General features: G+C 38.6%; 4 protein-coding genes and 1 long non-coding RNA gene across 14 annotated transcripts; 2 read left to right on the forward strand and 3 right to left on the reverse strand.

Annotated features, from left to right (window-relative positions):
* Positions 1 to 725: 725 nt before the first annotated feature.
* On the forward strand, positions 726 to 3,602 carry mnx2b (motor neuron and pancreas homeobox 2b). The gene is made up of 3 exons (XM_058379812.1): positions 726 to 984; positions 2,678 to 2,838; positions 2,934 to 3,602. Exons 1-3 carry the CDS (start codon positions 726 to 728, stop codon positions 3,231 to 3,233), a joined length of 720 nt encoding a protein of 239 aa, XP_058235795.1. The 3' UTR covers positions 3,234 to 3,602.
* A 5,314-nt stretch (positions 3,603 to 8,916) lies between these two features.
* stk16 (serine/threonine kinase 16) lies at positions 8,917 to 18,327 on the reverse strand. Its single transcript, XM_058380848.1, has 8 exons — positions 18,202 to 18,327; positions 15,883 to 16,002; positions 15,075 to 15,294; positions 14,511 to 14,644; positions 13,732 to 13,852; positions 13,530 to 13,625; positions 13,042 to 13,163; positions 8,917 to 11,551 (listed from the first exon to the last, which is right to left on the reverse strand). The coding sequence occupies exons 2-8, from the start codon at positions 15,966 to 15,968 to the stop codon at positions 11,410 to 11,412; spliced, it is 921 nt and encodes a 306-aa protein (XP_058236831.1). The 5' UTR covers positions 15,969 to 16,002; positions 18,202 to 18,327; the 3' UTR covers positions 8,917 to 11,409.
* Positions 18,328 to 19,512: 1,185 nt separating this feature from the next.
* Positions 19,513 to 26,611, reverse strand: tuba8l2 (tubulin, alpha 8 like 2). The gene is made up of 4 exons (XM_058380462.1): positions 26,462 to 26,611; positions 21,160 to 21,382; positions 20,788 to 20,936; positions 19,513 to 20,675 (listed from the first exon to the last, which is right to left on the reverse strand). The coding sequence occupies exons 1-4, from the start codon at positions 26,597 to 26,599 to the stop codon at positions 19,701 to 19,703; spliced, it is 1,485 nt and encodes a 494-aa protein (XP_058236445.1). The 5' UTR covers positions 26,600 to 26,611; the 3' UTR covers positions 19,513 to 19,700.
* A 3,634-nt stretch (positions 26,612 to 30,245) lies between these two features.
* Positions 30,246 to 42,706, reverse strand: LOC131346971 (uncharacterized). Of its 7 annotated transcripts, none has more exons than XR_009203689.1 (6): positions 42,346 to 42,706; positions 35,904 to 36,119; positions 31,454 to 31,538; positions 31,093 to 31,293; positions 30,644 to 30,796; positions 30,246 to 30,383 (listed from the first exon to the last, which is right to left on the reverse strand). It is a non-coding gene; the product is annotated as an uncharacterized LOC131346971 (long non-coding RNA). The 7 variants fall into 7 exon arrangements; XR_009203688.1 differs by lacking the exon at positions 42,346 to 42,706 and adding an exon at positions 36,758 to 41,217; XR_009203690.1 differs by lacking the exon at positions 35,904 to 36,119 and having other exon boundaries at positions 42,346 to 42,702.
* LOC131346969 (tripartite motif-containing protein 16-like) lies at positions 30,294 to 32,502 on the forward strand. 4 transcript variants are annotated; one of them, XM_058380786.1, is made up of 6 exons: positions 30,294 to 30,425; positions 30,624 to 30,835; positions 30,944 to 30,985; positions 31,115 to 31,274; positions 31,464 to 31,532; positions 31,658 to 32,502. In XM_058380786.1, exons 1-6 carry the CDS (start codon positions 30,386 to 30,388, stop codon positions 32,206 to 32,208), a joined length of 1,074 nt encoding a protein of 357 aa, XP_058236769.1. In that variant the 5' UTR covers positions 30,294 to 30,385; the 3' UTR covers positions 32,209 to 32,502. The 4 variants fall into 4 exon arrangements, 2 of the variants coding, with proteins under 2 accessions (XP_058236769.1, XP_058236770.1); XM_058380787.1 differs by lacking the exon at positions 30,944 to 30,985; XR_009203684.1 differs by lacking the exon at positions 30,294 to 30,425 and having other exon boundaries at positions 30,707 to 30,842.
* Positions 42,707 to 53,497: the final 10,791 nt, after the last annotated feature.

Here is a 53,497-nt window from a genome sequence, read left to right on the forward strand (position 1 = left end):
TAATAATAATAATAATAATAAAAGTCATTTTGCTCTTATGTAGGTTATACTTTTTGGAGCACATTGTGCACATGGTGGAAATGAGATGCGATGAAACCTAAGAAACCCAGAAAAACAACAACAACAACAACAACAATATGTGTGTGTGTGTGTGTGTGTGAGAGAGAGAGAGAGAGAGAGAGTGTGTAAGAGAGAGAGAGAGAGAAAGAGAGAGAGAGAGAGGATATTTATCTTTTATCTAGAATAGAAATCATATCCTCAGGACCTCATGCAGTCGAATCCTAAGCGCGGGACCTTTTCTATTCTGTATACACTCTGTCTCCACACAGCTGAACGCGCACCCAGGTGCGAGGATTTGATTGGTTAATTAGAAACCTATCTGCTGCTCTAAGCCAATCGTATAGCGGTTATGTAAATGAGTTGCGCAAAGCGGGATGGCAAAGTTTCTCACGCCTTCAGAGGGAAACGCGGTGACGGGAAAAGCAGCTGCAGAAACTCAGCTTGGAACTTAGCATTTATAATTAATATTATTATTACTATTTGTTTTATTTTTAACTTTAATTTTTGGGAGTTGGAATTCAATGGAATAAACGGAACGGAGATGTGAAGTGAAGATCCTTTTATTTCCGTGAAATATAAAAAGGCGTGAATCCGACATTTTAGTGCATTTCTTATGCACCCTCTGCTCAACCCAAAGGTTTTCTTCCGCTTGAAATTCCGTCTCCATGGAGAAATCCAAGAACTTCCGAATCGAGGATCTGCTAAGAGAGCGCGCTCCGTGTGAGGCTCCGCCCCCAAGTGCTCTCTCGGGTCTGGGGGCGCGCGTGGGTCCTCTCCCCGTGCCCTCCCCGGTTGTGTACTCGAGCGCGCCGCTGTTCCCCGCAGTGCCCGCGCTTCACTACACCGGAATCCCGCACTTCAGCCCCGCATACGAGCCGTGGATCCGCGCGAGCCTGCTTCTACCGCGACTCCACCCATACACCGGTCTGTTTACTGTTTTTTTGTTTGTTTGTTTTTTTATTTAATTTTATTTACGTTATTGTTTTGTTTTGCTTGTTTGCTTGTTATTTTATTTATTTCGTTTTTTATATTTTTAATCTCATTATTTATTCCCCTTGTGGCTGTAGACATTGTTTATACATTGTTTATTTTTTATTTAATTTGACAAATTCTGAAAGGAGATTATTTGCAATTTATTTCCATGTTTTTAGAGGTTTTGTGGTAAAGTTTTAAGATTATCTTTAAAAGAATTTATTTATTTGTTTGTTTAAACATTATTTTAACCTCTGGATTTATCTGTAGGCCACAAAATCAGTTAAATTGTTTTATCTAATTTTATTGCATTTTAATTTTGTTTTGTACTTTGTTTATAGTACTATATATATTTAAAATTCTTTGGAAATCACCTCAGAATTCTGCAGGACATCATTCAACTTTTTATTTTTATTAAAGATTATTTTTAATTTAATCTACAGCACTTTATTCATTCCGTTTCAGCTCAAATTGAAGGTGAAATCATGCAGCTAATACTCATTTTAATTAAAAAAAGAATCAGTGATATTTACAAAAAAAAAATACATGCATTACAGAGTAAATTATTTGATTTAAATCACATGAGCAAATCTACAATTAGACAAGTTAAAAAAAGGGCAAAATCCATTATATAGAAAAAAAATGAACAAGAAAAGTGAATCAAAAGTAAACAATAATAATCATTAAAAAAATTATAAGTGTGTTTACAGTCTGAAACACAAACAAAAAACAAGTTAAAAAATGTATAAAAGTATTATTTTTTTGTGTTTCTCTTACACAAATGATAAATATGAGTAGAATTGAAATAGGTCAAGGAATCTAAGCAAGTTAATAGAAAAGTGTTTACATGGCTGGGTTGTAGAATTACATAGATAATTTACTAAAATGAAAAAAACAAAAATAATAATATATGAAAAATAATATATATATAATAAAAAAAATATAAAAATAATATATAGGAATAATCTTAAAATCAGACTTATTTATTTGACAGTAAACAATGGTGTGTGTAGATAGATAGATAGATAGATAGATAGATAGATAGATAGATAGATAGATAGATAGATAGATAGATAGATAGGTACTTTATTCATCCCAATGGGAAATTTACATGTGTGTGTGTGTGTGTGTGTGTGTGTGTGAACATAGAGTTTTCATTAAGTTAATGGTGTTTATAGCCATCACATCAGAGAGAGAGAGAGAGAGAGAGAGAGAGACATCCTGGACATCTTAGATGTAATAATTATAAGGAAATAATCTGGAGGTAAATTTCAGCAGTCGTTTAATCTGTTATTAGGTTTCACTCATTTGCTGCTTGTTAAACCACCACCATCATCATCATCATCATCATGACAGTGATTTTCTTTAATTATAATGTAGAAATTTTCTTTCCTTTTTCTTCTTTCATTTCAGAATGCACGTTTCTGTTTTGTGTCTAAACGCACCTCTATATAATATAGTAATAACATAATAAAAAGTAATAAATCATTTGTAATAAACACTGTATGATGTGTTAAAAAGGATTCATGAACACTCTCTGACCAGTCAGAATCTAGAATTCAGCAGCACTGTAGTGCATTCAGTGTTATTATAGTATACAGTATAATGTTGTAGTAAAACTATAAATCAGTCTGTTTGTTTGCAGCATCTCCTCAGCCGGGGTTGATGGGAAAATGTCGGAGGCCACGCACAGCATTCACCAGCCAGCAGCTGCTCGAGCTGGAGAACCAGTTTAAACTCAACAAATATCTCTCACGGCCCAAACGCTTCGAAGTTGCCACGTCGCTTATGCTAACAGAGACACAGGTTTGTGTATATTTGTTAATGCTAAAAAAAAAAAAAGGAATTTACAAATATCTAAAAAGTTTTCAGATCTTGAACTTCTCTATGTGTGTGTGTAGGTGAAGATTTGGTTCCAGAACCGCAGGATGAAGTGGAAACGGAGCCGTAAATCCAAGGAACAAGTGGAAGCGGCCCGAGAGAACAAATCAACCAATGAGAATTCAGCATCTGAGCCTCAGAGGGCGGGGCTTGGGAAACAGGATGGAGAAGAAGAAGAAGAAGAAGAAGAAGAGGTGGATGACAAAAAGGAATTTAACATGGACACACAACACTCTGACTTTTTGCAGAAGGACGTTGATATCCGATACGCTTCTGATGACGACGTGGATGACATGAGAAAAAAGGGGGTGGGGTTATAAGGAGGAGATAAGGAACCAGTCAGAGACAAGGATGAGTCTGTTTGCTCAGAATCGTGGAGGTGATGTGATGAGCAGTGCTTTTTTAGCATCCTGGCTTAAACTACTGTGAAATACTGAACTGATTTTAATGTTACACCTGAGTCCTGAACACTAACCAAACACTAAATGTAGCCTTTAGAGTTCTCAGTTCTAATACAGGCTTCACCCCAAACACCAAACAACATCATTTAACTAAATATCCTACTGAACACACATTATTTATCACCAGTCTTTAGTAGTCTGATTTATTTCCACCAACTACTACATTTATACATTAACAAAGCAAAATTGTAGCACCAAAGAAAGACAAAATCAGAAAACATAAAACAGCAAATTTAGATAAAAAAAATCACGACAAAATGCAAAAACACAGCACCAAATTGGGAAAAGCATAAAACAAAATATCAGAAACAACAACATAAACAGTAACACAACAGCAAAACCACGACAGCAAATACAGAAATGCAACAATACAAAAAAAAAACAGAAAGCAAATTTTAAAACACAACAATACACAGTAACACAGATCACAAAATCAGAAGCAGAATATGAAAACCAAAATCTAGTTCAGATCAATTTTAAAATACCGGTACGAATATTGTCTGCTAAGCTAAGCTTAAGCTAACTAAAAGCTACGTCTAAGAACTAGATTTTCTTTTTTGTTAGCCAGCTAGCTAGAGCTATTAATATGATCCTGTCAGTATAGGCTGTGTTAGCTATATGTGTGTTTTGTTTTTGTTTCTCATTCTTACATTTTTCTACATTTTTCATGATGTCTAAAGATTTAGATTTCCTTGTTAATTTACTCAAGCAGAGCTTTAAAAATGCTACACGATATGTGCTAATGCTAATGTTTACACAATCAGCAGCAGGTCTATGAAAACATTTCAAATTCTGAAATGAATCATGGAATATTTAAAATCAGGACAGAAGAATTTCATCATGTAACATCATTTCTTAAACACAACATATCACCAGTTTTAATTACACAGTATTATAGTTACGCTATGAAAAATTAGCTAAGCTATGTTTAGTCCAAGCTCATGATCAACCGAAACTACACAGCAACGTCATAGTTTATTGGCTGTACAATGACCTAAAAGTTGTAAATAACGTGAAATTAAACAGAATCATTTTGTAAAACCTTGTGTGAGGTCTCTTTTATATGGTCATACACAAGTATGAATTCGTGTTATCAAAGTTTTGTGGGTTAGCTAGCATGCTAGCAGACAACTTGGATGATACAAAACTACATATAAAGGTAGGACAAATTTTGTTGCATTTAGATGTTGCTAACTAGATCACTTCTAATCAACTAGCGTGCTAGCTAGCTAGCAGCATTTGGTCATATTGGTAAATAATTAGCATAACAACCCAACCACAGTTATTATAATAAGGGGAAAATCTGTCTCTCATTGTACAATGACCTTGAGTGTCAATACCTCAAATAAATAGCAACAAGTGAAGAAGAGTCTAGATTTCAAGGTTGTTTCTTAACCCGGACAACTGAGACATGAGAATCGAATGTAAATCAAAACCTTTAAAGGAAAATATTTCCATCCCCTCCCTCCACTTCTCTCATGATCTGTCCTGTGAATACCTAGCCTGATTAGCATGCTAAAGAACAGACAGAAAACGGTGGCGCACAATAAAACTGTTATTTACGTTGTTTACGAGTGCTCCTCTCAAATATGAATTACTTCCGTCGCCTTTTACAGATGATCCGATGATTAAGTTAACGAAGGGGAAATAAAGATTGTTGGCCCCCGATGATGGTGATGTCACACAGTCCATTTCATCTGCAGGACAAATAAAAACATGACCAGTCCATGTAAGAGGGTGATAATTAAAAATCAGGACACGACGAGACACAGTATAACTTCTCCGGCATGGAGGCCATGGCGCCATGTTTATATAGTGATTAAATGCAAAGTTGGGCTCATTAAATCTGACTCGTCAAAGGCCAGGAGTTAAGTGGGAGCTAGCTTGTGTGTTGAGTAGCTGATTTGCTGACGTGTAATGATCCTTATTTAATTTCCTAGCAGAAAACTTCCTGTGGAAAAAAATGTTGCTATGCTACTGGGAAATATGGATGCCAAGCATAAGCCAGCTACTCACCAAGGCTAATGATTTAGCTAGCTAGGATATAGGTATAAATGTGAAAACATCATCATTTACCTGAGAAGTGTTGGTAAATCACTACAAAAACACACTGCATGAATGAAATTAAACTTAGCAGCAACCGCTAACCAAATTTCCACAGTGATAAACAAAGCAGCACTTCTTACCTTATTTAGTAATGTTTGACTTAGATCAATCTACAAACAGACATATTTCCTTGTTAAATCTGTAAGACGGACTGACCGCAGTTTTGAGGAGGAAAATCTACTTCACTCATCACAGTTAGCTGGCTAGCTTGTTGCTAACAAAAAAACAGACATGAAATCATCCACGTTTTTTCTCCCCATTGCAGCTTGAATCCAAATCCAGTCCAGTATTATATTACTGTGCTTAAGGAATACTTAAAAAATGTTTTTAGTACAACAGAAAGATATTTAAAAGAAGATTCTATCCATTGTTCTAGCATGGATTATGTAGCATTACATCACAGCACTTTTGTGTAAATGTAAGCCATACATGATAGTACATGATTATAAAGTTTAGACTTGCTCATTGAAATCATTTTAAAAATCATTTTCTTTAATATACTTTGTTTAGATCTTTACTATATTCAGGATTCATTTTTTTAGGTCGTGGTAAAGCTGCTTTTTTGTTTTGGCATGTTGTCTTTTTTAAACAGCATTTTATTATAATTATTTTTATTATTTTGTTTTTTTTTCCATCAAAATGTTTTTTTTAAATATTAATTAATTATTATTATTATTATTATTATTATGGTCATATTTCTTTTTTGCTTGTCATGTCTTGTTCTATAAACCTGGGATTAGCTTGTATGTTGCACATATATTAACAAAGCGTTAATATTTGCTTGAAACATGGCTAGAATTTTGTCCTGCACTTTTCACAGCCATATTAAAAGTCATCGTGACAGAAGAGCTGAAGCACACAGTAAAAACGCAATAATGTTATCCAGACTGTATATCACTCACGGATTTACTCAAACAAGGCTTCGTTTCTTGGTTAAAACGAATAAACAGGCTTCTCTGCATATAAATCTGGCGAGCACATGACACCTTTACACCCTGTAGTTTAATCAATCAGCTGAAATGGCGGCGTCGTTACGGGAATATGAACAGATTGCGGGATGTTTTAAAGTAATCGCCCATATTGCTCGAGATTTTGCCTCAGCCTGGTCGTGTCACTTAAGCTAATGGGGTGGTAGAAAAAAAAAAAAGAGTGTCACAAGGTTGTATTTTACACCCGTATTGAAAAAAAGGCCCAAGTTTTGAGGTGATAAAGTGTATTGAGAAGGCAGGGCTTTTTCTCTCTCAGTGCTAGCAAGGATGCTTAGCATATAAATGTATGAACAATGGAGCTCAAGCTAATGAAATGTGTTGACAAAGTGATCTTTTAGACTCGGCCATGGGACCAGGGGAAGAGAAAATACATCAGAAAATCTAATATTAGCATGTAACTACAGTACAAAAAATATGTAGGAATACTTTGGTATCTTATGTGTCATTTTGGTTCAATTTGTTTTTATACTACTTCATATTTCATGTAACTTAATTTATTACTTTCTTATGTTTCTTTGTGTTTGGTAAAAATACGATATTTTACCAGATTAAATTATACTACATACTAATAAAGTCTTTTATTTTTATTTGTTGTCCCTCACATTACTGTAATTAGCATCGATATGCTGCACCTTTTATTTACCAAAATGGCTGCATTTACAAATTGGTGTGTTTCAGCCAGAAAAAAACGACTTGACCTTATTGTATGACATTACCACCACACACACATGGAGGACATAAAGACAGATGACCATAAAGACGGTTTCTGCATAATGAACAATAACTTTAGAAGGCCTTAACCCTTAACTCACAGGGTGAAATGCTAATCAGAGTGTGTGTGTTTGTGTGTGTTACAGATATCATCGTGCATAAATATAGAAAGACAATATACTGTGTGAGAGAGACTGTTTTACAGACTAAACGACAATAGAAATGATAAATAACACAAGATAGTTATATAGATCACATCTATGGATCAGTCAAGAAGCAGAAAGCTAGCTTTGGTGTTTAATATTACCTCCTATTAGCTCGCTAGGAGTGTGTGTAGATGTAAACATTAGCTAGATTTTAGTCTTTAGCTATGAGGAACCTTTAACTACAGATAAACAACAATGTATCTCCACAGCAATTTACAAAGTTGTAGTTTTTATCTGTGAACAGTTACATTCTCAAACGTTTAGCTTATCTGTCCACCATAAAACTCCCAGTTCTGGCACATAATCCAAAAAATGTTCTGAATTATTTCAGATGAACAATTTACACAAATTATTGCTTAGCCAGAATTTAATACTGGTGTACAAGACAATTTTGAGTGTTTAACGTAGCATCAATTAGATGTTCTTGTCATGGCTAAACAACTTTTATATCTAGCATTTTTATATACACAATATATTGCCAAATGTTTGGCAACACCCCTCCAAATCATTGAATTTAGGTTGTTGTTTTTCAATGCCGGGACATTTTGACAATTTCATGCTCTAAATTTTGTGGCCACAGTTTGGGGATGACCCCTACCTGTTCCAACATGACTGCACACCAGTGCACAAAGCAAGGAACTTGACTGACCTGCACAGAGTCCTGACCTCCACCCAATAGAACACCTTTGGGATGAATTAGAGCAGAGACTGTGAGCCAGGCCAAAATTGGGACGTCTGCCTTTACATGCACATGAATGTAATATGGAGTTGTCCTGCCCTTTACAGCTATAATAGCTTCAACTTTTCTAGGAAGGCTTTCCACAAGGCTTAGGAGTGTATTTATGGGAATTTCTGATCATTCCTCTAGAAACGCATCGATGAGGTCAGACACTGATGTTGGACGAGAAGGTCTGGCTCACAGTCTCTGCTCTAATTCATCCCAAAGGTGTTCTATCAGGTTGAGGTCAGGACTCATTCGAGCCATTCGAGTTCCTCCACATCAAACTCGCTCATCCATGTCTTTATGGACCTCGCTTTGTGCACTGGTGTGCAGTCATGTTGGAACAGGAAGGGGTCATCCCCAAACTGTTCCCACAAAGTTGGGAGCATGAAATTGTCCAAAATGTCTTGGTATGCTGAAGCTGGAACTAAGGGATTGAGCCCAACCCCTGAATTCAATGATTTGGAGGGGTGTCCCAAAACCTTTGGCAATATAGCGTAGCAGAAGGAATCATGAAAACAAGAAAATTGGAGTTGATCGTTTGTAATTGTTGAATGTTGTAATGTGCATTTTGGGATATAATGATTGTGTAGTATGTATGTAAATTACGCACACAATGATTTAATTAAATTTCGAATGTTCATGAAACATTTTCCACATTTTACACTAGTGCAAGAGATTCTTGAAGTGTAAAGCAGATTTCCCGAGTGCTCCAGCGCCCTCTTCTGGTCACATTCAGTACTGATGAATCCTGATTCAAAAAATTTAATAGCTTTTAATGATAACAAAAGAGAAAAAAACGATCAGAGTTGAAAGCATGAAATATTTTTAATCATTGTGAAATAAAAACACAATATATTTACAGACGTGATTCTCTGTTTGAAATATATACAAATTAAATAACATACAATATGACCTTGTAAAACCAAATTTACCTTGTCAGTGAAACATCAAGCTTTGAGAACAAAACAAATTAAGAATAAAATGACAAAAGTAACACACAGGTCCCAAATCTAAGTGTGCATATGCTGAGATTTAGTTACACAATGAAAATGACTCGCACCACAACAAATGTTATCAGGGATATTATACTACATCCCCAGCAGTCATTCTCTGACTGAGGAGTAATTGATTACTATGCAACAGTAGCTTACCTTAATATAAGAAAAACATGGAACGTAGCAGTTTAAATTAGCTTCAACCTTTAACAAAATCCTGTAAATAATCTTGCGGTAATAAATAATGTTACAAAGTAGAGCTGTAGGAGCCCAAAGTGGTTGAGCAATATAAAATTAAACAGATTTTTTTTTTTTTCATTTTATTGTATTTTTGGAAGTCATTACTTACTAATTTCATTTAGAAAATATCTACCTAAATAATAAGCAGTACCATCGTTTTCATTGCTTTTTTTTAAGCAGCAACAGCCACACCTTTTCATCATCTATTAGCTTCTTCCCCTTATGAAGCTAATTTTATTCAGAAAAGTGGCCTGATGAGAACATTTGAAAGTGGTGGAGATCATCAGGTTATACACCGATCAGGCATAACATTATGACCACCTGCCTAATGTTGCTTTTGCTGCCGAAACAGCCCTGACCCGTCAAGGCATGGACTCCACTAGATCTCTAAAGGTGTGCTGTGGTATCTGGCACCAAGATGTTAGCAGCAGATCATTTAAGTCCTGTAAGTTGCAACTTAAAAGACTTACAGTACTTGAAGGATAATTTTGATAGATACTGACCACTGCAGACCAGGAACAGCCCACAAGAGCTGCAGTTTTGGAGATGCTCTGATCCAGTGGTCTAGCCATCACAATTTGGCCCTTGTCAAACTCCCTCAAATCCTTACGCGTGTCCATTTTTCCTGCTTCTAACACATCAACTTTGAGGACAAAATGTTCACTTGCTGCCTAATATATCCCACCCACTAACAGGTGCCATGATGAGGAGATCATCAGTCTTATTCACAGCACCTCTCAGTGGTCATAATGTTGTGCCTGATCGGTGTATAAAACTTTTGAGAATTACTATAACTTTGGAGAAAGATGTAATGAAGTATCAGCAGTGTTTATGAATTAATACTGCACCTGTACTGTCGATCATCGCACACTAGAGAAGGGACAGTATATTAAAGATATCATGGTATCAGACCTGACAACTCTGATGAGGAATGTTGAAAGGGGATGGAAAATTTAAAAAAAAGTGGGAAAAAGGTCCATTTTTCATATTTATGTGATAAATATAGCTAATGTTGACAATTCTAGCTAAATATAATATCAAATTTTCCATTACAGTTGAAGGGGCAGGACTCCTTGGTGCACAACTACACAATATGTCCTATGATTCCAGTCCTGGATTGACAGCACTGATGTTTGCAAACATGGCGAATGTCCACTGGCCTCATTAGACGCATTGTTGTAATAAAACTTCACAAAAGCCAGGCTCGTCTTCCATAAATACACACTATAACTGTTACTTTTTATGCACTTACTTCGTAAACTTAACCTACTATTCTACGAATAAAAATGAGAATACATACTGAAATTTCCAGAATACGATTTAACAATCTTTTCTCTTAATTATCTTTATTGTAGCTCGATGTACAGTTTAGCATAAAATACTGCATGTAGTGATCAAATATAAAAAAAAAAACTAGCCTACTTTTAATAAGCTTACTAGCAAAGATATAATAAAATGGCTAGCTTGTTAACAAAACTAGCTAGCTACATAAATTTGACCTCTAGTTATGCCTTATTCTATAATACCTATATATACTTATGCATAAAAGTTAATATAAAGTTAGCTAGCTATTAATCTTAACCACAAAATGCAACACCTAACTCATTTTAATCAGCTTGCTAGCACCCGTGGTTCTCTGTCTAAAGTAAAGGATGTAATAATAAACCAAATTTAAACTAGTTTCTAGCAAATTACACAGCATAATAGTTAGCTTGCGCTAGCTCAAAATGCTAAACTATTATTTTATGCTAAGCAGTACATTGAGTCAAAAAAAATGAGTGAAAGAAAAGGCTAGTGGCGATGTCACATGGTCTGGTCTGGGATTGGCTGATCAAATTTAGCTTAAGCTCCGCCCCTTGTTACCACAGGGACAGAAAAGTTATTAGCTTTAAGGCTAACATAACACTGAAAATCCAAATTTGTCAGGTAAAATCTTCTACGCAATCAGTGACGTCCTTCATCATGGCTGACGTAGGTGTTTGTGTGTGTGTTTGGAGTATGTATTAACAATTTACTGAGGTAAAAAGACAGTCTAGATAGAAGATAAAACTCATGCTCTATTCGTCATACTCTGTCGGTTTCGATCGCTCCTCCGTCGGAGCTCTGGAGGTTTTTGACTCGTTCGAGCACCCAGTCGATGTTGGGCCTCTCCTGAGGGTTCGTCACCATGATGGAGCTCAGCAGTGTCTGCAGTCCTTCAGAGTAGCTGTTACAGGGCCAAAAGGGCTAAATTAGGCTGATTAGCATAAAGGCAGCCAAGCTAATTTCACTTATTGAGCTTTTACTACACTGGGCTAATAGAATTTATTATTTTTTATTATGTTGTCGATCTTTTGGCTGCTCCCTACATGAGTGAGGGGCGACCACAGCGGACCAACTGGTCCGCCCAACAACTTGGCACAGGTTTTACGCTGGGTGCCCTTTCTGACGCAACCCTCCCATTTTTATCCGGGCTTGGGACCGGCACTGCATCCAGTGGCTGGGGTTTGGGCACTGGCTGGGAATCGAACCCGGGCCTTCCGCATGGTAGGCGAGAAACCTACCTAAAATAAAACTACTAAATAGTATTAAGATTTAAGAATTTTTGCTGGTGACACTAGTCAACATGACTTAAACATCAGAATTATTAAACATCAAAATTATGAAATCATTAAATAATTCATAAACGTTCATCTTAAATGCTAACACTAGCTAGCTAAGAGAATTCACAATATAAAAATAAATACAATTTTACAATCTTTACTGTGACAGGATTTCTGAGAGGATTTATACATATGAAAAAATAATAAACATTAATTTTTACTGCTAATGCTAACATAACATAAGGGAACCCTGACAGGATTTGTCATTCATAAATTTTCATAATCTTCACTGCTAAATCTAGCTAGCATGCGTTAACCTGAAAGAATGTTTAAGTCATTTGAAAGCGTTCATAATAGTCACTGATGATGCTATATCGCTAGGTAAAAGGACAGGATTTATGAGAGAATTTATACATGGAAAGTTAGTTAACATTCATAATCTTCAGCGTCAATGCTATCATATGCTAATCGGCTAAATGGAGAAGATTCAGGTAAAATTAGCTGGCTAATAGATTTTCAGTTAAATCACAGGATTTTTAGGAGGATTTGCTAGCTAGCTAACATGATAGGATTTCTGAAAGAATTTTTATTAAGTAAAAAAATAAGAATTCAGAATCATGAGTGCTGATGCTAGATGTTTAACAAAAGCTAACCTGACAGGATATCTGGGATTATTTTTAACAACTGTTTTAAATGTTTAACTACTAAAACCAGCTAGCTATCTACTTAGACCTGGACCTGGATTCAGGAAAACTTCACTACTTTGAAGCTTTTTAAAAATGCTTTCATTTTCTTGCTTGCTCATGCTAATAATAATCTAAACTCTCAGGATTTCTGAGCTTACCTTCAACCTTCTTGAATGTTCATACTAGTTAGTTGGCTAGCACAAGCTAACATGACAAGATTTGAAAATCATTCACAGTAGTAGTTAGTATTCATGTGCTAATCCGACAGGGTTTCTAACAGGGTTTGTACATGTACAATTAATAAACACTCATAATATTGACTTCTGATGCTAGCCAGCTAACATGACGGGATTTCTGAAAGAATCTGTTAATTCTTAATTCTTAATTCTGTTAATTCGCTCAGGAAACTAGTGAGGAGAATTTCTGACCTGCAGGGTTGTGGAATGGCGACCGGGTTTTGGACAGCCAGAGCGACGCTGTCTCCTTTCTGAAACACCAGATCGTATGGTCCTTCGAGCATCATCATACTGTACAATACACACCCTAATGACTGGCAACACACACACACACACACAAAAGTGAAGAAGGGTCAGTACAAACTAGAAATTCAAAACCTGACATTCGAGTCAGGATATTTTTCATACAGGTAATGTTGCTAACAGGTAATAAAAGCTTATGGCTACCAGTTTAGCATCACTGTGTATGTTTAGTTTCTAATGTTTGCTAACGCGATTACATCGGTACCTTGATTAAATACTTTCTTTAACATAACAGTACCTCGAAAAAAATGATGAAAAAATAGCCAGAATTTCCTCTATTGTGCTAAATGAATTGAAGATGTGAACAATTAGCATGCTAAATTGGTGGCCAGTCGCTTCCATTAGCCTCATAGCTGTATGCTTCACAGGTTTCTCACCCAAATATCTGTCTTTTCATCAATGATACAGTGGCTCTCCACACTGAAAAGCTCAGGTGCTCTGTAGGAGATGGTGCATCTCTGAGCTGCCCAGTCCTGAATGATTAAAAAAAATAAGAAAAAGAAAAGTAATAAATATTTTATGTATTTTACACAAACAACCATGCAATCATTTAGCAGGATCTAAGATTTCTCCTCCCACCTGCACAGTCATTGCCTCTCTGGAGCCTTTCACTTCGATCCGGGCTTTGTTCATAGACCCGAGGTCCATCAGCACCGGCTTGTCGTTCTCCTCCAGCAGCACGTTCGTGGGCTTCAGGTCTCTGATCATGAGAGGTAGAGGAAATGAATTAGCTTTCACACTGAAATTAGCATAAATTGGTTCCAAATTGGTCTATTTTGCCTCAGAAATGTTTATGTTCTTGTTGCCTCTTGACATAAAACACATTTTTCACGTAATTTCCAGCTTTCTTTTGCAATTCCACCATGAAATTTCTGAAGGCAGGGCCTTTGTGTTCTAAAATGTGACTACTAGCTGTAAACTGCTACATACAGTGCACAGTTATTCAAGATGGCTGCCGTCATCGTTCAGCTAGACGGTGAAGTTTGTTTTGTTCATGTTCACAGATTATTCAAATTCCCTTAATATGCTGTTGGAAAACTGCTTCGGCTGTTATGAGTTATAAATAAGTCTAGGGTCGGTGACCTAGTTAGCTACCCTGCTAGCAGCGACCTCAGGCAGGTTAGCAAGCTAAGCAGGCTACAAACACTTGCTTCATAGCTTATATTCAGTCAGAAAACTTGAATGAATTTATAAAGATAGAAAAATAAGATAAAACAGGTCAATTCAACACAGTTAGCAGTCAGTTCCAGTAAAATCTTCTGGCTATGTCTCACACATAGTTACAGAAGATGTTGGGTGAGTAGTCTTTCATAACTAGTTTAACTACATTAGCTGTGTAGCTAACAGTGTGAAACTACCTGTGTGCATATCCCTTGTCATGGATGGCTTTTAGACCCTCACAGATGCCATGGAAGATGTGTAGGATCCGGCTCTCAGACATGGAGCTACCTTTTTCTCTCAGCTTCTCCAGGACTGACCATAGGCTTCCTTTCTGCAAGAAGACACACAGGTACAAGTCAACATGTTAGATGAAAAAAACGTTCCTTAGAGGGACCTGCGATTAGTCAGCAAACTATTCTAGGAATATCTAGGCTAGTAGAAGTGCTAATCACTAGTGCTAACTTTAAAAACCTTTTTTTCTTGGTTTTTAATGCATCACCCTTAGTCTTTAATGCTAACATTACACATAAACCTCCTGTGGTATCATATGTTAACAGACTCATTTTAGTTGTTATCATTACTGTAAATTTCACTTATCATTTAACATCATCCTAACCAGCTCCACACTAGCCCTATTTTTATAGTTAGACTGTTAATGTACTTCCTAAAATTCTTGTTACTAATATTCGGATCACCGTGGCACTGTCCCTGTATAATGTCCTCTAAAGTAAGCTACAAGCTTTTGGGTGAAGAAGGCATACACTGATGTAGGGCAGGAGGAGCCAGGCCTCGCTCTTTCCTCCACGCTCCATGAAGGCGTAGCCCGTCAGACTCAGGACGTTGGGGTGGTTGAACAGTCGGTGCATCTCCACCTCCGTCTGAGCCTCCTTCCGTCCTTCCCGGTCATGACACAGGATTCGTTTCAGAGCGTAGAAACGGCCGTCCTGAGCTCCTTCTACCAGATCCACGTAGCTAAAGCCTCTGAATGAGAAAAGTGGGAAAGTTTAAACAAGTAAACAGGATCTACGAGTTTGTGTGATGTGCAAAAAAAATAGAAAAAGCCCTCCGCCATGCATGACACACAGCAACATATCGCTAACATTAGCTAGTTAAAAGCCAATTATCTTAAAATTTTGGAATTCTAGTATCAATTTGCTTCATCAATATTTTCCCCCAAGAATTTATTCAAGCATAGCTAAATAGTCAAACTATAATGTTACCATAGCAACCAACATCTGCTCATCGCTAACCTAAGCCAGCTCAACTAGCTGTAGGTCATTATCCTCTTATCTTGAGCATGATTGGACCAAAACCAGTGCGTTTTTCTAGTGACCTCACAAACTGAGCTCCTGTATAGTTCCACCACATTTATATGCAGGTTAAAACCTAAAAACGTTCGCATTTAAACAAATGTATGATTACTTTAACGTTTTGGCTGCAGTTAGTTTCAGCTAAATGTTTTGAAACTCAAAATCTAAATAAATCCAACTTTTAGTGTTCCTTCAAAGCCAGGCTACAAAAACGAAGATGAATTAATTCAGGGAATGAAGCAGCTTCGTTCTGTCTTACCCCTCGTCGAGTTTCTGGATGAAGTAGTATTTCTTGTTGTCGATGGTGATGGAACTGCGAGAGCAGATACACAGTGCGTGTCCCATCCTCGACCTAGCATCGCTCACTCATCGAGCAGAACTGCCAAACACACACACAGTTCAGTTTGTGACATAATATGTATAAAAAAAATTAACGAAACACTTCCACACTTCACAAAATGTTCATGGATTTATCCAACACAAATCTGGTGTTTCAGGTAATTATCAATATATTAACCATTACAAATAAATACCACCAGTTTAACTAGCAAGCTAGCAGTTTCATTTAGGTTCACTAGCTGAAGGAAGCTATGAGGTAACATTTGTGTAATGGACAGCAGCTTATCCTTGAGGACCTCATTTGAGCTACATGAACTAGCAAAATTCAGAAAATGTAAAGATAAAGAAAAAGAAAGCTATCCTAGAAAAGCTATCGTGCCAAATTCTTCTTCTTTTTTTTAAATAGACACCTGGAAGCTGAAATACACCGACAGGCATAATTATGACCACCTGACCCATCACAAACTGTGTTTTCTGACACCTTTCTATCAGATCCAGCATTAATTTCTTAAGGAATCTGAGCAACAGTAGCTCATCTGTTGAATCGGACCACATGGGTCAGTCATCGATGAGCCTTGGCTGCCCATGACCCTATCGCCGGTTCACCACTGTTCCTTCCTTGGACCACTTTTGATAGATACTGACCACTGCAGACCAGGAACACACCACAAGAGCTGCAGTTTTGGAGATGCTCTGATCCAGTGGTCTAGCCATCACAATTTGGCCCTTGTCAAACTCCTTACTCTTGTCCATTTTTCCTGCTTCTAACACATCAACTTTGAGGACAAAATGTTCACTTGCTGCCTAACATATCCCACCCACTAACAGGTGCCATGATGAGGAGATCATCAGTCTTATTCACTTCACCTGTCACTGCTCATAACGTTATGCCTGATCCGTGTATTTGGTAATACAACTAGCATTCTGTAGCAAAAGCTAAAACATTTCAGTTTGCTTTAAAATACTGTTTTCTAGACTTCAATAACTACCCGTCTGTGTTGAGAAAGCTGAGCTTGAGGCGACAAGAATTTTCCAGTCAGGTAAAAAGAAACAAATAAACAGAAACAGGTAAATTATTTAAGACTGTGCACACCAGCTTCAAATTGCAGTGGGTGAATGGCTGAATAAGAGCCCAGAGCACCTCAGGTTGACAGTAAGCAAACAAAATTAGCTTAATTCTATTATAGCACTAGCCATTGCATTTTTGTTTTAAACTAGCTGCAACAGAAACATGACTAGAAAGTAGATTAGTAGCATTTTTTTGCCAATAGCTAGCTAATAACAATAACAATTTATGGGTGCTGTATAAAAGAAATGTACGACTTCAGTAGCGTAAATAATGGTTAACAAAACTTCAACCACAGTTAGCATCGAGTTCCCAAAAATGAGACATCTTTTCCTCACAGTTTCATTAACATACAAAGTCCAGTTTCAGTTAGACATTTTTTTTTTTCCAGCAACAATAAAAGTCACCAATGATATTTATGATATTTAATAGCGGTTCACTTGTACACATTTCGGAGTGGTGCCAGTGTTAGTGTTAATCTCAGTCTTGACAATTGAACAAAAACAGAACAAAACAACTTCAGGGGTTCCACGCTATTACAAATATTAAAAAAACAGCAGATTAAACATAACCAAGGGATATTAGAAAAGGATGTATAGATGTTTAGTTAAATAATAATAATTTAAAAAAACACACACATTGATAGCATATGCTCAATTTAAAGATAAAGTGTTTAATCCTTATAATATTTTGTTTATTCTGGTTTTCTGTTGTTCTCTGTGTCAAACGTTATGTAACATTGAGGCCTTTGCCATGCAAAGGCGTTAATAATGACAGAAAGCATTAGTGTAAGTGCACTAGTTAGTGAAGAGATATGCAGATTGAAGCGCAGCCCACAAATTATGAATAAGTCGAATTAGGACGCACCCTTTAATGAGGCTGGGATGCACATATGGCTCATGATCTGTCTTAAACTGAATATAATATATGATATATGATATAAACGATTTATTCATGAGCTTTAAGACTCCAGTTCTTCCAGACATTTTGGCCCCAATCCATAACCGTGGCACTAAAGACTAAATATCGGAAAAAAACGACTATTTATATGTATATGTAGATATATATTTATATTTACTTGAATAAGACAGTTCAATTACTCGTGACAGACGCCATTAATTACAATTTAGTATGTCGTACATTTTAAACGCATCTGCAAAGACGGGTACTTACCTTTATTTAAGGACTCCGACCCTCCTCCGCTACTTTGCTACAGCGACACTTCCGCGTACACAACAGCGACGCACTTCCGGGTACTGAATGACGTGGCCCTGACTTTCAGTGCGCCCGCGCGCGAGATTAACCCATTCAGTACTTATTATATATACTTATAGCGTCGTGTGCTTTTAAAGGTGCATTAATCGAACATAAAGGTTCAAGTCATGGGCTCAGCTCAGAGTCTGATATGCTGTTGAGTTTGTAAAATGATTGAATGCGCCTCCTGTTAGTCATTTCTAGACACTACTGGTTACTAGATATGATAAAATTCCTACTAGGGAACTTGGGATGGTTTCCTCAACTTCCTGAAAGTTCAGTAGTGACAAATGATGTATCACCGACTGCTGTTTTGAGAAGGCAAATATCGTATACATCACTCATCAGTTGGCTGGCTAGCTCGCTGCTATCATAAAACAAAACACACATGGACCCATCAATGTTTTTTTTTTCCCACTTTGTAGCTTGAAAAAAAATCAATACTTCCAGATTCCAAATTCCGACTTCCCATTTAAGTCGAATGCAGCATCTGTCCTTGTCTGTGTGGCAGTGTATGTGGGGGAGGTCATTACCAGGAACACTATGTGAGGTGGAAATACACCTTGGATGGAATCCCAGAGCACAGGGCACCATGCACACATGCAAACTCATTCACACACTCAATCAGACCTAGTGAAGGCAATCCATCTACCTGCATATATTCTGGGGTGTTGGAGGAAACTGGAAAACTTGGTGGAATCACAAATAGACAAAACTGCACACACACACAGTAACCCTCTTCCCCCCAACTGATACTTTTATGAAGTATTTATTTTGGTTTAAATAGAATTTATTTATTTATTCTTTAAAGGACTATTCATACTTAATGCTTGAAATCAATACTATTTTTCTGCTAATATCTGTATTCAGAAATGTAAATTAAGTTCATCAGCAATCCTATTTCTCATATTAACGTATAGTTAAAACTAGAAACTACAGCTAAAACCAAACTGTAAATGAATATTATTAATGTTTGCACAGTTAGCATGATAAGCATGTAAGTATATGTCTTGAAAACATTTGCAGTATTAAAAGAACTAGCTAACAGTAATGTGACTTAACAAAATGTTATGTAGACCAAATACTACAAATACCAATTAAGACTAATGACTAATATTAGCTATTACATAATCAGAGCACATTGCTATGCCAAACTTGAATGAAGACTGAAGATGTCCTGTATATAATGCTATATGCTTAGGAGTATATGAAATAAAAACCAATAAAACAACCAGTTTACATCTTTATTTTAATTTCATAGTTATTTGGACACTTCTAGTAAAAAAAAAAAAAAAAAGATTTGACCAAATGACAAACATTTGTAGCTATATTTTATGACAATACCACAAGATTGCGCATTGTGCTTTCTTTGGTAATGATGGCAGGATTTTATTGGCTTTCCAGAAGTCGATTCCATCTTAGAATTCTTCTCCCTCTTCCTCTTCCTCAAAAGAGTCGATCCCAACCTCTTCGTAGTCCTTCTCCAGGGCAGCCATGTCTTCTCTGGCCTCAGAGAACTCACCTTCTTCCATGCCTTCACCAACGTACCAGTGCACAAAGGCCCGCTTGGCGTACATCAAATCAAACTTGTGGTCCAGGCGAGCCCAGGCTTCAGCAATGGCGGTAGTGTTGCTCAGCATGCACACAGCCCTTTGGACCTTCGCCAAGTCACCTCCAGGCACCACAGTGGGTGGCTGGTAGTTGATTCCCACCTTGAATCCAGTGGGACACCAGTCCACAAACTGGATGCTTCTCTTGGTCTTAATGGCTGCAATGGCCACGTTGACATCTTTGGGCACCACATCACCGCGGTACAGAAGGCAACATGCCATGTATTTTCCATGCCTTGGGTCACACTTCACCATTTGGTTGCTTGGCTCAAAGCAGGAATTGGTGATCTCAGCCACCGACAGCTGCTCATGGTAAGCTTTCTCAGCAGAAATCACTGGTGCATAGGTAGCAAGAGGAAAGTGGATTCTGGGATATGGGACCAGGTTGGTCTGGAACTCGGTCAGGTCAACATTCAAGGCACCATCGAAGCGCAGAGAAGCAGTGATTGAGGACACAATCTGACTTATGAGCCGGTTGAGGTTGGTGTAAGATGGACGCTCAATATCCAGGTTCCTACGGCAGATATCATAGATGGCCTCATTGTCAACCATGAAGGCGCAGTCAGAGTGCTCAAGTGTGGTGTGGGTGGTCAGGATGGAGTTGTATGGCTCCACCACAGCTGTGGACACCTGTGGAGCAGGGTATATGGCAAACTCCAGCTTGGATTTTTTGCCGAAGTCTACAGAGAGACGTTCCATCAGGAGGGAAGTAAAGCCAGAGCCAGTGCCTCCTCCGAAGCTGTGGAAGACCAGGAAGCCCTGAAGGCCTGTGCACTGGTCAGCCTGTACAGAAAAAGTAACCAGATATTATACTGATGGTAGGCTAGGAGATGTCTAATTGACTATTAATAAACAAAAGCTTAGCTTTGAGAAACCAGAATCCTGACCGTCTTACCAGTTTGCGGATGCGATCAAGGACAGAGTCAATGATCTCCTTGCCAATGGTGTAGTGACCACGAGCATAGTTATTAGCTGCATCTTCTTTGCCAGAGATCAGCTGTTCTGGGTGGAAGAGTTGGCGGTAGGTTCCAGTACGAACCTCATCTGAAAAAAGAGGTTTCAATAATTTAGTTTCCCACACCTTTGGTGTAAATTTGACCTAAATATATAGGATATTAACCAAGAAATACAGAGTTATTTTACACAAACAATTTTGATTAGTCCCATCTAATATATAGATAGATTACTAGATTACTGATCCCTAAAGAAATTTGTCTGTAAAATTTCTGTTTACTGTGTTTCCAGGCCAAGATAAGATCTAATTTACCAATGACAGTTGGCTCCAGGTCCACAAAGATGGCACGAGGTACATATTTGCCAGCTCCAGTCTCACTGAAGAAAGTGGTGAAGGAGTCATCATGGCCACCAACAGGCTTCTGGCTTGGCATCTGACCATCAGGCTGGATGCCATGTTCTAAACAGTAGAGCTCCCAGCAGGTGTTTCCCATCTGAACACCAGCCTGGCCAACGTGGACGGAGATGCACTCACGCTGAGGGGCAAGAAAAGGGTGTGATTAGCATATTGTCAATACAAGATTAGATTAGAAAATTTCTAATGTTCTTTTCATTTTTATAATGGATGAGTAGCAAGTTTCATTCTGTGAAAGTTTTTTGGAGGTTAAATTCTTTTAAAATCTCTTACACACAGGTGAGTATTGTTTCTTGACATATTTGATATATTGACAATATTATCTACATTGATCAAAGTACAACAGCATGGTTTCTTTATGCAAATTTCCACTGTACGCATACACACAGATCTTTCTTGATTTGTTCTTTATGCTTTTTTGATTTTTATTGTTACCACCAGGTGGCAGATAAGTCTCTCTCAGTTTTTTCACAACATGACTGACATTTGCAGGTGACAGTTTAGATTCTTGAGAGTGGGTGGAGCGAACACACACATTTTCCAAATGGGTTGCATAACCACCATCCACCATTTTAAAGCATTTGCATTTCACAAGAGCTCCAAGCTGTGGGTTGTTTTGAGAATAGGGGTTGTTGATAGGTCATTCTGCTTTGTGAAGTTTTGCTAACCATGTTTACACATTCAAAAAAAGAAGGAGTTCCAGTTTGGCTCCTCTGACGAGCCTGAAACGCCAAAAGCGTCAACGTGTGTCTCAGCAGGTTTGGGTGAGAGGTGAATCATTTCCAGCCTACGCCCTTACAAGGAATCTTCAGCATGCCCTTGAGAAAAAGGGAGCGAGCTGAAAACGGGTACGAGGTGCAAACAACATCCAGTTGAATTTCCTTACGTCTAAAACATCTATGGAGTATGTATTTATTTCTCTGAGGATACATATTGTTGAGTTTCTAATAAAAGGATGAATATATAAAGATAAAATGTATAAGCTTTGGAGAAATGGGTTCTGACTAATAGTTTTAACCACTGAAGGTTTTCCAACAAGGACAAACCCAGTTACTATTACTAGTAACATTATTATAAATATATAGTATGTGACTTATATGTTACCTACGGACTTTAAAATTGTGTCGTAACAGTAAAAAACCATGTTCTCAGCTTTTAACAGGTCTTTTCAAAACTATAAATGGTTCAAGTCAGCATTTTTACAAAAACTTAGTCAACATGGGCTTTGAATTTGGAAGCTATGCCAGCACATTCCTACAAACACGACTTGAATCGAATGTGTCAGACATAACGTCATGTGTTATGATTAAAAAATGAATTCCAAATGCCCAGTAATGATTTGGGAATCTGGGACGGTGCTCCAGAGAGTCGTCCCACTTTAGCGACTTTCCCAAAACAGAGCCAGCGTTCGTCTCTGAGTCAGCTTCTCATCTCGTCCGGGTCATCCTCTATTTTTACCCTCATGCCCCCTGCAGCGGTGTGTTACTGGGGAAAGCACGTGGGAACGGCCTAGTTTGGTCAGGAAGCTATTTATGGCCTGGTATAACTTTCCATTTTGTCATATACAGTACCTTCTTCACCTTCACTACTGTTAAGCTAGTAGGATTATAGTATTATTATTACGTGGTAATTATCCTGAAGTGCTTTTGTAATGTTGCCGGCACACAGACTGTCCCTTGCACAGCTCACTGATTATTTGCATTGGGTCTTGACTTGGTTTTACCCAAAGCAGCTTGTTTGCATGAGTGTCTAAGCTGATGCTTGCATTTTTGACAGTGACAAGGAGCTTTCCTCAAAAAATAAGAGCTCTAGACCTTTCTAGATTTTTGGTTGTTAATATTATAAAGGTTTCTCCTTTTATAATGGAGGGGATTATAATGAGTTTATAATGAGTTTGATTGTTGGTTCAATTTTTCCAGAGCACAAATCAATTATGAAGCATTCTTTGGTTTGTCCTGTTTTAGAAAGCCTTAGGGAATTCTGCCCTGGATGCAGAATCCTTCATCTGTGCCATTCCCATATCAGCAAAGACGAACATAACTTATCAAAAAATCCTTCTGTGAACCTGGGCTTGGACCATCAATCAAACACACTCCAAAGGCTGGAATTTTCTACCACATGTCTGTTCTCAAGAATGATGTTTCTTGGTGCATGTGGACAGTGTATCCGTTAATACAAGATGATAAAGTTTATTTTGTTTGTTTTTGTCATTTAAATAAAAGCTGGTAATAGAACTGAGCTGATTTTGCTAGCTAAGATCTGGCTACAGATCCAGGTTAGGTGCAACATCATACCAGAGTCTGAGAAAGATCATTAAGATGTTAAAAAGTAGAGAAGACATTTGCCTGGCTTCCACGGATATTACTTTTTTGTAATAAAAAGTGTCAGATCCAAAGTCCAAGGACTAACTGCTAGTAAAATGTGTTTAAGTAGATCACACTATTTACGCCAGTCAATATGAGTAGACTTTGTCAGAATTTATTGACACAGTAAACACAAGATTTAACCAATGATTAACCTCCAACTGACATTCTGAGCATGCATTCTCCTTTTTCCAGGTCTCGTATTGTGCATGGAAATCAATTACGGTATGATTAATTAAAAAAATATGTTTTTAGAAATAAAAAAAACCCTGCACACAAGTGCACTACAAAGGGGACTCCAGCACCGTATATACAGGAGAACAATTTTCCCCCTATTACTACCACCGTTATTGCTTTTGATTGTACCCAACCACATGGATATAACAAGCTTAAAGCATCTCATGATGTTTACCTCTGGACTTTAAAATCTCAAACTGAAAATAGCATAATCCTGATATTGTGGTGGTAAAACGTAGCCTACTATGTGGAAATTCTACTGAAATGATGACTGTGAGGCTTGCACAAAGACCACACTACTACTGCAAGCTACTAGCATATTTAGTCATATAGGTCATTGTTCATGAGTGCTCCAGTCCTGCAGGTGCTGCTATTAAAAATTTGCTATGAAGGAAGACACGAACAAGAAAATCAGCCTTTTTGGTATGAAATTGGAATTAACTTGTCATGGAAGATCACAGGTTTAGTGATATGGTGTACAATGTTGCTCAGCAAAATATCAGTTTGTTCTGTTTGAAACGTTGTGAAAACCAGTCAAACGTCATTTCCATGTGAAGTAGGCCTTTAGTTGATTATCCATAAACACCAGGGTGGCTGCTATGAAAATACTGAAAGCCTAGCATGAGTCAGAGACATTTATGAAAGAATGGTAGAATTGTTTAGTACACATTCATCATTATTGTATAATAATTATTACATGATATGGAACTCCCAATTCTTTTATCCTGGTTTCGGCCCTGCCTGCGTAAGATCTCTCAAATGAAATTGATGGCATTTCCCCAGACTACAAACAAATCAGTCATTTAGACTCTGACCAGGATAAAGCAGTTACTAAAGATGAATGAATGTAGAGTGTGTGTGTGAGTGCTTATCAGTTATTTACAGTGTCATTCGTTTAACAGGCAAAGTACAGAAACAACTGCTGGACATGTTAAACACGCTCACACAAACGACTTCCAAATGACTTCCTTTCACTCTGTGATGGTCTGGGATGGTGTGGTGGAGGGAGAAGAAAGGAAAAACGACATCTGGCTTGGGAAAGCTGTGAGAAATGGTTGTCTTCTACATTCAGTGTGACCACACAAGCTTCAGTGTGTCACCTTTCATGATTACAAATGACAAATGTTACTTGGAAAGAATCTAGTGTGTGTGTGTGTGTGTGTGTGTCCATTACAGCTTTTGTAGATCAGGCTTCTAATAGCTGGACATCTGCATTCAAGTTTGATTTTTCTTTTTATGTACATACACACACACACTGGCCATAAAGGAAAAGTAAAAATGTCTGGAAGGCCGGCTGGTCATAAAGCGGTTAAACAGGAAGCCACAAAACTAACAAACACACCCACTAATCACACAGATCAGACCCTAATGAGGGTAAACAGACCGCAGCACTAAAGAGTAGACCATTACAGACTGCAGTAAGTTCACTATTATTGTTTGTCCATTTGTTTTATTTCAGGGTTTGCACTATAGGTCCAAAGGGGGGATATTTTGGATTCATTATTGTAGGTCACTATAACAATGGCTTCGCCATTGGTGTGTCAAACAGGAGAGAATATGTGTCTCAGTCTCTGACCTACTGAGCTGAATTTGTTGTATTAGAATAAATGAATTAATAAATGAATGAATGAGAGCCAAAAAAATTCCCAATTACAAAGATCACCCCCTCAAAACTACTGAAACTTCTTAATCATTGAGCACTACTGAAAAACGTGTAGTGAGTCACTATTTGTGGTCCACTACCACAAACCAACCAATCCATGGAACCACTGCTTTAAAACAGCCAGACAGTGATCTGAAAATATCTGAACACAGACCATGAATGAAGATGAACCAATAGCACCAGTTTAACAGTCAACTGATTACTGACCTCCATTGAAAACCTGTTGTTGACTACCACAAAAACAGCTGGTCAGTAACTCACTCTGAAAAGCAACCAACCACTGATCGTGACTGAAAAATGATAAATCATTGACCACCATTATCTACCACTGATCATGACTTTAAAAATACTTATCACTGATCGCCAATGAAATTCAACCAATCACTGACCACCACAAAAATAGCCTGTATGCAATATCATTGCTCAATGTTTCTGTTTTTAAAAAAAGAAATAAAAATAAATATTAAAGGATTTATTATTCAAAAAGGAAAAAAAAACAACAACAACAACCCATCACGCTGCCCAAACGTCTTATGTAATACGTTTATAATATTCTAAAATAAACAAATAATATGATGATTCATGAAATAATGCAAACTGGCGCAAGGCTTGGGCGGCCTTTTCAGCGCATGCGCACACCGCTCCTCTACGTACAGCGTGTATCCTTTTTGCGGATACAGTAATTATCGCGTAATTATCTTTTTAAAGAAATAAATAAAAAGTAAAAATAAGATAAGTAAATAAATAATTCTCTATGTAGTTAATTCTACAGTCGATTAAAAAAAGTCGCGCGCTTTTACATTTGAAAAGTGCGCGCGCTTTTTACATTTCCTGACTAAAACTTTAATGATTATAATAATAATAATCAAAAATTAGAAATAATTATTTGTTATATTGGAATATTCAAAGATTGTACTTGTATGAGGTTTATACTCACCATTTTGCTCTTTTGTCCTCTCACCGTGTACCTGTAATGGGGTAATGCAGTGAGACACGAACATCTGCTACTGACGCACACGCTGCCTTTTATACGACACACACGCACGCGCGCGCGCGCACACACACACACGTACATGGAAGAAGGAGGAGCGAGCAACACTTACAAAGCAACAACAAACTATAAGTAAGACTGAAATAAATAGGCTACTACTACTACTAATAATAATTAATATTATTTTTATTAGCAGCAGCAGTGGTAATAGTATATTATTTTATACTTTAATTTTACTATCCTACACACATATAAAAGGAGGTATACATAGAAATAACGCTTTATGTATGCTTTATATGTGCAATGAGAAACAATGTAGGACTTTCTGTTCCTTTTATTATATGACCCACAACACTATGTGAAACCGGGATTGGCATTCATATCTTTTATGACTTTACTGCCCTCTAGTGGCATGGTGTCATGATAAGGCTGATATAAAGCCGTCGTTTCTTTCTTCTTCTTCTTCTTCTTCTTCTTTTTATTTATTTTTTTATTAAAAAAAAAAAATACAAACAGGGTTCATAAATGCAATGTAACACAATCCAAAGAACAATGAGGAAATGAACACAACATCTCTCTCTCTCTCTCTCTCTCTCTCTCTATCTGTGTGCTGTGTGTGTGTTTTGTGTAGGTATAAAAGGTATAATAGGTATAAAAGGGTGTGGAGAAAGACAGACAGACAGAAAGACTGGTACTGAATTCCTGAATGAATAAAAATCTCATAAAACTCTCATGATGTAATAAAGTAATTATAAACAAAAAAGAGAAAGAAAAAAGAAAGAAAGTAAGCCACACTATAACTGAACAACAAACAAGTGTGTGTCTCAGAATGCAGAATTTCTGACTGCAATAAATTTGATTTAATATTGTGGATATTTCTGGTGAATTGTGGCTGAACAGCATGACAACCTATTGTAAGACTGCATTATATAAATGTGTCATCAATTCGGATTTTGGTAAAAAAAAAAAATTAAAATAAAAAAAAAAAAAAACCCAAAACTTTTTCACCTGAATGTATTCTGTGGATCTATATTGCCGGTAGGGACCGTCGCTAAAGTGCAGCAAGACAGAACAGTTTAACAACAGACACAAACTAACTCCATGATTTCAGTATGATCTTAAAGTTCAGTTTTTTTGTTAGCTTTTTGGAACAAAAACCTCTTGAATTGTATTTTTCAGTAAATGAATCCATCACACTCTAATGTGATATAGGGATGTCTGTGAGCTCATGTATGCAGAAAAGGGCAGATAGCTTTTCATCTGTGTGTGTAAAGTGAACTATTAGCACAATTATTAAGGACGCTGTAGTCTACAGTCCTGAAGATGAAGGATTAATTTCCCATTCTGTCAATGTTCACTTTATTTAATCTGCTGGTCAAACAGTGCTACTGCACACCAACACTCTACATTCTGAATATAGAAAGTCCAGGATCCAAGACTTAATCACATGATTTTTACAAATGAGGAAGGACTTTGGTAAACTTTATGAACTTCCAAACTTTGTTTTGTCCTCTAAAGGTTTACTACCGAAATGATTATTTGTTCAAAATGAATTGTAATGGAGTTTCATTCGCTAATATTACATATTATATATTAATATTATTTTACATATTTGGTAACGAATTGTTGATATGGGTCTAATTTTTATTATTAGCCAATTAGAAGGTCGGACTGTTTAAGTAATATACATTATAGCCCGTTTTTGAACACAGAAAATCACACAACACCACCAACGACAATAATAATAATAATAATAATCATCATCATCATCATAATGAGAATAATAATAATAACAAAACCACCACCACCATTATCAACATCACTATTATTTCTGAGAGATCCCGATATGTAAACATACACTACACCTACAGTTTTTCTGTTGATGTGGGAAATGTTTAAGTGCTAAATGTTGTTAACCATGTTGACTGAGGCTTTAACAGGCTTTATTAGGGTATGGTTCGGAGTGTACTCTCTCTCTCTCTCTCTCTCTCTCTCTCTCTCTCTTTCTCTCTCTCTCTCTCTCTTACACACACACAGTCACAAAAACAGGAAGCCATGCCAACTGATTTCCGGCTAAACGAAACTGATCTCCAAGCAGAGGTGGGTAGTAATGAATTACATTTACTTCTTTACATTTAATTTGGTAATTTTTTTTGGGTGATTGTACTTTTAGAATACAATTTAAAGACTTTGTTTACTTCTGCATCCTCAACACTTGCACCCACTAGCTTCATATCCTCATTTATTACATCCATATTCCTCCTCTTTGGCCTTCCTCTTTGCCTCCTTCCTGGCAGCTCCATGTCTCCTACCAAGATATACATACAAAATAAAAACAGGATTGTATTTGATTTTATTCCTCCTTAAAGGATGCATTTTACTCTTACTCAAGTACATTTTTAGTGATTTTTTTTTTACTTTTACTTCGCTACATTTGACATTACTGTCAAATGTTAATAATTAATATGAGATTTTACAATAATTATTTTATATGGCTTGTTCGCAAGTCTCGCGAGACGTTGGAGAGGCTGCTTCGCGAGAGGCTGTTGCGGATCTCCCGCTTGCTTATAGCGCGCGTTTAGAGGAAGATGATGAAACTGAGGCAGAGGAAGACGTGTGTGAGTTAACGGAGGCACATCACCCATGACCTCAAGTTCAGTCTGTTTTTACTCCAAGACGTCAAAAATAATAGTTTCATTATGCGATGCATGCTGTGTTCACCAAAACCAACTGACATCCCAGTGTACAAGAATTCCAGCTCCAACCTGAAAAAACACGGAGCAGTAAGGGTCACAGTTATGTCTATTTCAACCCTATTAATGGTCATTTTGTAACCATGGGCACCTTATTTTAATACCACATTTCTCACACTGTCCGAATGTTTTTCCTCATATGCCCTCTTGTGCAAGCAATGACCAATATCTTGTGAACCCTACAAACAACACAGGTTCATTCAAGTCTGCACAATTTCACACCCATTTTCGACAAAACTACATCAGTTTTACAGCATACTGTGATGTAATGCATTTATACACAAATACAGACATCTCAACAAAGTGTAGAACTACTTCTTTCGGCTTTTCCCTTCAGGGGTCTCCACAGTGAATCATCTCTTTCCACCTATCCCTATCTTCTGCATCCTCAACACTTGCACCCACTAGCTTCATATCCTCATTTATTACATCCATATTCCTCCTCTTTGGCCTTCCTCTTTGCCTCCTTCCTGGCAGCTCCATGTCTCCTACCAAGATATACATACAAAATAAAAACAGGATTGTATTTGATTTTATTCCTCCTTAAAGGATGCATGTACTTATAAAATGGATATATTATTTTTTCATCAGAGGATTCACCAAACAAGCTTATGTTTTATGCAGAACTAATCCAGTCAAGAAAACAAGGTTCAGTCCACAGTAAAATTCTGTAAAACTGATTGTCCAAGAAAGAACATATGACAAAATAAACACTCACATACTGAAGGGCAAACACACATAAACAAGTTCATACACAAACATAATAACAAACACACACTCTGCACACACACATCATCTCTTTTGTTCTCTATTAGCTTGTTTAAATGCAGATGCTGACACATTTGTGTTGTGAATGTGAAAATAAAGACAGAGTTCACTGTTAGAAAAACACCTGGGTGTGTTTGAGATTTTATTGCAAATGACAGGTCATTGAATTGTTAATGTGCCCATCACTGGACTGAGATGTGCCCATCACTGGACTGAGATGTGCCCATCACTGGACTGAGATGTGCCCATCACTGGACTGAGATGTGACCATCACTGGACTGAGATGTGACCATCACTGGACTGAGATGTGACCATCACTGGACTAAGAGAGGCTACTTTACTTCAACCTATGTTTTATAAAAGCAGAAACAAGAGACTTTTAAGGAGAGGTGTGTGAAAGCTTCCCAAGTAGTTTGAAATTCTGGGTTTTTGCTTCAAATCAATCAGATAAGAAGTAACTAGTAACTAGCTACTAGAGTAGTTTTTTCATTGGATACTTTTTTACTCTTACTCAAGTAACTATTAAGATTGTTACTTTTACTTGAGTAAATATTTCCATAAGTACTTGTACTTTTACTTGAGTACAGATTTTGGATACTCTACCCACCTCTGTCTCCAAGTGTGTGTCTTCTTTACTGAGATGATCAGTTCAATGGAGAAAAAGCGCTCTGAAGTGATAGAGCTGATCAGAGCTCAGGAGAAGGCTGAACTGAATCAAGCTGAACGACTCCTGAAGCAACTGGAGCTGGAGAACACTGATCTTAAAAGGAGAGTCACTGAGCTGGAGCAGCTTTTCAAGGTTCAAGGTTCAAGGTTCTTTATTGTCAATACCACCATATGTGCAGATATACAGAGGAATTGAAATACCGTTCCTCTTCTCTCATCAGTATTTACATTGTAATTACAGTCAGTGCAACAACACACACACGATCACAAGCACTTCCTCCAGGTAACACTCGATGTAGCAAACAAACAAACACATTACCCTAAACTTTATTTTATAAATAGTATCAAGCTCATATTTTTTCTGAGATCGATTGCTCACTCGCTCCTCACCTTTTTCCTACTTTCTCTGTAGGGTTTCCGGTCTCTCTGTGTCTCTTCTGATCATGAGGATTCACCCAGCATCACTGTCCATCATCATCTCTCATTTGATGGAGTGAGGAATTCTCTCTCAGATCTGAAAAAGCGATTCAAGGAATTCTGTAAGGAGGAATTCAACAAAATCCCTCCACATGGTAAGAGGAGCTGTTCCTGCTGGAGAAACAAAATGATGGAAGTCTTTATTGGCTCAGGATATATTCACAAGATACACAGAAATGACTTTTAACTAAAACACTATTTTAAAAAGAACATATTCACTGTATCACTTTAAACTGTTTCCATCTTTTATAGAAGCAAAAATTTTTGTCTTCACCTCTGTTTAGTCTCCACAGCTGCAGCAGTTCAGAAGATTTCACTCTCAGAGCCTAAGGGCAGAGAAGATTTTCTGGAATGTATGTCTAAAACGCACACACACACACACACACACAAACACACACACACACACAAACACACACACACACAAAACATTTATTAACATGATCACATTTTTCTGTTTTGTATTTCTCTTTTATTTTAGATTTCTGTTATCTGACTCTGGATCCAAACACGGCACATAATCTCCTCCGTCTGTCTGAGAAGAACAGAGTGGTGAGATGGAGTATGGGAAAGCCGTACTCTGATCATCCAGAGAGATTTGACTCCTGTTATCAGGTGTTGTGTAAGGAGAATGTGTGTGGATGCTGTTACTGGGAGGTGAAGTGGAGTGGGGTTGTGTACATCTCAGTCTCGTATAAAGAGATCAGGAGGAAAGGAGAGGGTAAAGAGTGTGGATTTGGACACAACAGTCAGTCCTGGAGTCTGTTCCTTCCATCTTCCTCTCTTCCTCTCTTTCTTTCTTTCTCTCTTTCTTTCTTTCTTTCTTTCTATCACAACATTGAATCTGAGCTCAGAGTTCCATCATCCTCCAGAATAGAAGTGTATGTGAATCACAGTGCAGGAAGTCTGTCCTTCTACAGTGTCTCTGACACGATGGGGCTCATCAACAGAGTCCACACCACATTCACTCAGCCTCTGTATGCTGGGTTTGGTTTTTATGCAGGAACTGTGTGGTTGTGTGACCCACAATAACACAAAATATAAAATTACTGCTCTTTTCCTCATTGTTACTCAAATGTGATGAAACTTTGAAACCTTTATGCAGTAAATATTAAAACAATGGGTTTAGACTCGGTTCGTCAGCTACACTGTTATACACAATAAAACTATTAAAAAGGTGAACACTTTCTTTACCTCTGCTGTGTGTAAATTAAAGTGTATTGACTCTATGATTTAAAAGCATAACACAAAGTTTGAATCATTTTAGAGGCATTACTTCTAAAAAAAAAAAGGGTTTTAATTAAATTGACAATTAATTGATATTTATGGAGAAAATGTCAATTCTGTCTTATATTATTAATTATATATTTTATAAATAAATTTGTTGCAAATTTTGATGTGTAAAATGCAAAACTTTTCAAACCCTAATAAAGCTTAAAAACTCAAAGAATGTAGTACAATTAATGTTTTTTCCCTTTTATATTTTGTCATATATGACCTCTCATTAAACGTTTAAATAAACAATTTAAGATATATAAATCAAAAGTAAAATAAGAGAAAATAAAGTGAACCTCAATTATTAGCATTATTATCAAGGATGATGTAGTCTGCAATATTGAAGATGAAGTATTAATTTCTTAATCTGAGAGTTAACCCACGGAAAGCTGCTGGACCAGACATCATTCCTGGCAGAGTGCTCAGGGAATGTGCAGAACAGCTAGCGGATGTCTTCACCGACATCTTCAACATCTCCCTGAGCAGCGCTGTCGTCCAAACGGGCCTAAAGTCTATCACCATCATACCTGTGCTGAAGAAGTCTCCAGTGTCCTGTCTCAATGACTACCGTCCTGTTGCACTCACACCCATCATCATGAAGTGCTTGGAGAGGCTTATCATGAGGCACATTAAGAACCTGTCTCAGAACGTAGAGAAAATGAAAGAGATGGTTGTTGACTTCAGGAGAGCACGAAGTGAACATTCTCCACTGAACATCGATGGGTCCTCTTTGGAGATCGTCAAAAGAGCACCAAATTCCTTGGTGTTCACCTGGCAGAGGACCTCACCTGGCCACCAAGAAAGCCCAGCAGCGTCTCTACTTCCTGCAAAGGCTGAGGAAGGCTCATCTTCCACCTCCCATCCTGACCACCTTCTACAGAGAGACCATGGAGAGCAGAGATGCCCAAACTAGGGCCCGCGGGCCAAACTTGGCCCGTGGTAACCTTTGATTTGGCCCGCCATACCATCCGAGAAGAGAGGGAGAGGGGATACCTTCGACACAGATCGTCATTTTTAATTTAACATAACATTTTCATTTGTTTTATTGTTGAGCTACAAAAGAGTAAACTGAAATAAAATGTTTAAATTAAATGTTGTAAACACACTATGCGACACTCGGCGTCAATCAACGACAATGAATTAACACATGCAGTAATGGAGAAATCAAGGCGGTGGCACACAGACGAGAAATTTTTAAAAAGTTTGGCAAGAGGAGTTTTTATTCACTGAAGTCAAATTAAAGGCAGTATGTTTAGTTTGCAAACAATCTGTTGCTGTTTTAAAAGAGTACAATATCCGTCGTCATTATGAAAGTAAACATTCTGCAGCTTTCTCAAAGTACAGCGGCGAGGCGTGAAAACAGAAGGCTAACGAGCTGCTCGCCAAACTTCAATCCGAGCAGAGCGCGCTGATACGCCCTTCATCAGCACAAGAAAGTGCCACACGGGCCAGTTATCAGATTTCCGCTCTAATTGCTAAAAGTGGAAGAGCATTCGCTACTGGAGAGTTCATCAAAGAATGTCTTGTATTGGCTGCAGAAGCAATGTATCCTTCTCAGGTACGAATGTTCTCACAAATCAGCCTGTCAAGAAATACTGTTACCAGAGGCATAGAGGACATGGCTCAAGACATCGGCGAGCAAATCAAGACAAAGTCAAGTGCATTCTCTGCCTATTCAATAGCCTGCGACGAGAGCACCGACATATCCGATTCCGCACAGCTGTTAGTATTTTTGCGTGGAGTAAATAAAAATTTTGAAGTGACACAAGAGCTGGCTGGCATTGAGACCCTTTTTGGTACTACTAAAGGAGAAGACCTTTTTCTTGCTGTTGAGAGAGTGTTGAAAAAAATGAATTAATGTGGGAGAAGATGGCTGGCATTACAACTGATGGAGCGCTGGCAATGGTAGGGAGAAAATCTGGCCTTGCTACTTTGCTGTCTCAGAAAGTCAGTGAATGTGGAGGAAAAGTTGTTAAGTACCACTGCATTTTACATCAAGAACAGCTATGTGCCAGATCTGTCGGGCTTGTGGATGTGATGCGTGACGTCGTCAAAATTGTCGACAATATACGCTCCAATGCGCTTTCTCACCGACAGTTCAAGGCACTGATGGATGAGATGGATGCGCAAAATGGTGATGTGTTGTACCACCAGGAGGTAAGGTGGCTCAGCCGAGGAAAAGTTCTCAGGAGATTTTTTGATCTGCGTGATGAGATCAGTCTTTTTCAGGAAAGCAAGAATAGTAATATTCAAGTGCCCACTGATAAGAAATGGCTCTCTGACCTGGCTTTCCTTGTGGATGTCACAGAGCTGCTGAATGTTTTGAATGTTCAGCTCCAGGGAAAGGACCAGATTATCACCCAGCTTTTTGATCATGTCAGAGCCTTCAAACAAAAACTACTGCTGCTCACAAGACATCTCTCAGCAGGTAACAGTAACATTCACAGTTATAATATTCAGAATATTTTATATGAAGTTATAATTATTCTTAATTATATTTAGAATTATATGTGTACATATGAGTTTGCATTTATATTCAGTCATGTCAGCATTGGTATTTTTGTTGTACATCAAGCTGATAAAATTTGCTTTGAAGTTTCTTAAATGGTCATGAATTAATAAGTTCCTTCTTTTGTCAAACTTTCTCTGTTTCTCACCCCACATGCATGGAATTTAGCCCATTTTCCCTGTCTTGAAGAGGTAGGCATAGTGAAAGAGAAGGTCCATGAGTATGATGCTGTTCTCAGCAACCTTATCCAGGAGTTTGACAGTCGCTTTGAGGACGTCAAACACAACACTACTGACTTTGAGCACTTTGCTCAACCCTTCACCATCAATGTGGATACAGTCAGTGATGATCTTCAGATGGAACTAATTGAGCTTCAGTGTGATTCAGAACTGAAACAAGTTCAGATCCCTTCCCTTGACAGACTTCTACAAATGTGTTCCAAGAAACAGGTACCCAGAGATGTGCAAACAGGCACAAGTGATGCTGTCTCAGTTTGGCAGTACCTACTTCTGCGAGCAGACTTTCAGTCTGAAGCACTTGAACAAGTGTAAACTGAGAAGCAAACTAACTGACTCTCACCTACATAATATCTTGTCTTTGTCTGTAAGTCAGCTACAGCCCAATCTGGAAAAACTTTTGAAAAATAAGGACCAGCTTCATATCTCTCATTAGAGGTCACTGACATTGCAACCACATGGTTTTATTATTGCTTACAGCTTGACTAGTGCATTCAGCATTGAACTGTATTGAACACTGAACAATTCAGGGATTGTTTATTTTTATTGTAATAAGTTCATTGAACTACAGAACTTTACAAATAAAACTGCTTTGGTTCATCAGATTAAAATTGTTTTCTATTTATTTTTAAATATTCTGAAATAAAATGAGGGTAACCCATGGCAACTTTAATGTAATACAGTTTGGTATATGATGCAACATTTACCTTTGGCCCTCAGCCCTCAGTCAAGTTTGATTTTTGGCCCTTCATAGGAAAAAGTTTGGGCACCCCTGATCGAGAGCATCCTGAGCAACTGCATCACTGGTTTGGGAATTGCACTGTTTCAGATCACAAGACCCTTCAGCGGATAGTGAAGACAGTTGAGAAGATCATCGGAGTCTCTCTTCCCTATATTATGGACATTCACTCCACACACTGCATCTGCAAAGCAAACAGCATTGTGGATGACCCCACACAAACACACACACACACACCAAGGACTGTTCTCAACAGAGAACACACAAATTTGTCTTGTTTACATGTACACGTCTGTTACGACCTTTTTTAAAAGATGGTCTAGGGGTAAAAGGAGTAACATTAAAATTGTGGTGATTTTGTAAAAAATGGTGGGGGCAACAAGAGACAAGGAATCCATATAACTACAAAGAATATTTACACAAAAGAAAATTATATATTTATATATATATATATATATATATATATATATATATATATATATATATATATATATATATATATATATATATATATATATATATATATATATATATATATATATATATTTTATATATATATTTGTAAATAACCCCAATAAAGAAACGACCAATATATAAAGATTTACAAAGACTAACCAAGCTAAGCCAAAAATCACTCAAGAAAAAAGGAGATGCTAGTGATGCCAAAAAAAAGAATACAATGAATCCAATTCTAACTCGGTTTAAACCTCTTACCTAACTAAAGACGGAAACAAAAGAAACAAATCTTTAGCGCCAAACGCCGTATGCTTCCTTACTCTCAGCTCATAAAAATGAAAGTACTGGGGGGGTGTCACCTCTTACCTAGGGTGTCTAAACATCAAGTTGTTGCACAAAAGGAATCGCACGACATCTTCCCTGTCCACTTTTCTCATCAGTGAAAAGTAACAAAAAAAACAAACAAACGAAAAATCAGTTTAAAAAAAACAATGACGAGTAACAAGGACAGCACCCAGACAGGGAGCAGCCAGCAAAGGAGAAGAAAGAAAGGGGGCCTCCATTTACTCCTTCCAGTGCCCTTTTATCTGCCAGTGGAAATATTTCTGGAAGCGGATAGGTCAGCAGCGCGTTGCTTAATGACGACTGACAACTCCGTGAGCCAATTGGCCGTCAAGGGAGGCAGCCTAAGAAATCGAACAGAGAGAGAGAGAGAAACAAAACACAGGCACTCCCACAAGGACATTTATGGACGTAACACTCCCACCCTTAAGAACAAAATTCGTTAAAAAAAACATTACACTCTTGAGAAAGCATCAGCCAAAACATTCTCCAAACCCCTCTTATGTCTGATTTCTAGGTTGTAGTTCTGGATGATAAGAGCCCAATGCATTAAACGCTGCAAATGATTATACATCCGAGTCAAAACCACCAGAGAACTGTGATCTGTATATACCACAATTGGAAGATTACTGGAACCAAGGTAAACTTCAAAGTGTTGTAATGAGAGCAATAGAGCAAGAGCCTCTTTCTCAGTAGTTGAATAATTCAGCTGATGTTTGGTAAATTTACGAGAATAGTAACTAATAGGATGTTCTATCCCATTCTCATCCTCATGGATAATAACAGCCCCAGCCCCCCGGCGCTGGCATCAACCTCCAATTTAAAACTCTGAGTACATGTCAGGTGCCATTAAAACAGGTGGATTACACATCAACATTTTTACTGAATCAAAAGCATGTTGACTCTCAACAGTCCACTTGTAAGGGTTAGATGGGCTAAGAAGTGAGGTGAGAGGACTCACAATGGTTGAGAAATTCCTACAAAAGTACGATAATAGCCCACCATACCCAAGAACCTCCGTAACTCTCTATGGGTAGTAGGAGCCCGGAAATTCCCTAATGGCCGTGAACTTGGCCTCCACCAACCTCCTTGCCAAGATAAGTGACAGTCAGTTTTCCAAATTCACATTTTGCTAGGTTAATCATTAAGTTTGCTTTAACAAGTTGTTCAAACATGGTTCTTAACAGGCAAATGTGTTCTGTCCAATCCAACGAATATAATACCAAATCATCAAGATACACATTACAATTCGGTACATCACGTAAAACTATATTAACGAGGCGCTGAAAAGTTGCCAGGGCATTTCTAAGCCCAAAAGACATCGCTGTATACTGGAGGAAATTTTCTGGATTCACAAAGGCTGAAATCTCAGAAGCTTGTGAAGTGAGTGGAACTTGCCAGTATCCTTTCAGCATATCAAGCTTTGTAACGAAACATGCAGAACCGATGTTATCTATTCAATCCTCCATACGAGGTAATTGGATTTGGGAAACAGTAGGCATGGAGAACTCCAGGGACTACAACTGGACTTGGCTAAACCATGATTCAGCAAATACTCCACCTCCTGACGCATAATAGATCTTTTCATTGAATCTACACGATAAGCATGTTGCTTAATAGGACGAGCACCATTCACATTAATATCCTGTTGCAAGACATTGGTTTGTGTAGGAACATCACTAAACAGAGCTTTAAAATCAGAAAGCACTTCTACAATGTCTATTCTCTAATCCACAGTCAAATGATTAAGATACGAGTGAAGATCTTTTAAAATCTCGGAATTGGCCAACCTCGCACATTGCTAGAAAGCATTGCGAAGCACCACACCATCCACATCAGAACCCAAAATATCAGGAGATTCCGTGACATCCGTGGCTATCGCGACTGAAGAGACAGTCTGTTCCGTAGCACTTATCGTTGACAGCTCTCTAGTATGATAAGCTTTTAACAGGTGTGTACAACATGTAATCAGTTTCACTCATTCCCCTTTTCACCACGTAGGGACCAAAGAAACGAGCAGACAAAAATGATCCTGGGACGGGCAAGAGAACAAGCACTTCGTCACCAGGTTGAAATGATCGCTCTACAGCTTGTTTATCAAACTTCCGTTTCATATCTGTCTGAGCATCTGCCAGTGATTCTTTAGCTATGCTTACATAATCCAGCTCTGCTTACATAATCCAGTACATTAGTGTTTGAACTCGACTTGGGTTCTAAAATCTGTTCTTTAAGAACTCAGTGGACCTCTAACTTGGTGTCCGAACACAAGTTCGGCTGGGCTAAAACCAAGTGATTCTTGAGGGGTCTCTCTGACAGCAAATAAAACTAAGGGAACCCCTTCACCCCAGTCTCTCGCAGGGTCCTGGCAGTATTTCTTAAGCATTGACTTAAGTGTTTGGTGAAATCGCTCAAGTGCACCCTGGCTTTGCGGATGATATGCACTTGAGACCTGGTGAGAAACTGCCAGTGATTTAAGTACTTGCTTAAAAAGTTTTGATAAAAAATTCGTACCTTGATCAGTTTGCACTATTTTTAAAAGTCCAAATGGGGAGAAGAATTTTACTAATGCTTTGATGACAACTGGTGCAGTGATTTTTCATAGAGGAATCGCCTCCAGAAATCTGGTGGCCACACGCATGATAGTTAACAAAAACTGATTACCAGACTTAGTTTTAGGTAACGGACAAACACAGTCTACCATCACATGTTCGAACAGTTCCCCAGTCGCAGGTATAGGAGACAAAGGAGCAGGTGGAATTCTCTGCTTCAGTTTCCCAACAATCTGACAGGTATGACAAGTACAGCAATAATGAGCAACATCTTTTTTTCAACACTGGCCAAAAGAAATGACTCAAAATCCTTCTATATGTCTTCCTAACTCCTAAATGACCAGCAAGTTGTTGATCATGAGCTAGACACAAGACATACTGACAGTAGGAAAGTGAATCTGAATTTGTGTCAGCATGAGAACACCACTTTCTCATCAGTAAGTCATTGTCACATCAAGAGAGACAACCGAATTAAACGAACTAACAAGAGTTTTATCCAACTTCTGTGCAGTAATAATTCTCAAAGGACACAGGTAATTTAAGTGCATCTGCATCAGACACAATTACCCCTTTGTTCTCTGTCTTTAAACAGTTTTCCTTTTCAAGATTCATATCCAGTGATGTATAACAGTGGAAACATGAATGAATTAGACAGATCAACTACATCACCTATTCTGTGCAACTGAGCGCACGTAATGGCGCAGGCTGGAAAAACATCAGGGTAATTTTCAGAGAATACCCCTGACTCACAAAACACATCGGGTTCATCCACAACTTCGATAACAGGCATTACCGTTCCACCTACCAGGTCATTTCCAGGAATAAAATCAACACCCTTCACAGGAAGTGACACACAGCAACTCTCACGAAACCAGTCCACAGCTCACTCTCTAAGTGCACGCATTGCAACGGAAATTTCACGCGCTCCATCTCCATGCCCTACACAATCACACTAGAGCCACAAAAGGTATTTTCAGTCAGCAGTAACTTATCTGCCAACAAAAAAGTTTGCATGGCACCAGTGTCCCTGAGTATACTTATTTCATCCTGGTCCTCCCTTTTCCCAGACAAAGAACAAAATTAACCCTTTAGACACAAAGGGGTGATAACTCTCAACTTCTTCCTCAGTATGCACCATGACCGCAGATTTAAACTCTTTCACAAACCCCATGCTCTTTGGTTGTGGCTGCTGTTTACGCTTCAAAGCCAGACAATTAGCAATCACATGCCCTTTCTTGTGACAGTAAAAACATTCATGCTCCTCTTTATTACGAGGTGGGCTGAACTTGGAATGTGACATTTGAGATTGTGAACTATCCACCTGTGACTTTTCAAAACGTACAGTCCAAAAAACATTTTTGTGAGTTAACACAAACTCGTCTGCAAATACTGCCACGTGTGACAAAGAAGTTACCTTCTGTTCATTTAGGTACACTACTACACGATCAGGTAAGCATCCCTTGAACTCCTCTAACATCAACTCCCTTAAAGATTTAAACTCATGGTACACCATTTATCGAATAACACTTAGCAAATTCCACAAATGTTTGTGTAGGACCCTTCTTGTGCTTTCTAAAATGTTGCCTATAAGCCTCCGGAACCAACTCATATGCTCGCAGGATGGCAGACTTCACAGACTTATATTTCAGACTTTCTTCAAGTGATAATGTAGAACAGATTTCTTGCGCTTTACCAATTAATCTGCATTGCAAAAACAGAGACCAAACCTCCTTAGGCCAACAAAGAGAAGTTGCAACGCACTGAAGAAACTACTTCTGTTTCTCTAAATTGAGGAACTAATGAAATGTGCTTACTCACGTCAGATGTGCCGTGAGACTTCTCACCCAGCGGATGGCTCGGAGAGAGTTGAACTGGGTTCGACTACGCAGCTGAGCCAGAAGTAACCTTCTCCAACTCTAACTCAAGTTTCTGCAGACTCACCTGTTTGTCAGCCTCTATCTCGAGCCTGCGCACTTCCAAGCACATATCCAGTTCAGCTCGATGTGTTTGGGCTTTCTTTTGCACCTCATACTGTATACGGGCCAAGCGGAGTTTCAGTCGCGCGCCCTCTCTTGAATCAGTTGAACAGGGGGAAAACGGATCAAAAGGTGGTAAGCCGACCTTGGCTTTGGTCTCTGCCTCCACGACAGCACCAGCGCCACTTCTCCGTTTATCCTCATCATCCAAAGAACTGAGGCCAGCCACAGCAATGTCACCAGTACTGCCATTTCCACTAGACATCCCCAGTATTTGATGTAGGAAGCACATTTAGCTTACTTAATTGCAAAATCAGTAGACATTTTATTTCTTTTTTAAGAGTCTCCTTATTTACAACAATCTGAAAATGGTCTGCGATCTGCAATAAATCCTATTTCCTGCAAAAACAATCTGCTCTATAGACTAGTAACAAAATCTTGCAAATTAAACACTTTCATAATAAATGAGCAACTAATAAGCACAACACTACCACACCACTATCACAAGCCACCAAACCATGCAATGTCCTCTCTTTACCACCAACACACTTACACAATCACCACAATTTCTCTTTTGGGATTAATTCAGATCCCGGACGAGCCTCCATTAAATGTTACGACCTTTTGTAAAAAGATGGTCTAGGGGTAAAAGGAGTAACATTAAAATTGTGGTGATTTTGTAAAAAAAATGGTGGGGGCAACAAGAGTCAAGGCAATGACAATGACTAGCCAATGAAAAGTGATTTAATATACAAGTGAAAAATAACTACAAAGAATATTTACACAAAAGAAATATTTATTTTATATATATATATATATATTTGTAAATAACCCAAATAAAGAAACGAGCAATTTACAAAGACGAACCCAGCTAAACCAAAAATCACTCAAGAGAAAAGGGGATGCTAGTGATGCCAAAAAAAGAGAAAAAAACAAAGAATACAATGAACCCAATTCTAACTCGGTTTAAACCTCTTACCTAACTAAAGACGGAAACAAAAGAAACAAATCTTCAGCGCCAAGCGCTGTATACTTCCCTACTCTCAGCTCATAAAAATGAAAGTACAGGGGGGGCGTCACCTCTTACCTAGGGTGTCTAAACATCAAGTTATTTACGTGTTGCACAAAAGGAATCGCACGACATCTTCCCTGTCCACTTTTCTCATCAGTGAAAAGTAACAAAAAAAACCAAAAGAAAAATCAGTTTAAAACAACAACGACGACGATGACGACGACGAGGAGTAACAAGGACAGCAACCAGACAGGGAGCAGCCAGCAAAGGAGAAGAAAGAAAGGGGGCCTCCATTTACTCCTTCCAGTGCCCTTTTATCTGCCAGTGGAAACATTTCTGGAAGCGGATAGGTCAGCAGCGTGTTGCTTAATGACGACTGACAACTCTGTGAGCCAATTGGCCGTCAAGGGAGGCAGCCTAAGAAATCGACAGTAAAAGAAGAACAGAGAGAGAGAGAGAAACAAAACACAGGCACTCCCACAAGGACATTTATGGACGTAACAACGTCACTTTAATATTTGTATCTCTCTGCATTCACTGTCAATCACTATTCTCTTGCACAGAGTCGGCGTTATGTGTCTTGTTTGTCTGCACTGTCTTGTCTTGTCATCCTGTGCACTTACGTTGTATGTTTAGTTTCTAAAGAATGCACCTTGTAGTATAGTTTAGCTCTATGTTTGTTTGCGTCACCTGTACTTTGTTTTGTTCTGTGTAACACCTCTGGTCCAGGAGGAACGTTGTTTCACTTCACTGTGTACTGCATCAGCTATATATGGTTGAAAAGACAATAAAGCTTCTTGCCTTGACTTTTGCTTTTTTATTCTGCCATCTGCTGGTCAAACATTAATTATACCTGTTCATTACACCTTTCAGTCAGATAGTGTTAGAGTGTGCATGCGACGTTCCTGGACTCTCTGTGTTCTGATATATACATACATACATACATACATACTTACATATATATATATATATATATATATATATATATATATATATATATATACACTACAGTCAAAAGTTTGGACACATCTTCTAATTCCATGGTCTTTCCTGATGTTTATTTCTTTCTACATTGTAAAACAATGCTGAAGGCGGCCGAAATACACAATAATCTCGTTTGAACAGTTGATATTGAGATATGTCTGCTACTGATGCTCTGTAAAGCCTTCATAACGCCTCTAATCTGAGGTGCTGTTAATTGGTGATTTCTGAGGCTGGTAACTCTAAATGAACTTCTCCTCTGCAGCAGAGGTCAGTTTTGGTCTTGCTTTACTGGGATGGTCTTCATGTGAGCCAGTTTCATCATGGTGCTTGATGGGTTTTGCAAATGCACTTGACAATACTGTTCTTTCAAGAACTATTCCAGAACACCTGACCTTCGTGTCTTAAAATAACAACTGACTGTTTTTTGTTGTCATTACATATGGATTACTGAAGTCCATGTGTGTTATTTCATAGTTTTGAAATCTCCAGTATTGTTCTAGAATGTAGAAAATAAATCCCTAAAAAAAAACATTGAATTAAAAGGTGTGTCCAAATTTTGATTGGTAGTATATATATATATATACACTATATTGCCAAAAGTATTCGCTCACCTGCCTTGACTCGCATATGAACTTAAGTGACATCCCATTCCTAATCCATAGGGTTCAATATGACGTCGGTCCACCCTTTGCAGCTATAACAGCTTCAACTCTTCTGGGAAGGCTGTCCACAAGGTTTAGGAGTGTGTTTATGGGAATTTTTGACCATTCTTCCAGAAGCACGTTTGTGAGGTCACACACTGATGTTGGACGAGAAGGCCTGGCTCTCAGTCTCCGCTCTAATTCATCCCAAAGGTGTTCTATTGGGTTGAGGTCAGGACTCTGTGCAGGCCAGTCAAGTTCATCCACACCAGACTCTGTCATCCATGTCTTTATGGACCTTGCTTTGTGCACTGGTGCACAGTCATGTTGGAAGAGGAAGGGGCCAGCTCCAAACTGTTCCCACAAAGTTGGGAGCATGGAATTGTCCAAAATGTCTTGGTATGCTGAAGCATTCAGAGTTCCTTTCACTGGAACTAAGGGGCCAAGCCCAGCTCCTGAAAAACAACCCCACACCATAATCCCCCTCCACCAAACTTTACACTTGGCACAATGCAGTCAGACAAGTACCGTTCTCCTGGCAACCGCCAAACCCAAACTCGTCCATCAGATTGCCAGATGGAGAAGCGCGATTCGTCCCTCCAGAGAACGTGTCTCCACTGCTCTAGAGTCCAGTGGCGGCGTGCTTTACACCACTGCATCCGACGCTTTGCATTGCACTTGGTGATGTATGGCTTGGATGCAGCTGCTCAGCCATGGAAACCCATTCCATGAAGCTCTCTGCGCACTGTTCTTGAGCTAATCTGAAGGCCACACTGAAGTTTGGAGGTCTGTAGCGATTGACTCTGCAGAAAGTTGGCGACCTCTTCGCACTATGTGCCTCAGCATCCGCTGACCCCGCTCCGTCAGTTTACGTGGCCTACCACTTCGTGGCTGAGTTGCTGTCGTTCCCAAACACTTCCACGTTCTTATAATACAGCTGACAGTTGACTGTAGAATATTTAGGAGCGAGGAAATTTCACGACTGGATTTGTTGCACAGGTGGCATCCTATCACAGTTCCACGCTGGAATTCACTGAGCTCCTGAGAGCGACCCATTCTTTCACAAATTTTTGTAAAAACAGTCTGCATGCCTAGGTGCTTGATTTTATACACCTGTGGTCATGGAAGTGATTGGAACACCTGATTCTGATTATTTGGATGGGTGAGTGAATACTTTTGGCAATATAGTGGATATATATATATATATATATATAAATATATATATATATATATATATATATATATATATATATATATATATATAAACATATAAGATGGAAGAGGACTGGAGTCCTCTTCCACTCCTCCATGATGACATCACAGAGCTGATCCACCAGAGACCTTGCGCTCCCCCACCTTCTGTTTGAAGATGCCCCACAGATGCTCAATAGGGCCAGTCCATCACCTTTACCCTCAGCTTCTTTAGCAAGGCAGTGGTCGTCTTGGAGGTGTGTTTCGGGTCGTTATCATGTTGGAATACTGCCCTGCGGCCCAGTCTTCGGAGGGAGGGGATCATGCTCTGCTTCAGTATATCACAGTACATGTTGGCATTCATGGTTCCCTCAATGAACTGTAGCTCCCCAGTGCCGGCAGCACTCATGCAGGCCCAGACCATGACACTCCCACCACCATGCTTGACTGTAGGCAAGACACACTTGTCATTGTACTCCTCACCTGGTTGCCGCCACACACGCTTGACACTATCTGAACCAAATAGGTTTATCTTGGTCTCATCTGACCACAGGACATAGTTCCAGTAATCCATGTCCTTAGTCTGCTTGTCTTCAGCAAACTGTATGTGGGCTTTCTTGTGCATCATCTTTAGTAGAAGCTTCCTTCTGGGATGACAGCCATGCAGACCAATTTGATGCAGTGTATGGCGTATGGTCTGAGCACTGACAGGCTGACCCCCCACCCCTTCAACCTCTGCAGCAATGCTGGCAGCACTCATACGTATATTTCCCAAAGACAACCTCCGGATATGACTCTGAGCAGGTGCACTCAACTTCTTTGGTGGACCATGGCGAGGCCTGTTCTGAGTGGAACCTGTCCTGTAAAACCGCTGTATGGTCTTACCCACCTCACACCTGAGACCTTGTAACACTAACGAGTCACATGACACCGGAGAGGGTAAATGGCTAATTGGGCCCAATTTGGACATTTCCACTTAGGGGTGTTCTCACTTTTGTTGCCAACGGTTTAGACATTAATGGCTGTGTGTTGAGTTATTTTGAGGGGACAGCAAATTTACACTGTTATACAGGCTGTACACTCACTACTTTACACTGTAGCAGAGTGTCATTTCTTCAGTGTTGTTACATAAAAAGAAATAATAAAATATTTACAAAAATGTAAAATGTAGTTATATTGGGCTGGGTTGAGAACAAATGATTTTTAATAAGTGCTGTGGATTATCTGAAACATGCATATACATTGTTGTGCAAGATTTCTGCTGATTACTATGGTTATAAATAATGTATGTTTAATTAAGGCTTGGAAATTACACTGCCTGTGAAAAGTTTCAAACTGTGCTCTAAATAAACACAAAGTCTTTGTAGAACTTATGAACTGTGTGCTCTCTGATTCTCGCGGGACAATAGCTGTGTGTTAAAGACAGCAGACTTGTAGGATAAAGCTGTGTATCATAAATATGAGGTGTGCTACTAGTGTCTAATTAAGACTGTTTGACTGATTCAGTAAAACAATTTCTCATATTGGTTAGATCACTAGGTTAAATTATACCATAACATATAACATTTGCTTTTGATTTTGCACAAGTGCAGCATGACTGAAACATAGCTGTCTAACAATGCATTTCACCAATAATAAGCATCTTGCAAATGGCACAACACACGACTGACTTATCCCATAAAAATGCTGTTAATTAGTTATCACTTATCCAACTGATATCATAAGACTGGTTTATTTTAATCAATAAATCTGATTATATTAGTTTCTCTTATTGTTAATGACATTAGAATCATTATTCTACACAAAATGTTTGTTTATGGAAAGTGGGAAATTGGTGTCAACTTAATAGCACTGACTCAGTTACACATACAGATGAAGCTTCATTGGATGATATAAATGCTAAACGCTTTGTCTAATCCAAACAATCTCTTGATCCAGAGTCGACTCTATTGGCTCCCAAGCATAAGACCCACATTTGAAAAAATTATATTGCTAATATAATTACAAAAACTGCACTATGATGGTTCTTGTCTTTTAGTGATTGACGTTGTAATGAAAGAAAAAACATTTTATGTGGTGCATTTTTATTAGTACAGACAAGAGTCGAAAAGAGTCATTTGTGAGCAAATCATCAGTAAATGTAGAAAACCAACAGAAATGGACACTTCTGATCATGCAACGAAGGTTGCTAGGCAAACTCTTTTATTCCAATATAGAACACAACAACGCAAAAGTAAATTCTGTATGAATTCTGGTTCAGATTCTGACATCGAGAGACCAAACACGCACAAGGAGCTCAGCAATGCCTAGCTGTGACGTTAAGGTAAGTTCATCCAAATTCAGACTCATTTAAAATTTTCTTCACTGACGATAATAATGACTGTCATTTAAACTTCTTGTGTAAGTAAATAAATAAAGCCGCTTTCCCAGGGGTGCTCTGTTGTCAATAAAGATGGGGAAAGTGGCATACCTGTCCTATTAAGTAGTTTAAATTAGTATATATTCTTCTTCTTCTTCTTCTTCTTATTATTATTAGTAGTAGTATTGTTGTTGTTGTTGTTGTTATTTCTTCATAGCCATCTCCATGACTCCAACACATTCTTTTGTGCACGTGCAAGATTGCTAAAGTCGTTTTTAACAAAGTTATCAAGTAGCACTGCTCTAAATCTTTCCTCCAGGGCTAAAAATTTAGTTCTCCAAAATCCAAAAAATGGTCTCGATATCATCTATTCTGCTTGTTTTATTTGCCTTGGACCCTGTAGGTTTTTAAACTGAGTTTATGTGCCATTTGATGCTTTTCTGTCGCTGTACGAAGATCAGTTTACTGCTGAGTCTGACAAATTAGCTGGATTTCCCACATTTGGTGTTTTATTTATTTATTTATTTATTTATTGTACAAGCATCAATAAGCTTAAAGAAGGCGTTCGTCTGAACTCTTGGTGAACCAGAGTGTGAAAATTGCCCCATAAGGCTCAAAATTAGCCCTGCTTTATTCACAAGGTAATAGTGATGTGTCGTTTATGTGGTTCATTTTGAACGAATCCTTAATATGACTCGGGAACAACGAGTCGACTCATGATTTATTAATTTTGTATTGACCGTGCATGCGCAAGTTGTTCAGGAAACTTGATTCATTCATCTCCCGAGTCGTTCGTTTATCATAGGCTCTGGATATACAGTCTGTGGGGGAAACAGAAATGATAAATGAGATTCAAAGATCCGAGTCACTAAAATGATCCGAACTTCCCATCACAAGGTAGAGCTTAATATTTTTCTTATGAATCTTCTGTCATCGTTCAGGACCAAGCAGAGATGGAGTTGCTGAACAAGAAGCTAAAGTTCAAGCTCCATCAGACTCGCATGGACTGTGAAGAGAAGATTGAAAAAGTCAGGAACAATTTCCTCAAGAAGATCAAGGCTCTGGAAGGCTGAATTGAGGTCAGAACTTTTTTTTCTTCAATCAGTTTGTCTATGATTTTAACATATTTTTGGAAAACAGAAATCAAATAATTACACAAATCTTAGTTTTGGATGAATAATTCAATTAAAACAGTAGATATCTCACTGCAGAAGCTGAATACTGAGAAGGAGGAACAGAAGATTTCTCAAGAGAAGGCGCTGACTGAGATGAGGGAGCAACATGCTAAAGTGCTGGACAATATGGGTAACACTCTATCTATCTATCTATCTATCTATCTATCTATCTATCTATCTATCTATCTATCTATCTATCTATCTAATCTATCTATCTATCTATCTACACTATATTGCCAAAAGTATACGCTCACCTACCTTGACTCGCATATGAACTTAAGTGACATCCCATTCCTAATCCATAGGGTTCAATATGACGTCGGTCCACCCTTTGCAGCTATAACAGCTTCAACTCTTCTGGGAAGGCTGTCCACAAGGTTTAGGAGTGTGTTTATGGGAATTTTTGACCATTCTTCCAGAAGTGCATTTGTGAGGTCACACACTGATGTTGGACGAGAAGGCCTGGCTCTCAGTCTCCGCTCTAATTCATCCCAAAGGTGTTCTATCGGGTTGAGGTCAGGACTCTGTGCAGGCCAGTCAAGTTCATCCACACCAGACTCTGTCATCCATGTCTTTATGGACCTTGCTTTGTGCACTGGTGCACAGTCATGTTGGAAGAGGAAGGGGCCAGCTCCAAACTGTTCCCACAAAGTTGGGAGCATGGAATTGTCCAAAATGTCTTGGTATGCTGAAGCATTCAGAGTTCCTTTCACTGGAACTGCGCGATTCGTCCCTCCAGAGAACGCGTCTCCACTGCTCTAGAGTCCAGTGGTGGCGTGCTTTACACCACTGCATCCGACGCTTTGCATTGCACTTGGTGATGTATGGCTTGGATGCAGCTGCTCGGCCATGGAAACCCATTCCATGAAGCTCTCTGCGCACTGTTCTTGAGCTAATCTGAAGGCCACATGAAGTTTGGAGGTCTGTAGCGATTGACTCTGCAGAAAGTTGGCGACCTCTTCGCACTATGCGCCTCAGCATCCGCTGACCCCGCTCCGTCAGTTTACGTGGCCTACCACTTCGTGGCTGAGTTGCTGTCGTTCCCAAACACTTCCACGTTCTTATAATACAGCTGACAGTTGACTGTGGAATATTTAGGAGCGAGGAAATTTCACGACTGGATTTGTTGCACAGGTGGCATCCTATCACAGTTCCACGCTGGAATTCACTGAGCTCCTGAGAGCGACCCATTCTTTCACAAATGTTTGTAAAAACAGTCTGCATGCCTAGGTGCTTGATTTTATACACCTGTGGCCATGGAAGTGATTGGAACACCTGATTCTGATTATTTGGATGGGTGAGCAAATACTTTTGGCAATATAGTTTATCTATCTATCTATCTATCTATCTATCTATCTATCTATCTATCTATCTATCTATCTATCTATCTATCCATCCATCCATCCATCCATCCATCCATCCATCCATCCATCTATCTATCTGCCGTCTGGAAGAAGTTCAAAATGAAACTGTCCATGTAAAAGTTTGGTGCCTTTCTCCATCTTTGTTATTCCGCCGGTTCTATTTCTTCTCCAGTTCCTCCATTTGTGAAGCAATCTTCACAAATGCTCTCATTGGTTGAGACGCATGATGATGCTCATCCCAAGCCAATACGGATCAAGATGCCACCCCTCCCATCACCCATGGTTTGTCTGTATGTGTATTCAGACCCAGTGAGCAACAGACTTTTAAAATAATTTACAGAATAATAAAAACTGCGTTAATGCGCAATAAAATAATTGTCGGCGTTAATGAATTAATGAGTTAACGTGATAATAACCCGTTAACTTGCCCAGCCCTACAAAAAACACAAACAAAACCCAGTATGCTTATGCTTTATACTTATAGAAGACATCTGCACAAGTGCAGAGTACCAGACACAGTGAGCTGCTGCAGTTGTTAGAGGACCCTCACATGAAACGCCGGCCTTTTGAGCCCAGACCTCCACCAATACCTCACACCAAAAAGGTACGATGGATCAACTTGATTCGAGTTTTCTTGCTTTTTTTTTTCTTCCAGAGAACCACATCTGGCATGTCTGTGACTTCCTCAGGTGTTTTATTAGGTGGTGTGTTTATTCCTCTAGTTTCTGTGTTCAAAAGAAGGACAATGGCATGAATGACAGCAGTAGGATCTGATGAATAGATGCATGTTTACTTTTAAATATTAGTTGTTCTACAACGAAAACAACAAACTGCTGTTGATAATTCTAGGTGAAACTTGCTCCTTGCTGTTGTGTTTTAAATATTATAGCTTTTATTTTCTGACGTACAAAACATGCAAAATCATTGCTACTACAGTCTGTGGAAATTCGTTTCTAGAAAATGTTCGCTTGTACTGTTTAGTGTTTCTGGGCTCAAAATCTCGTGAACAAAACTTTATGCAGTAAATAAACAGAGTTGGATAAATAATGCTCATAACATGACCTGCTAGCTGTGTGAATTCACTCTGACATGGTTTTGCATATGTGTGTAGAGGAGTGCCATGCCAACAAAAGACCTCTGCCAGAAGATGGACACCAAACCCAGAGACAGGACACATGACAGGTGGACTATGAAGACTGATGCAGATGTCAGCAGTATGTAACAAAAGAGAGATTGATATCTTTTATTACACTTATTTACACTTTGGTATTTTTGGGGGATCACTGGTAATTTTGGGGGAAATGCCTGTAGTCATTCAGCTTGTATGTGAACAACTTTTTTATAACAACTTCATGCGCAATTCTTTTATATTTTAATCATATAAAGTGAGGCAAAACATTATGAACATCTGCATATGTAATCTCTATTTTATTTTCAGTCTTAAGGAATTCACCTCAGAAACTTGGAGGATGCCCCTTCATCCTGCGCCAAAAGCTGGGCACAAGAAGTGAGTGGTTTAAGCTGGCTATTAAGATGATCAATCAAGCCCAATCTGAAAAAAAGAGATCCCCTGGAAGTGTGAAACTTCCTCCGATAAACACTCACAGCACCAGATGATCACCGGGAGGTGCCAGGTAGGACGTGAAAAGACACAATATTTCACAAATACAGTGCAAAGACTGTTTTCTGCAGATTCGAACTACTGGGACAATTCCCTGCCAGACCACCAGAGAGGGTGCTACAGGTACACGGTATTGCCAAATGTTTCCAAATCATTGAATTGAGGTGTTCCAATCACTTCCATGGCCACAGGTGTATAAAATCAAACACCTAGACATGCAGACTGCTTCTACAAACATTTGTGAAAGAGTGCGTCGCTCTCAGGAGCTCAGTGAATTCAAGTGTGGTACCGTGATAGGTTCCCACCTGTGCGATCAGTCCATTAGTGAAATTTCCTCACTAGTAAATATTCCAAGGTCAACTGTTAGTTGTATTATAACAAAGTAGAAGCAACTGGGAACAACAGCAACTCAGCCACAAAGTGGTAGGCCAGGTAAAATCACAGAGCGGGGTCAGCGCATCCTGAGGCGCACAGTGTGAAGAAGTCGCCAACTTTCTGCAGAGTCAGTAGCTAAAGACCTCCAGAATTTGTGTGGCCTTCAGATTAGCTCAAGACCAGTGCATAGGGAGCTTCATGGAATGGGTTTTCATGGCCGAGCAGCTGCATCAAAACCTTACATCACCAAGTGCAATGCAAAGCGTCAGATGCAGTGGTGTAAAGCATGCAAAGGTCATGTGGAGGACGCTTCACTCTCACCCTGTCCCTACTGGATGTTGCTCTGTCCCCGTTCTCGGCTGAGGACGTTGTGTGGCCCTTCTGGCTCGGCTATGGAAGTCATTAGGGACTTTGATGCTTGCCTACAGTTCCCTCTACTCATTTCTTGGGCCTCACGTCCCCTCGCTCCCCCTTTTCTTCCTCACTATGATCCTTGCTCTCCCTTGGGGTATTGCTGTGCTTTTCATTCCCCTCTTGGGCTTCTCAGGGACAATTGCTTGATTGAGTTTGGGCGCTTCAGGAGTCATGTCTTTGAGGGGGGATTATGTCAGAAACTACTGGGACAATTCCCTGCCAGACCACCAGAGGGGGTCCTAACAGGTTAATATTGCTATACCTTGTGGAATGTCATGTGGTTGTCATTTATCCTGTCACCAGTTTTCAATTTGCTCCTAATGTGTTGCCTTATTTATACCTGCCCTCTTGTGTCTGTCCGTGTTGAGTCATTGTTTGTTGTTGTGTTTGGTTACTTGGGTATGTATAAGTTTTTCCAGATTGCGCCTTTTGTTTTCAGTTATGCATTCAGGTATGTGTTTTGTTTATTTCATGGTATGCTGGTTATATCATGTATTTTGTGTTATTTTTAATTAATAAAAACAAACACTGTTTATCCTGCACTTGTGTCTGATTGGCTGCATCCCTCTGAAACATGCACGCACACACACACGGTTAGAACAAAACCAAAACTAGTTACAAAACAGTTACAACTTCACTGTGAATATGAATAATGAACATGTTTTAACCAGTCAGGAGTCAGAATAGTTCAATATAATGTTGTTTTCATCAATAGAATGATATATGCAGAAAAACCTTGGCTTGTCTCAAAACTCTTGAATTGTATTTTTCAGTAAATGAATCCATCACACTCTAATGTGATATAGGGATGTCTGTGAGCTCATGTATGCAGAAAAGGGCAGATAGCTTTTCATCTTTGTGTGTAAAATGAACTATTAGCACAATTATTAAGGACGCTGTAGTCTACAGTCCTGAAGATGAAGGATTAATTTCCTATTCTGTCAATGTTCACTTTATTTAATATTCTGCCATCTGCTGGTCAAACAGTGCTACTGCACACCAACACTCCACATTCTGAATATAGAAAGTCCAGGATCCAAGATTTAATCACATGATTTTTACAGATGAGGAAGTATTCTGTAAACCTTACAAACATCCAAACT

The sequence above is a fragment of the Hemibagrus wyckioides genome, linkage group LG26 (genome assembly GCF_019097595.1).
Source record: "Hemibagrus wyckioides isolate EC202008001 linkage group LG26, SWU_Hwy_1.0, whole genome shotgun sequence".
NCBI lineage: Eukaryota > Metazoa > Chordata > Actinopteri > Siluriformes > Bagridae > Hemibagrus > Hemibagrus wyckioides.

Excerpts from the sequence above, each read along its gene's own strand:
- stk16 (XM_058380848.1), bottom strand. The coding sequence starts at position 15,968 with ATGGGACACGCACTGTGTATCTGCTCTCGCAGTTCCATCACCATCGAC. Across the intron at positions 13,626-13,731 it reads GAGAGGCAATGACTGTGCAG|GACTGGGCAGCTCAGAGATG; the intron begins GTGGGAGGAGAA and ends TTAATCATTCAG. Across the intron at positions 13,164-13,529 it reads ATGAAAAGACAGATATTTGG|TCATTAGGGTGTGTATTGTA; the intron begins GTGAGAAACCTG and ends GTGTGTTGCCAG.
- tuba8l2 (XM_058380462.1), bottom strand. The coding sequence starts at position 26,599 with ATGTACGTGTGTGTGTGTGCGCGCGCGCGCGTGCGTGTGTGTCGTATA. Across the intron at positions 20,937-21,159 it reads CCTGGAGCCAACTGTCATTG|ATGAGGTTCGTACTGGAACC; the intron begins GTAAATTAGATC and ends CTCTTTTTTCAG. Across the intron at positions 20,676-20,787 it reads TTGATCGCATCCGCAAACTG|GCTGACCAGTGCACAGGCCT; the intron begins GTAAGACGGTCA and ends TTTTCTGTACAG.
- LOC131346969 (XM_058380786.1), top strand. The coding sequence starts at position 30,386 with ATGTTTTATAAAAGCAGAAACAAGAGACTTTTAAGGAGAG. Across the intron at positions 30,836-30,943 it reads AGCTGGAGCAGCTTTTCAAG|TCAGTGCAACAACACACACA; the intron begins GTTCAAGGTTCA and ends TTGTAATTACAG. Across the intron at positions 31,533-31,657 it reads CAGAGAAGATTTTCTGGAAT|ATTTCTGTTATCTGACTCTG; the intron begins GTATGTCTAAAA and ends CTTTTATTTTAG.
- mnx2b (XM_058379812.1), top strand. The coding sequence starts at position 726 with ATGGAGAAATCCAAGAACTTCCGAATCGAGGATCTGCTAAGAGAGCGC. Across the intron at positions 985-2,677 it reads GCGACTCCACCCATACACCG|CATCTCCTCAGCCGGGGTTG; the intron begins GTCTGTTTACTG and ends GTTTGTTTGCAG. Across the intron at positions 2,839-2,933 it reads TTATGCTAACAGAGACACAG|GTGAAGATTTGGTTCCAGAA; the intron begins GTTTGTGTATAT and ends GTGTGTGTGTAG.